Source organism: Saccostrea cucullata, unplaced genomic scaffold, assembly GCF_032062105.1.
Source record: "Saccostrea cucullata isolate Sc308-1 unplaced genomic scaffold, CSIRO_AGI_Scuc_v1 ctg6651, whole genome shotgun sequence".
Classification (NCBI taxonomy): domain Eukaryota; kingdom Metazoa; phylum Mollusca; class Bivalvia; order Ostreida; family Ostreidae; genus Saccostrea; species Saccostrea cuccullata.
Window position 1 is genome coordinate 35,334 of NW_026940560.1, and position 72,089 is coordinate 107,422.

General features: G+C 32.7%; 4 protein-coding genes and 1 long non-coding RNA gene across 5 annotated transcripts; 1 reads left to right on the top strand and 4 right to left on the bottom strand.

Moving 5' to 3' along the window:
• The first annotated feature begins 11,336 nt into the window (after positions 1-11,336).
• On the top strand, positions 11,337-11,935 carry LOC134255608 (P2X purinoceptor 7-like). The gene is made up of 2 exons (XM_062738133.1): positions 11,337-11,567; positions 11,672-11,935. The coding sequence occupies exons 1-2, from the start codon at positions 11,337-11,339 to the stop codon at positions 11,933-11,935; spliced, it is 495 nt and encodes a 164-aa protein (XP_062594117.1).
• On the bottom strand, positions 11,549-13,080 carry LOC134255607 (uncharacterized). Its single transcript, XM_062738132.1, has 3 exons — positions 12,885-13,080; positions 12,577-12,791; positions 11,549-12,487 (listed from the first exon to the last, which is right to left on the bottom strand). Exons 1-3 carry the CDS (start codon positions 13,008-13,010, stop codon positions 12,268-12,270), a joined length of 561 nt encoding a protein of 186 aa, XP_062594116.1. The 5' UTR covers positions 13,011-13,080; the 3' UTR covers positions 11,549-12,267.
• A 181-nt stretch (positions 13,081-13,261) lies between these two features.
• On the bottom strand, positions 13,262-15,459 carry LOC134255609 (uncharacterized). Its single transcript, XM_062738134.1, has 7 exons — positions 15,272-15,459; positions 14,768-14,926; positions 14,553-14,663; positions 14,386-14,472; positions 13,983-14,262; positions 13,578-13,860; positions 13,262-13,476 (listed from the first exon to the last, which is right to left on the bottom strand). Exons 1-7 carry the CDS (start codon positions 15,457-15,459, stop codon positions 13,313-13,315), a joined length of 1,272 nt encoding a protein of 423 aa, XP_062594118.1. The 3' UTR covers positions 13,262-13,312.
• Positions 15,460-19,214: 3,755 nt separating this feature from the next.
• Positions 19,215-20,087, bottom strand: LOC134255610 (tripartite motif-containing protein 2-like). Its single transcript, XM_062738135.1, has one exon. It carries the CDS (start codon positions 20,085-20,087, stop codon positions 19,215-19,217), a length of 873 nt encoding a protein of 290 aa, XP_062594119.1.
• Positions 20,088-69,189: 49,102 nt separating this feature from the next.
• LOC134255605 (uncharacterized) lies at positions 69,190-70,062 on the bottom strand. Its single transcript, XR_009989589.1, has 3 exons — positions 69,969-70,062; positions 69,645-69,718; positions 69,190-69,450 (listed from the first exon to the last, which is right to left on the bottom strand). It is a non-coding gene; the product is annotated as an uncharacterized LOC134255605 (long non-coding RNA).
• Positions 70,063-72,089: the final 2,027 nt, after the last annotated feature.

A 72,089-nucleotide genomic window follows, 5' to 3' on the forward strand; every position in this document is an offset into this window, starting at 1 on the left:
TATATGGCCTAGGGTTTAAATGTCAAACAATTAATTTCGGATTGAAATCATTATTTTCGTCGTAAAACAAGACAAATCTATAATATAAAATTAAAATACAAAGTACAAATATCAATTAAATGACATGCAAATGATGTAAATTTAAAAAAGGAAAATTAATGATAAAGTGTCAACAACTGACGGAATAAAAAAGGCTATTGTGGATGTCTTCACATGCCCCAACACTAATATTTATTTTATGAAAATGCTTTTCTATATTCATGACAATAATAATAAGTTTAGACCTGTATTTATACTTAAATTATCATGTATTATTTATTAGTATCATCACATATACGTAGATCTTAAACATGATAAAAAAGTATGAATCCACACGTCAACCATTAAACTGACACGTGTTTTCTTTATGATTTCCAGTCAAAAAATAAATCAGAAGAATTAACAGATACTGTAGAATCATCAATGTTTGTGGGGGACCAATGTTCGTGGATTTCGTGGGTCACCCTTACCCACGAATTTACATCTCCTCGAACGTTTTGTTTGTTAACATATTGATTCATTGAACTATCGTATTTACGAATAACCCACGAAATTATGTCTCCACGAACAGGTCAAATTTTGCTTGACTACGAACATTGACCCCCACGAATAAAAATGATTCTACAGTAGTGCCGTTTTACACTATGCTTATATTATTGTATCCAGTTCAGTTAATTTGGGATCCAACACGGCATCTGCATTTTGATAAGTACTTGTTAATTGTGAATAACTTTACAAAGCATAAGAGGATTAGTTGAATTGAAGTGGGGAATAATCATGATTCGACTTTTCCATCATTACACTTCCAAACGATGCAAATGCTAAAGTATATATATTTTCTGTCTCTCTTATGTTGGTAACATCAGCATTCTTTTTCAAAGAATTTGTTTTCTTTCTCTCCATGTTTCTTTCAAATCCTGTTGGATTTTCGTTCTCAATTATTTGCAGATCTTCATTCATAGGATTTACATCTTCCACTGCGTGATTCTGAGGGCCTACTCCTAATGGAAATCCGTCCACCACATTATACACGTCATTTTCTTCAAAGGAAGCAGAAGTATCTGCCTGTGCTGCAGTATGCCTAGTTTTTCGACGAATGAGAAGTTTTGAAAAAAATAAAAATAAAAGAAATATTAACGCTGAAGCTATGATAGTTACTATTGTTATAATATTTGTACGTTCGGTAACAGTAACAGATCCAAATGACAAGTTTTCCTCATTGTAATTGGTCGAATTCTCTGCAAAGACAAAGTATAGAATTGTAATATGTATTTAAAGTTGAGATTCAAAGGAATTAGTTAATATTTTTGCAATGCCATAAAAGTTTGAAATATGATTGATTGGTTGTATACTGTTTAACTTCCCTCTCCAGAATATTTCACTGATTTGGAGACATCACCATTGCCGGTAAAGGGCTGCAAATTTAAGTCAATGCTCGGCACTTACGGCCTTTGAGCAGGGAGTGATCTTTATCGCACCACACCTGCTGTGACACGGAGCCTCGATTTATACGGTTCCATCCGAAGGACCGCCCCATTTATTCGCCTTTCACGACAAGCAAGGGGGTACTAAGGACCTATTCTAACCCGGATCCCCGAAGGCGAATTCAAAATAGAGCACAAAATTAGATGAACTATATCGGGCGTATTCATTTCGAACTGAAGATTGATTTAACAAAAGGCCCATGGACCAGAAAAAATCACCTGTGTAACTTTTTGTTCCTCATCAAATCTTTCCAATTATATATTCTAATAAATATAATATATTGAGACACTACCAAACCACCAGGTGTATTGATTTGCATAAACTAGAATCAGAAGATGCAACCTTAGAAATATATGACTAATGATTAATTTCTTTTTCCGTCATGATTTTCCCTCTACATATTACTATTTAGAATTTGAATGCCCAGCAAGGTTCAACAATACCCAATGAGTAACGATTTTAATAAATGTGAATTTAGATTGGTTGATAAAATAAATTTTCCAAAACATATATTACTGCTAGTGAAAAAGAAATTTTTCAAAGATTATTGAGTTTATTCCAATATTACATTTCGATCGCCCATAGTAGCCTTGCCTTTACTTGTGGGAAATATTTTGATCAAAACCGCATCTACATGCACACTATCTGTAAAAGCCTGGCTTGGCATTACTCTGCTTTTTGGAAAAAAAAAGAATTTTTAATTTTTTCACATGTTCTTCTAAGTAACACTTTGATCTGGATAACCTTTAGTGGTAAAACTTTACAGAAGGTAATAATTTGGAAAAATAAATAAATAGATAAATCTACACTACCAAAGAAAATGTTCATACGATTTCCATTTTTTTTGGCCCAGTGATTTTCATAAAGAATTTTAAAATTGCATTTCCCAATGTTCACTATTTTAACTATCTCCCCTTAAAAGAGAGATTCACCCTTCATTTGAACAGTGTTGAATTTTGTTAAATTTGGAATACTTTTTTTTCTAGAATACTTTGCAGTGGCCCAGGCCATTGGTTTTTGAGATGAAGGATGAAAATGTGAAAAGTTAACTAAAATAAATAAAAAATTAAAACACACACACACACACACACACACACACACACACCCTCACACACACACACACACACACACACACACACACACACACACACACACAAGAAAATGCATGATGACATGAGTCATCGGTTCATTAACTTTGAGCTTGATCATGAACTAATGTAGTGTATGTGTGCATTAATTGAATTTCAAAGAGGTTTACCAATAGAGTTTATGCAGCCAATCCGAAAGTTGCAGTATTCTGCTTTGCAGAAGCATTTTTGTTGACATTGTTTCCCATACCCAGGGTAACGACACAAAAGCGTGCAATTCTGACCTATGTATCCAGAAGGACACTCTAAAACGCATGAAAATAAAATCGTATCATAAGTATTTCAAGAATCCCAAGAAAGAAATTGGTTTATTATTAAACGTGTTAAAATACGAGTTATTTATATGAAAAAAATAAAACAATTAAAAGGTACCTTTAATTTTTTTTCTTTTGGGTAAGTTTTGCAACTGTTCAACACTATATGTAAAATATCTCAAATTATTACCTTTGCATTCATTTGAAATCTTATCGTAAATATACCCAGAGCATGTGCAATTTCCATCTTCGTCTCTTCTTCTAAAGAATAAAATTAATTTATTTTTTAATATTAAAGGTAAGCAGAATAATTGAAATTTAATTTTTTTTTAATTTAGCTTTTACGATGCAAAATATGAATAATGTCAATAGTTATTATGGTTACATACTTACTTCAGACAATTTGCAGTGATGAGTAGAATAGTCGCATTGAAAACAATACAATATTTTAAACCGAAGGCTTCCATTGTTTGATTGCCAGTAAATATTTGTTAAAATTGATATGTTTTATTACTTTATAATTAGACTGATCACGGAAACGAGTCAGATAACTGAGTTTGTATAAGGGAAATGAAACAGAATAGTCATAAAAGGAAATAGAGAATGCCAAATAATTGAATGCAGCATATTTACCATTGTCGTGGTACACATGGTTAGTTATTTCTTTTTACTTTGTATATCTGTGTAACATGTTGCATTTAGTCACAAACAGTATTAATTAAAAATTACAAATATTCATGTTGGTTTACATTATTTTTTAAATTATTGTAGGGATTTTTCGTTTCCTTATTTGTAATACTATCCCTACCAGGAGACACACAAGTCCTAAATATATCTCTTCTGCTAGGACAAGTCTGATACACTTCCTTATAAATCACCTTATATAAATGCATATATTTAGTTGTCAGTTGATTTTTTATACCGGATAATAATGAAATTGTCTTTTGCTACATTTCGAGTCCAGTGTCAATTATTTCCTTTTTTCCTCTCAATAAAAATAAAAAAAAAATACACATTACAATGTATTGTAAATGCATATATTTGATAAACTTTTTTAAAAATTAAGTTACAATTTGATTTTACATGTACTTATAAATTACATGCATTATAAACTGTATAATGAGACAATGATAAGCTGATCAAAGAAAATTTTCGTCAAAGCACACAGTTGAAGATACTGTATAGGGGATTGATTTCACGGGTTGTAATTTTCACGTTTTCCTCTCATCTGACACGATCGCGGTTTCTTGAATTCGCGGAATTTGGTATGTAATAAAAGTTACTTTCCTTGTCTCCATTTAATCCATACCATAGCTACATTTTTAAAAACGACATTAATCAGCGTTATGTCTTTATTTCACGAACAACAGGGTAGTTTATTATAATATTGTTAGGTTTTATAAATAATTGATTAACACAAGTGTTGTTATTAATAGTCCCTAAACTTAAAATGACTTTCCTATAGCTATTACTTTGAGTGCACGTGCACCCAAGATCTTCAATACAACGCGGCGAAAAACCACTGGACGGAAATAAATGTGTTTATGTAGTTCTACGAAATGATATCCTTCTATATCGTCAGTAAGTTCGATATTTATTTGAATGATTTTTTAAACCAAAATGTCTATAAGAACTACAAGAACTAATATGCATGAGAATGCAGGTAACAAAATACACGTGGTAACATCAGTTACGCACGGGTAATCAAAACCCATGGGCCACGTTATTTGGTTGATGCGAAACATGTAGAGCTGGCAATTAAAACAGCTCTTGAACAAACACAAATTATCCGCCGATTTGAATTAAAGTAAAGCGTGATAATTAAAAATAATTGAATGACAGTTCTACTCGTAATTACTGAAATGACTATGTACTGCACGTACACCTATATAAATCTATCGTAATCTATTCTCAAATTTCCAAATAAAACATGGAGATTATTGAAAATTTATTCACTGTTTCTTGAATTCACGGATTTGTTAACACCGTGAATATAGCGAATATTAACACCGCGAGTTATTTTCCCCCTATACAGTATTCATTTAAGTCTGTTTACAGTGTTTCTCTGAATTTGAAGTTAAATCGCCTGTTTTTTCTGTGAATATACAATTTGGCTTTTAAATTAGTACCAAGACACCCATGGGCCTTACAGGTCACCTGATTATTATGTAACAACTTTTCAACAATTGAATTTGGTTCGTGTTTTAAACAAGAGGCCACGAAATTCTTAAGTTTAAAAGAGGCACCATTGCTTATCTTTAGCATGCTAACTTTGGTTACCTAATAACTAAATGTAGATCAGAGTAACAGAGAAAATGCATTCCCACATTATAACAAGTTTGCACCAAACCTTACATAAACCATTTTGGAAATTTTATCAAAAGTTTTATTTCATCATAAATAGTTTATTAATACCAAATAGAAGACTTCAATAATTTATTTCCACATGATGTAAACCCTTCCCCCGTACGCCTGACCCAGGGCACCTGAAATAAAGTATTTTGGAAGAGAGCCGTTCTTCATCATAAACACGAACTTAGATTATTAGCATAATACCAGGAACAAAGGGAAAAGATCATGCATGTTCACTATTTAATCATTAGAGTCCCACTTTATCATTAGAACCCCTGATCTTGAGACCCTGAAATTCACAAATTTGGAAGAGGTATCTTTTTGCATCATAACCATGTACATCATCTTTTGGTTTAATACCCAGGAGCAGAGGTGAAGATTTTCAAAGAATTTATACAGTTTCACTATATAAGTAATATAGCCACGCCCTAACACTAAAACCCTTACCCTGGAGCCATAGATTCAAAATTTTGGATGACGTATCCTTATTAGGAAATAATTATGCAGTTGGTTCATTTATTAGATACTCAGGAGCGGAAAAGAAGATTTTCAAAGAAATAGTGCATTTTCAATACCTGTATATAGTGTACATAGTTCCACCCTAGCCCATAGCACTAAAACGCATGGCTCTGGGGCCATGGAATTCACAATTTGGAAGAGACAGCCTTATTTAACATAACATTAACAAACAGAAACGAAATATTCATAAAAGTCACGCCAAGCTGAGCATACCATTGCAAAGAACATATCAAGCAATCAAGACAGCATTCAATATTGATTCCCATGCTTATTGTGTCACTTCCGTTTCGTAAAGGACATAATAAAAAAAATGCCAAATAAAAACAAACACAACACTGACTTTATATACCCCAAATAACTATTTAAGGAGAAAGTAATAAATTAATAAGTACTGTACGAACGATTCGGTATTTTAGGTTAAGCAGTCATAAAAAGAATTAAGCTTCCTCAATAAGTTTGAATCAATTCATGGTATTCGGTCATATTAAGTGGATACAAATTTTTAGAAACTCCTTATTTTCTTAATTCTATCTATCAGTCATACGCTTGAAAAAATGTATATCCTTTAGCTTTTTATGAAACCACCTTCTATTTCATTAACATTAAACAAGAGAACCATTCACTTGCCATTTATTAACTTTAATTATTGCAAATCATTGAAATTCATTTTACTTATACATATGCATTAACATTTAGAATCCATGAAAAAAAATATTATATGTGAAAAAGAAGAAATCGAAATTTGACATACACATGAATGTGGTTGTATCAGCATATCACCTTTTAAAAATAATATAAGTGTGATAATTCTTTATAAACTAATTATAATTCTGAAAAAAGTATTTTAAGTAAACGTCAACATTTCTCATTATTTAAGACTGTAAACGATGAAAATGAGTTACTCATAACACATAAGTATGGCACGCCAAATTCACAAAAAATGAGCTAAACATAGTTTCACGGTTGATAAATTAGATTTATCGGTTGTAAACTATAATTTACGGACTGTAAACTATAGTTAACAAAGTTAATCTATATTTTACATCCATAAACCATGGTTAATGCGATAATTTATGTTTCACAATTGTAAACGATACTTAACACTGAAAACAATCATTTGCAATTGCACAACGTATATTATCTGACAAATACAGTTTCACGATTTGTAAACGATAGTTTACAAACCGTTAGCTATAGTTAACGATCTGATAAATATAGTTTCGCGATTTGTGAAACTATGATTTACAACTCTAAACTATAGTTTACGATTGTAAACTATAGTTTACAAACGTGAATTTGTTTATCAACAAGATCTATTGTTAACGCTTATTATAGACAAATAAATTTAGATTATCATTCGTAAACTATAGTTAACAACCATTAAATATAGTTTTACAGATAAAAACTAGACTTAACGAATCGTTAACTATAATTTACGGTTTGTAAATTATAGTTTAGAGTCGATAAACCTAGTTTATCAAATGTGAAACTAGGTTTATATCATTTTTGTGAATTTTGCGTGCCATACATAAGGCATTGCTTTGTCTGAAAAGGTCTTCACAGTGAAGGGTATCTTAATTTAGGGTGGGGTGTCTTTACATGCCTTTCTTTTTTCAAAGAGCATGTTACAAAAATCCTATTATGAAGTTCTAAAAAAAATTGTTCTTAATTTTTACATCCTGACTCTGGAGAACACTTAACAATAAACATTATATTAGGATTCATAAAAGTAGATGGTGCGTACGTGTTTTTTTTTTTTTTGAAGTGACAAGTAGATGGAAAAAAAGATTTTTTTTCGTGAACTGAAAATATTTTTAGTTCATCATAGCTATTTTTCCTTATAACGCGATTCGATACGATATGCTCAAGAAAATATCATTTTAACGTTTAAAAGTATTCCTAATAAATACATAAAGCAGTTATCTCAAGTCGGGAAAATGATGTCGCACAAAGAAAGGGACAAATTTAATGTATATCTCGCGGAAAGAAGGTGTAACCAAAATATGTAACTATGGTTTTAACCTAGCTAATATCTATGTAAGTCAATTAAAAACAATACAATTGTAAAGGAAATAACATTTTTTCTCAAATCAGGTTCGAGCTTTGTGATGACATGCTTTATGTATAACACAACAGCTGTAAGTTATGCTGATTGATACTGAAATAAATTGAAAACAAGACTTGTAATGATAAACTTTAACTAAATGATATATTCTCTCATTTAAATGCACTTGTTTTATACAACTTTTCATTTATTTTAAATTAAATACCTTTATTTATTTCAATAAAGAAAAAAAAAACTGTCAATCTGAAATATATACTTCCAAAAACGATTTTATTGCACCTTCATTCTTCAGTTTTTTAATTATTTTTTTTTTTAGTTATCTGCTTAGAACTATGATGTTATACACTTTTTTTTCGACAAGTGACATTTTGAATAGCATTTTGTTATTTCTAAGCATCGTAGAAATGATTCATTTCTGGATTTTCAGACTTTTCTTTTTCAGAGAAATCCAACTTGTCAATATAATTATTTTCAGATGAAGAAATTTCTTTCCTGCCCTCTCCTGCTTTCAGCCCATCAATATCCTCGTAAATGTTTTCCTTTGCTTCTTCAATTTCCTTTGTTTTATTCAATTTTCTGTCAAGGCTTTGAATCTTCTGTTGTCTTTGTACGATATTAGGATTAGCCTGTTTAACCCTTTTCCAGATTAATCGTCCACAAATAGCGAATAGCAGGAATGCCAAGAAAGCTATGATACTGATCAAAATTGGTATTATTTTGGACTCTTTATTCAAATTTGGACAAATCTTTTAAGAACCTTCTTCTCAAGAACCACTGGGCTAGGAAAGCTGAAACTTATGTGGAAGCATTCTTGGGTAGTGTAGATTCTAAAGTATTAAAATCATAAAAGGAAAGGGGGTAGTGGGCACGAAAGGTATAGCAAGAGGGGAATCTGGTAAAGAACTGCATCACCCAAGTTACTCAGGTGAGCAATGTGGCCCATGGGCCTCTTGTTTGATTTATCATGTGATGTGTTCATTTTAATAAAGCTAAAACTTTTTGTATGAAAAGTATTGCTACTCAAAGAAACGGCCTGTCACAATGAATGTGCCTTCTGAAATATGAAAGCACTGACACAGTCATGGTTAAGATTAAATGTGGGTCAGATTCCAAGGTCAAGGTGGAAAGTTCAATAATAGGTACAAACGAGAAGGCCTTACAAGAAACAGACGGGTGAAATATTAAAGTCTTTGCACCAATTGTTAATATATGGCCATGGTTAATACTTCTCAAAAGTACATCAACATTCAAGATCAAAATGGCAATTATGTTTGTATGTTTTGGGAGGCCTTGTTGAATTGAATACACTTATGAAACACAATGGTCCTAATATTAACTGCTCAAAAGTTATTTCCAAGGTTAAAGTGGGTCAAATTCCAATGTTAGGGTCAAAAGGTAAAATATATATTTATAAATTCATATATCCATGCAAAGGACTTGTCACATTAACATATGAAAGCCCTAGCACAAAATTTCACGCGTTGTAGACAAGGTAAAAATTGGGTAAATTCCTCTGAAACTGGGTCATACTCCAACGTCAAGAAATATCAAATAATTTGGTACACAATGAAAGATCGTGAGAAAATACATCAATTTTGTTGAATATGAAAGCCATTGCTCCAACAAAAAAAAAGTTATGGACAATGTTAACGTTTTTGTCTACAATCAAACAGAATGGTTGACAAGTATATACCCATATTCTTTGATTACTGGGGCATAAAACATTTAAAACACATAATAAACATACCCGTAAAAACACCTTTACCAAATAAAAAATATTGAAAACATTTCAATCTAATTTTGTCTTTACGCTTTCAAATGAAAAAAATATGCTTTATTCCATTGTGTAAACAGCTGTTGAGAGACTTGTTGCTAAGGAAAATTCCTCATTGCTATTTCCATGGCAACTACTCAAACATTTTAGAATAAACTACGATACATCCCTTTTCTTAAAACTGTCTCATATGATGAATAGATGGGATCTTGTTTGAATTACAATGTAACGATGTATCACCCTCTGTCTGATCTTAAAAATACCTATATTATTACTATAACTCACATGCATAGAACAGTATAAAACATATTACATTAAATGAAAGTTTGAAAGGTTTGCATGACAACTGTGCATGTGACAATGATAAAAAATTTTAGAAAATTAAACTCTGAATTAATATGCAATACATATACAATGATGTAAATTGATCCAAATTTTAGTTTTTCCAACAATGTTTAATCCAATAAATATATACATGTATAAATGCAAGTTAATCTACCTTGAAATGTATCTGGTGTATCATGTATCATGGCAACGATTTTGAAAGTCAATTATTTTGGATTTAAAGCCATGTTAGCTATAACTGACGGTAAAATTTTGCATGCTAATCTGTTCTGAAACATTCACCTACTTGTTAAACTAAGATAATACCAAGATTCTGTAAAGAAAATGCAACATGATAAACAAAAGAAAGCTGTTAACTGCATTCCTGCTGTGCACGTTTTTGAACTGGCCATTGCCTTCATTATCTCTCGGACACATGAGCCGATTATTCCCGAGTGTAAGAGGGATGCTGATAACGAGGTCAGACGAAGATGGAATCTGAGGTAAGAAGGCTGCTTTGTCTTTGTTTGCAATATTTTTGAGTTAGCTGAAACAATGTAATATACTGTAAATATAAATGAAAATTTAGTATTAAACATTCTGAAAATAAGAACTGGTCAGAATCTTGCAAATTGCTTCATTTACATATAATGAGGCACCAGAGAGGGTTTTTTGTAATCCATATGAATAGCTAGAAAAAATTGTATTTTGGGAATGTTTACCATTTTAATGATTTTAACCCATAAAATATGGATATGTAAAGGATACCTTTATACAGATATGACACATTTTACCTGTTAGGGAATTTTAAAAATACATAAAGGATATTAAATAATGTTTTGATATTGTGATGAATTTGCAGAAAATATTATAGTTACTCTATTTCTTTTTTAAAGGACTCAAATAGATCTAGAAGTGATATTGAATTTAATAGTTCATCGTCAGAATACTTGCCAGAGCCAAATATAAGAGGAAGAGGAAATAGATCAAGACGGGGTCTTACAGCTGTATGTATATTTACCTTACAGAGAGTTGTAACCATTGAAATTTTAATTTTAACTTAGCATATTACATATTAGTGAAGAATTATTAGTTACTTTATTAAAAATTGTAACAGGCACTCAGAGGTCGAAATAGAGGGCGTGGACGTGTTGGTGCCAGGAGAGGGAGGCGTGGTGGGCATGCACACCAGGGGCCAAATAGGCACTAATTAGCCATCAGAGCCAGACAGGAGAGGCAAACACATATAGAAGTAAGTAATATTTAAACTTTTCTTCAATATTTATATCATTATCAATAAATATTAAAATACATATAATTCATATATACAAAATTACTAAATATATAATAAAATATTGTAGGAATGCATTTCATCAATGGACACTGAGGGATTAAGAACAGTCCTGAGACTTGTTTGTTCAAAGCAACCCTCATTTATGCTTGACATAATGGAAACACTTGAGGGTGGTGGACCAGAAGAACAACCAGGCTCTGAGAGCAGGACTGCACCAAGCTGGTGCATCTGCACTTACTGCAGGGAGATGCCCACTGACAGAGAAAAAGTGTGCTGTGGCAAAACAAAGCAGAATTGGCAGTCAAGGCTACCAGTAAGCATACATTTTTTTAAGAATTATACTGCATTTGAACCTGGCAGGGAAATTCAAAAATCAAAGCAAATTGTATGTTAACATAGATCTATGTATATTTTCAGGATTTCTACACAGTGGTTCTTGATGAACTTGTTCTTGAAGTTGCCATGCGGTACTACAACGATGTACTGGCTGAGCCGAGAGATGACAACATCAACAGATCTCGGAGGTATGCTGCCTACAGACAGTTCATCATGTGGGTCCATGGCAAACTTGGGGCAGGCAACAGAAAAGTCATCCCTAGCTGTTGTGTAAGGCGGATCAGAGACACTTTCCCAGAACCATCGGGACAATATGTTGGGTATCTGGAAGGTGTAATGGACTAGGAGGAAAAGATGCTAATCACCAGTTTTCTCACTGAACCTGGATTTTTTTTCTGCTACAAGCTGAGATGTTGGTGGTGGTGGGATTGGTGCCAGAACTGAAGAGATCCTCCTAGGGTCATCAGCCTCGAGAATAACTGGTCTGTTCATACCAATCCCATCCAACAGTCTATTCTCCAGGCATTTCCTCATGAGGTCCTCTGTATATGGGTAGCTTTTGGACTTTTTCACATCATAAGTTGCCCATCTCCCACTCTTCTTACTGTAGTACATCTGGTGTCTACAATATTTTATTAAAACAATTATATTTATAGAAAACCTTTCACTTTGTAATGTTATAAATAATTGCTATGATAACACACAGTTATAACAATAAATGGAGATAAATACCTCAAGGATCCATCTTTATTCTTTAAGGTATCTCTGTTACAGTTACAGTTGTGATCTAGAGCTGCTATTATGTTTCTTCCCTTGTACACTGGTGGTGTGTAAGAATGTCTTTTAGAGGAATATTTCAGAATAAGATTCTGAAAATTCTCTAAGACAGCTGTACTCCTATGTAAAAACAATAACGTTTTTAAAAGCTAATAGGTATGCAATTTGTAAGGCACACAACCAAATATAAAAGTTAAAAACAAACAAACCTGCAATTCAAATAATAAGGGATTTTTTTCAGGAGTCTTTTATCTTTAGCAATGTCCCTTACAGCAACATGGGCTGGTGATCCAGCCTCTAACCACCCCTTTTCACGTTCTTCTGTCAGTGGTCCATGCATGCAGGAACTTTTGGAACCAATTCGATATGGTAATATCCACTCATGTTGATTTACAACATGGTGAATAACACCCAACCACATACCCTACAAATAAAAAAAATCTCCACTGCAAAATTCAAATTTAAAATGCTTATTTGGATTAAAATTTATCTCTTGTAATTTTCAATCCATACTTACAATAAATTCATCCTCTGTCTCTGCTGTGTCTGCACAAAACCAAAAGTGGTTGACAATTTCTCTTGTGCACTGTAGTAAGGGGCGCTTTGATTTCTCTTGTCCAGCCTTTGAAGAAATTTTAAACATGATTTAAACAGTGAAACAAACAAGACTTTCTCTATTTTATCATAGGTATATGTATTAAATGGTTTGCTTACCTGAATGATTTTCTTTCCCAGATTTTTACAGCCATGCCAAATATCAAAAGAATGTTTGATATGTGGATATTCTCTCTCTGTAACAAACTTGTAAAATGGCTTTATCATTTTAATTTAATTTCTTAACTAAAGTTTGTAAGTCAATAATGGATAAAAGATATCAACTTACTCATCAGTGCTTCAACTTGAACATGGGCATCTGTAACAATCTCTGAAATTATTAGGCCTTTGTCAAGAAGAAATTGTAATCCTCTCTGAAAACAGTACTGCGCTCTTCCCCCCTGTCATGCGTTTATCCATGACAACAATATGGAGAATTTTGTGTGTGGTGTTTTCCATAAATGTGTAGGTGCAGAACTGGGCTGAGTGGCCTGGACTATCCATGCGCCCATCCCCTATAACAAGATTAAAGTTACATTAACGGTTTTATCAATATGTTACTATACCATTCATGTTTGATGAATACTTAAGTGTACTAAATATGCTTATTGTATACCTAAAATCACCAGATTCTTCCCTTGAAATTCATTCATGATTTCATTTTGATGAATTTCCCATTTCTGGTCGATGCTTGGCAATGCATAAGTCCGTTGCATCTTGCAAAATGAAGTCTGTGAAGGGAAAGGAAGCTTCAGAAACTTTGCAAACATTGCCATTTTTTGGAAGTTGTTCCCGGAAGCTATTAAGGCAGCCGATATCAAAACGTCAGTGCTATGCAGGCCTCTGTTCAAAAGGGGTTGTGAACTCCATTTGTTTGCAGTATGCCCTTTCCCACAAACCTGAAAACAGCCATGTAAAAAAATAATTTTGAAATTTTACAATGAAAGCTTTAATAAAAATTTAATACTTGAAATTTTATTTACAATTGAAAAAAAAATGAAATTCCATCCTTTATACTAACCCACTTAAGGTAGACTGCAGAGGATACTGTTTGCAGATTCATTTGCACAATGTCGCCACATCCTTTAACTTTGCAAATGGTGGGCACTGTTGTCCTCGCAAGCTCCATTAATTGCTGAGTATTGACCAAGACAGGATGATCCTCAAGTAGTGTCCCGATTTCATCATTGGTTCTCAGTCTCTTAATGTTGGGACCAAGTTCTACTTCTTGTTCAGTGTCTTGAATGTTATCTTCATCTTCCTCATCCTCTGATTCACTGGGCAAAATTCCATGATCCAGTCTACAGATATAGCAAGTCATACATTTAATGAAAACCATTGCATTAATTATTTTTGCAAAAAATAATATGAATTCTTTTTAATATTTTAATCAATTATCTGTATTGGGAAAGTGTCAGGCTCACCTCAGTGAAAGATGAAAACTTGGTTCATAGTCATCATCCACTGCATCATCTATGTCATCTTGCACCTCAGATGAATACACAGTGAGACTGAAAAAAAATGATATACAATGCAAGTTCATTTTAATTTATTGAAAAATAATTTCATATGCTTCATTCAATTCACTCACTCAAAAGGATCCAAGAAACTGCTTGAAAATGGGCGACATGAAATTTTCCTACTACTACTTGTGGCACCAACAGAATCAATATCCTCAATTCCAGATATTTCACTCTCCTCTCTAAAAATATTAATTGCTCTTATTTGAAGATTTTTAAAATCATATTTGCAAAATAAATATCTTTTGTGCATCAATGAAGAAAATTTAAATTTTATTGTACATACCTTTTCTTAAATTCATCTGTCGATAAAATAGAAATTTCAGATTCTGAATCTCTCCTAGCGATTTTACATGGAGCAGGTGTTGAAGTGCCATGTGGAACAAATTTCCCTCTATCATTAGTCTTAAATGTTGTCTGATTACCTGAGTTTTTCTCAGCATAACTTTATTAAAAATATTAAAATATCTAAATTAAATATTAGAATTACAAAATGATGGAATTTTATGCATTTAAAGTATTTTGTATTCACAATGAGTACATAAATTAATTTATCTGGTTTTTTTTTCGAAACTATTTTGATATTTCGTAAAATTTCCCTTCTTGGGGCCCCCCTGTGAACAGGACGAAACCTAAATGTTTACACCACAAGATACACAAAATAACAGTCATCTCTAATATTCTGATGAATTAAACATTCTTTTGTTTTCATATTTATTACTCTTAATCATCAAAGTAATATAAAATGATTAAATAATCTTTGTAAAAAAAAGCGTAGAAATACACGTACCAGTCCAGTAATACTTTCGCCATTTCAGCATTATTCTCGATGGCAAACTGGTTTTTTAATTCATCCCATCGCTCAATCTGATCCCCGATTGAAATTCTGCACTTGTTCACGGTTACATTTCTCTCCTTTTTGCGTCTTTTTCTCTCTGAATCGGTCAATTTTACTTTCGGACCACGCTTTCCCGACATTGTGATGATTGTTTACAAGATTGGCACATGCGCAATTAGGGCATTCCGAAGTAGTGACCCCAGGGGTCACTGAATATCGAGATAACGACTTCGGAATTAGTGGCTGGCAGCCAGTAATTCAGATCTTACATTTTATTACCGGTTTAATGGTTTTGGAGGCAAATTATCACGAAAATTAATTGTTACAATAGAAAGGAAAAGCTATGCACGTAATCAGCTGTGTTTACCCCAATTTTATTTTTGGTACCGTGAGTTATAGCTAACATGGCTTTAAGAAAAAACACAACTTTTTTTATTATTATTTTTTCGTTAAGTTCAAATACACATTATAATTGATTGAGATGAAAATCTTTCTCTTCATTTTTCTTTAACTTATGCTCAGGGGGGAGGGGGGGGGTCATATTTAGCGATGTGTGGTTACCATGGTAACAGCACCCCCAATTAAATATTTTTGGCTTAATTTCAAGAAAGGGTGTTGAATAAGTAATAAATATAAAATTTGATAAAAATCGGTGACATCACCTTTCCATCCATTATTGAGAAATTTTGATTCTTAATTTTAAAAAAAATAATTATGAAAATAAAACACATATAAGTGAATATTTTTAAACTTGTGGTTTAAATTTTCTTAAATCCAGTCACAACTGTGGAGAACATGTTAATTAATCATATTTATATAAGAAATTGAAACGAAAAAGCCAAATTTTAGAGAAATTATTTTTTTTTTAATTTTAGTCAATCCCGATCAAAAAAAAACCCGATCCCAACAATAATTGTACAATTGTTGAAAATAATTAATATTTCTCTAAGAACAATTGTCTGATTATGTGTAATAAGGGTTAAAACATTATTGAACTTGACAATAAAATAGATTTCTTCGCTGTAAATACATGAAGAGGCAATGAATTAGTACTTTATTCATTTTGTGTTAATTTTGAGGTCAACTAATTTTTACTGGCATCAGTTTGATTTTGATCGCGTGAGGTCCAACTATTAAAAAAATAATTTCTCTAAAATTTCTCAATTTCTTTTCAATTTCTTTTTAAAATATAATTGACAAACATGTTTTCCTGAGTCGTGACTAGTTACAACCATAGGTTTAAATAATATTCACAAATACGAGGGGCTATCAAAAAATCGCACCGTCAAATTAAAATCGCTTTAGGTACATCAATGAATTTTAAAATATTTAGTTATCATCATCTTTTCTATATATAAAATTAACAACAAATCATCAATTCTATTTTTAAATACACAGTAAATTAGTTAAATTTTTGTAAGCAATGGTATGTCAAGCCAGCACAACATCGAAAACGACGTTTTTTCCACCTAAGTGCAAGTAAGATAAGCTATTTTGATATGAACATTTGACATCCAAAATTTGCGTTAATTCAGGTATGTGTCGGGACTCTATTGTGTCATAAAATATGAAATTTTTACCTCATTCTGGAAGTTCTATTAAATTTCATTGTAAATTTTACATGGAGTATCCAAACAAATATTGCCTTGAAAATGACGTCAAAGGGGGGGGGGGGGGCATTTTTCAACATTCTATAAAGTTTTACCCTTGAAAAACTGGTATACACCTAGGAAATTTTTTAACTGGCTATGGAGAAAAAAATTGGATCCAGATTACTTGTTTTTTTATCTCCAAAATAGATTCAGAGAGAAAAAGGATGCAAAGTTAATGTCGAATTGTAGTCAAGATTTCAAAAATCTATCACGTCAAATAAAGACGTTTGATCATGTGTTTAATAGCTATACTGAACTCCCAGAAAATATGCTGGTACAGATAAGTGAGAAGGTCTCCCAATGTATATTCGCAATAACATATGCACTGAAAGATGCTGTCCATGACATTGTTAAGCCACAAAACGAAGACAGGTTGAAATCCTTATTCAGCTCTAGGGAATCTCCTCAAAATAAGTGAGCAAGGTTGAAGAAGCGGACATTGAAAAATATTGACGTTGTCGGACGTCATGAAATTTAGCGGCGACGTCGCTGGTTGATCATATAATGTCGTCTTTATTTAATAATAATTTGGGAAACAATGTACGTATCAAGCTAAATTTTCAACATTTCTTTATTTTTCGTTGTTTTATGTTCCTTATAAATTTTGTAAGCTCAGACAACATAGTAGTACCGCTATTGATTTTATAGTCTCAGTGCACGAATTTATTGATAACCCCTCGTAATGTGTTTTACATTAAATGTATTATATTTAGCATATACGATATTTGGCGGAAATTGCTTTTTGAAGGAGTTTGCGTGGATTTGATTTAAAGCATTTTTTTCTTTTTCTTATTTATGTATATACATGTATTTGCAAGACATTTGGCGTTGTACCTGAATATGCGGAAGTTTTTTTCCGCCAAAGCGCTAAAAAGAATACACAGCCAAACTTAAATAAAAATTAAGAAGTTTAGCCAGCCTTTCTTTACGTATTTTATTAAATATTCATATAATGATGATATCATTAACAGCAAACTTTTAACTCAAACACAGCTTCATTGGATATATTTTTTTTATCATTTCATTTGAAAAAATACAAAAAAAAACTCATATAAAATGATTGGGAGCTAATATCGGCTTTTCAATGCTGAAACCATTGTTTAAAAAGGATGACTCAAAGATCTATAAAATAAAACGTTGGTGTGGCATTCAATCTTAAATAAAATAATAAAAGCTATACGAGGGGTGATCAAAAAGTTCGAGAACTAATTGAGTACCTTCCAAAAAAAGAAATGATATAATGTTTCAGTGTTGTAAATGTTTTAAAGAAGTCCTCTCCAATCTTAATGCTCATCTGCAACAATTTTTCCATGCGCGGATCACATGATATAGGCGGTCAGGTGACATGCTTTTTTTCGTTCTGTCACAGAAGCTTACAATTTTTTCCAACTCTTATATTTCTTACCATGCAGGTCATTTTTTCCACAAAAAAAAAAAAAAAAGAAAAAAAGAAAAGAAAAAAAAATCGACTTTTCAAAATGGCCAAAACTCTTAAATAGTATTTGTGGATAATATCCTTTAGCAGAATGATCATGATTACCATCAAAACCCAAATTCTCTGTCTTTGAGCGTCGTTTATTTCATGTGGATAAAGTATGGGTACCTTCACTTAATCATAATCTGATATGTTTAAAATCTAAAGTAAACGATATGTTAGGGATTTGATAATCAAATTTATTGTAAAGATATTCAATTATTTTTCTAAGTGTAAGTTGGCAATCTTACATATCAAACTGCTTAACAACGGATACGTCTATCTACTAGTTTGCTTTCACTGAGCAACAGAACAGACATCATTTCTAAACATCTTCTTTCATTCAATTAAACAACCAATCCATTTAATGACAAAACACCTGGCAAGTCTTTTGTCTTCATAAACCGTATACAAATTATTATAAACTTCTACATTGCAAGATATGGGTCTAAAATCATAATGATAAAACATTTTACCTTTAACATTACGTCCATTTTTCAACGTAAAAAAAAATTGCATAAAAATTATCTAATCTGTGTCCCTGGACAAACCCTCATCACAATTACATGTAGAATATACATTTGAAGAAGTCAACAGTTGTTAACTAAAAATTACTACAAAATTAATCAAAATACACTTTTTTGAGTAAATAAATATCCTCTATTTCCTCTATAATCCATATATAGAGAGACTATACACATGTTTATATCACACCCTATTTACACTCTGTTTTATCGTCCTTAAAGGATAATTTCTTGATTGACTAAAGTCAATAATAATTTGTAATAAATTCCAAATATTTGATTTTTGTGACTTGCCGTTTTTTACTTTGTGCAACAAACAAATTTCCATTTTTGTCTGCACAAAGTCCCCAAGGAGAATCCAGTCCACATTTTATATAACGAAGAAACTGTCCATCTTGGTCTATTAAATGGATGCAATGATTGTTAAAATCAGCGATAAGGATGTTACTTTGGTTGTCTGAGGCGATTCCTCGTGGATCGAATGGATTCTGCTTCAAAAGAGGGTCATTTCCCATGTATCTATATCTTAATTTCCCTGCCTGATTGACGACCACGACTACTCTAACGCCACTATCTGTTACGCAGATATCAAGGTTCCTATTCTCATTGATGTACCTGTAACCCTCAGTTGAATAGAGAGAATTTCCATCATCGTCGAACTGAATCGACTGTTTCTCTTCAGAGCCATGGTAGCGAACAACCTTAGATTGCCTTCCATCAATTCTCATTAGCATAACCAATAGATGACCAGCGGCGGTACTACAGATATCTCGCGGTTCCCAAGTCTTTAATTTTATCACCTCCTTAATCTTTGAATTCTTTGCTAAGTTCAAAGATCTCTCATTTATATCAGAATAAACTAGTTCTCCATTTTGGGTTACCGCTATGTCCCATGGCATTTTCCCCGATTTTGTTCTAATTGAATTAATTAGAAATCTCTCCTTCATGTTGAAAAGTTTTATGGCGTTATCATTTCCACTTGTCCAGATTTCTTCATCACTGAGGCTTGCCAAATTGAAAAGGGATTTAAAGCCAGTATCAATACTGGTTACAATCTTAGGTTCTTCAAGTAGCTTGATGACTAAATGGGCAGATCTGCCTCTTTGCTGTGCTGTCATTTTCGTGTGCGTATTTTCTTTTAGAGTAAGAGATAAAGTTGAAAGGCTTCCAAACTGTTTACGTGAATTTTCAAATTGAAATTCTAATGGAATGAAATTGGGAAAAGTTGCATTCAGAGTATGTGGAATTTTTCTGAATTCTGCAATTTTTGAATTGAATTGAAGAACAAGTGATATATCATTTGATTGCAATAACTCGTCAGATTCTCTGATTTCAAGTGCAACACCCGAGCACTTTTGACTTATGTCATCTGTTTGTTTCTTTAATGCAGTTTGGTGTTTCAATTTCATATTTTCAACTTCACTTTTAAAGTTATTGACAACTTTATTAAAATTTATGTGAAAGTCTTCCTCGTGTTTTTTTATGGAGGTTAAGACATCTGCATATTTCTCATTAAGCTGATTCTTTGCTTTTTGAACTTGTGATACGAGTTCCTGATAAACAGGGTAAATGCTTTCTTTCATTTCTTCGTTGACCTTTTGTATTTCCTTTTTTCTATCATTATATAGTGATAAAATTTGAAGGATTTTATGACCTAAATGAAATTCAGATGCAACACAGGCACTGCAAATTGGTTTTTCACATGATTTACAATACATTTGGCACTGTTCTTGGCCGTGAGTTATGCAAGTAGGATATAGTGGAGTTGATTTTCTTTCTTTGAAGTCGACAATTTTATGAGGTTTGGAGAGATCTGCAGAACAGTGTTCTCCCAAACATGCCGAACACAGACTGATAAGACACGCATTGCAATACATTTGGACCGCGGCAACTTTACATAGGTCACATCGCACCACATCTTTTCCACTTTTGCGAGGGTCCATTACTGTTTAACTAAAAAAATCAATATTTATATAAATTATACAGCAACTCTGAAATAGTATATCAATTTTTCTCTCTCCATTTTCTCTCTGATTGCTAATTAATAATGGTAAATACAGTCCTGAAACGTTCTACTTTCCAACCTGAAGAAAGCTAAACGAACCATAAACGAATGCATAACGAACGCAGAGCGAACTGTGAGTGACCGATATGTTAACACTGAACGCAACTGAACGCAAGATAAACGATTTATTCGGAATGCCTCTGGTCCTTGCATTGAAATTATTCTATTATAATTTCAGGTGATAAAATATAAATAAGCAATAGATAAATAGATAAATAATAAAATCATTTTTTTTTCTGCACATACGTATGATAATTTTAATCGACATTTTAATAACACGATTTTTATTGCCGTAAGACATGTTTAATTGTTACTGAACGCGTGTAGTATAAATATAAAATAAATCCACTGAAAAGTAAAGATGCTTATTCCTTTAACTGATAAAATAATGTGGACTTGAGAAGATAAAACTAATACTCATAGAATGAATTTATTACATTGTATCACTGTTGAAACAACAATATTTCCGTGCCAAGGAGACTCCGTGTAAAATAACGGATTTTGTTTTAATTTACAAAATTAATTTATGTTGAGGTATTGAATAAATACACTTGTCTTTTAAAATTATAATTAAGGAATGACTCTAATTCTTGGCCAGATTATCGAGTATAATATGGTTTGGGTCAGTTTACGCTTTATAATCCGCGAAGCGGATTATAAAAAAGCGTAAACTGACCCAAACCATATTATACTCGATAATCTGGCCAAGAATTAGAGTCATTCCTTATAATTTAATTTTAAAATAATTAAACAACTGGGGATGTAAAATTGTGTTGTTTTTATTAGTTCAAATTTACCGCGCAATAATACAACCGTAGTAACGGAAGTGATGGGAAGCAAGGGGAGGTAAAAACTGATACATAGATCTAGCAGCCATGATGCTTGTTTACATGAGGTAAGATCGAGCAACTGTTTGAAGTTAAAGGTACATTCATTAAATCTGGAATTTTTCATGAATCCGAAGGACTGGAAATGAGGGGATTGATGGATACAGATGATTCAGCTGGTTGTCAAGGGGGTGTGTCCCCATACCAAACCAGATTATACAAAATGTTATGCGTTCCTTTTTGGAAATCAACCAATGAGAGACAAGAATACAAACAGAATTAAATTATTGCGAAATATTATATATTTATGTGTCATTATTATTTTTAATGATTATTTTACAAACTTCTTCATATATAATTATGTAGACATTTCCCGACCGTGATAATACTGGGACAAAATGATGAAAAGAGGCATTCAAATTATTTGTAATAAATTAGATTCTCAAAAACTAAATAAGTAATAATATGTTGACGGTACGACCGTTAGAGCGAGCGCAAACTCTTATATTGTTTTGATTTAGATCGGGCTCGTCAAACCGCACGTGACATTTGGTGCGTCTAGACTCTGACGTCACATGAGGTAAGTAAGTCGCAATATGCCGAGAAAAAGCCTGAACGGTGCTGAAAGTTAATAAAGAACGTTTCGTTTTTTATTTATTTTCAATATATATCCTTTAAATCAAAGCGAGTAAACTTTTTGTTGAACATTTGCCGTGATTCTCGCGAGAACGTAGCTAAAACAAGTGATGCATTGTGGGTCCAAATTACTGCATCAAAAAATTCTTTCGAATGAATGTGCAGTAGTCCGAATTTTCTCTTCGCACAGGCCTTGCTTTAAGAGCTCGCTATGCGAGCGGCGCTTCGCGCTGCCTCGCTGTGCTCGCTATTATGTCATAATTTTCATTGAACAGACAAATGTGTGTGTGTTAGGGAGGGTGAAGGATGGGAGAGGGTGTGTGTGTGTGAGGGTGTGTGTGTGAGGGTGTGTGTGTATCAGGGTGAGAGAGACAGAGAGAGAGAAAAAGAGAGAGCTATAGAGAGAGAACCCGGGATGCTTACATTATGTGGAAATGAAGTTGTGATACGACCAAAATTCCCCAGAGCTATATTGACATTTGACCTCTTCTTTCTTCATTCAACGACATACCAATTGTTAAGCAATATTTACAGTACTAAGTTTTATAGTAACTGTTGTGAAATAACTTCTCGCCTTCATTAAATTACATGCTTCAAATTATTTTACGTATAGCATAAGCAAATCAAATTTCCCCACAAACATTTTATTACGAGTCACACAACCGAAAAACGACGCCTTTCGGAACACTCCAAAATAAATATTTTTTAGCGGAAAAAAGATATGGGATGTTGCTCTGGCAGTTCATAACATTATAATGATAAAACAAAAATGTGTATTTTCTCTTTATGGTTAAATAAAACCCAGTTTTTCTATAGGAAATATATATTGAAAGTTTATCCCCCCCCCCCCCCACAAACACACTTAATTTCGGTTGCAGTATTGCTAAATAAGGTTAATTTAGTGTTTGAGTAAAAATATTTATGAAGTATTAAAAAGAAGTTGGACCCTCATTCCTCAACTCATGTAAGAGAGAGAGAGAGAGAGAGAGAGAGAGAGAGAGAGAGAGAGAGAGAGAGAGAGAGAGAGAGAGAGAGAGAGAGAGACTTTTCTCATTATTTTTTTTCTAAATATTCCAGGCAGTAAAAGTAATCATTTTTTAAATAATCAAATCAAGTTGACTCTAATCATCGGCTTTTATTTTCCTTCTTCAAGTTAGCACGGTTCACACTAAGTCCGCCTGCTTGTCCTCGCAATCAAAATCATTCGACACAGTGGAGGCGTGGAAAGCTCACATGTCAAATGCAGAGTCATGTAGCATTTTTCAAGAAGTTTTAACATTTTTTCCCAACATTTCTAGGTATGATTTACAAATTTCTGAAGAAAAAATAATAATGAAATATTTGGAATACAATGTATATACTTGGAAGGATTAAATTTGCAATTGGATTTAAACATACTCTCTGCCAATTTAAAATAAAAATGCACTTGTTTATTTTGAAATACTATAGGTTGATGACTGTTTTGATGTTTGTTTTATGACAATTTTTTTTATTGTTACAATACACATAAAATATTGATTAGAATTAAAAATATACTGAAAATACTCACTCAGAATTCAATTTCGGGAGAAAAGGTGTCGGCGTTGGGGGGGGGGGGTCATCATACCCAATTTGCAAACATATATTTAGTTACAGTGAAGGAAGGAATGGAATTTCTCCTCACTAATAAATATACTTTATATACGTAAGGTTGAAAAAATTGTAATGTGTTAGATTAAAAAAACACACACACACACACACTATCAATATAGTTCGCTCTTAAGTTATTTTATTTACTGAATAGCAGCCAATATACTGTTCATAACTCTCAGAACTAGTTCTAACATGTTTTCGAGAATTATTTTAAATACGCGTTAAATAATGTTTTTCAATAGTTGCTGCATTTGGTAAATCAAAAAACTTTGACTTTTACCTATCCATTACCGATTTTTCTGTTTTGTCTTTTACATAGCCACAATTATAATTATTGTGTAATTTTAACTCTTTGTAAATATTGTATGGCTTCTTATATTTTACGTATGGGAGAGAACTATCTTAGTTTTATTGTTAGGAACTAGTGACCAATCACTTTTACATGTTGTCAATAAGATATGTTTAAAACAACAAAATGTTGCAGTGCGTGAATTATTTGTACATTGCCCTAATTTAAATTTAATATTTAAGCATCTTTCTACATACAAGTAGGTATATGCTTATAAAAACATTTATTTTATAGAGAAATTTCATGAATAGAGTAACAGCTAAGATATAATACTACAAATAAAATTATCTTAGATAATTTTTGCCATGAAATAACAATTCTTCAAACACGATAGTCGCCCGCGTGGCGCAGTGGTTAGAGCGTCTGCGCTAGAGTCGCGAGGTAAAGAGTCATTCCTTACGTCGCGGGTTCGAATCCCACTGTGGGACGTGGAGACCGGTTCTTCGGATGAGATCGTATAAACCGAGGCCCCGTGTCGCAGTAGGTGCTGGCACGAAAAAGATCCCTCACTGCTCAAAGGCCCTGAGTGCCGAGCATAGGACAAAATTTGTAGCCCTCCATCGGCAAGTGGTAGCGTCTTCATATGAGTGAAAAATTCTCGAGAGGGACGTTAAACAATATACTATCAATCAATCAATCAAATACGATATCTAAGTTATTAAATTAACTTCGAAGTTCCGAATGAAGACTGAACGATAAGTGAACAGTAAAAGCAAGTTGAACAAAAAGTAAACGGAACAAAGACCGAACGTTGAAGGTTTTGTGAACGGTGAACGCGAGCGCACGGTGAACGGTGAACGCAATACTGTGAATGGAGAGCGAACGGTGAACGCACGCTGACCGCTGAACGAGCGGTGAACGAACGGAAAAATGGGAAAATGGAACGATTAGGAACTGTAACATGGCATTGTATATATTTTATAGTAAGAACAATTTGTTGACATACATTTTAATTTTGCTTAAATGTGCATCTACATGTTATAATTATAATTACTATTCCTTTTAAACATTTAAAATCTTGTTTGGCCATGTGAACACATTATTTTTATTTTGCTTCAAATATATGACAATTATACATGTATTCCATATCGATCATACAATTATTAAAATCAAACAAACAAATAAAATCTTTCCATGACTAAAATATGATTTTTTTTTCAAAGTGCGTTAAGTATCTCCATAGTCAAATATATTTGATGTAGACTCTTAACGCACTTTGAAAAAAAAAATTTCAAACAGCATTGATTCTGTCCCAATTTAAACGCACTTTTAAATATTTTTTCAAAGTGCGTATTTTTTTCAAAGTGCGTTGCCACATACCACTTAGACAAATACATTTATTTGGGTGTAGTGTAGGATGGGTAGGGGGTGGGGGGGTGCTTAGGCACACAGATGTTTAGCAAAGATATACGTGTACATAATATAGGCATTTAAAATTGGGGCTTACCTTGGGGGGGGGGAGGGGGTTCTACTTTCAATTTGCTACCGACAGCTATGTACAATATTAATGTATCAAACAAAAATGAAAGAGGTGGCTGAAAGACACTCTACTCGTCTTCTCTTTGTTCTCAGTGAAGTTAAATGTATAATGCAATAAATAAATAAAAACGTTTTTCGGAAGATATAATTATTACAAATTGATTCTCTCAATTCCCCAAATCTAGATTTTTTTTTTTAATTTTGAACATATTTTTTCAAAGTGCGTTAAATGTCCCCATGTTAAAAATGTTTCTGCAAACTCTTAACGCACTTTGGAAAAAAAAATCAAAGTGTGTCCCAAATTTAACGTACTTAATTTTGTCCCAATTTAAACGTACTTTGTTTTTTTTTCAAAGTGCGTAATTTTTTTCAAAGTGCGTTGCCACACACCTGCTCAAAGACCACAAACTTCGTGTAAATCCGTGTGAACGCAAAGCGAATCTAATTCGAATTAAATTTTGACGCATGCGTAAGGCCCGAATCAAGTAAATGGTTGCATGTCAGTAGTTAGATTTACTTATCTGTACTAGTTTTGGTTGGAAAATAAAGGAAAATTATGTTAATCTCTATTGTTATTATTTTAGGTCAAATGGATCTGCTCAGCAGACATGACATGAATAACAAATGGAGCCATAATAGCGTTGCTGATTGCCCTAATGTAGAAATTAAATTTGAATTTGTGCAAAATATCCTTGTGTATGTTTATTTTCTGTTACATGTACCCCATACTTTGCCATTAGAGATACGGTATAAAATTGCCAAAAGAAGTTAACATCTTTCTTTTATTCATGCAATTTACTAGGATATTGTGAGAAGATAGGGGAGGTTTTTTTACAAAGGGAAATAACTCTTGCAAATGGACATTTTTTCTTCATGTATTTAATGTAAAATTCTATTTCCATGACGTGAACATTCAGCTTATGTTGCATAACAGTACAGTAAGTTGTAAAGTGTTAAAAATCAGGATCGAACGTCGTTAAACCACGTGATTATCTTTGGCAGAAAAACGCTTACTTATTTCAAACGTCCAAATAATAATCTTTCCGGAAATTTAGCGAAAGTCGAGATTATAATTGTGCTATGCATCAAAATCACACAAATGTTTGATTTTGCCAAGCGTCTAAATAAAATATAGCAACTTTTTTTGGTCGAGATTATTATTGTTGGAGTACCACAGGTTAAAATAATTTATGATCGATGTGGAATATAATTGTCATGAATTTGAAGCGAAATAAAATTGTGTTTACATGACCAAACAAAGATTATAATTGTTCAGTAAGAATTATTATTATAAAATTTTGAGGCGAAAAAAAAATAATGTGTATAAACATCGACCGAGAAGATTGTGATCATGAGGCAAAAATTCATAATAATGTGTCCACATTGACTGGCAGGATTATTATTGTGATGTTAAAATCATTATAATTGTAGGACAAAATAATAATAATAATGTGCACACATTAAATAAACAAGATTATAATTGTTGCAGGAAAATAATAATAATGTTTCAATGAAATAAGATTTATAGTTTTGGATGAGATAATTACTTTTGGAATAATTATATAAGGAAAAAAATAATAAGGTAGGGATACCCTACGGCTTTCCATAACATGTACATGTATGAATTTTATGTATATCCATTGCTGTTTTGAATGAGAGTCCCGAATTCTACGTTCAGATATTATTTAGATAGCGACAAACACATAAGCTCCATTCTGCTCTAGAGTCGCAAAGTAAGGAGTAAATCCTAACCTCGCGGGTTCGAATCCCACTGTGGGACGTGGAGACCGGTCATTCAGATGAGACCGTATAAACCGAGGCCCCGTGTCGCAGTAGGTGCTGGCACCAAAAAGATCTCTCACTGCTCAAAGGCCCTGAGTGCCGAGCATAGGGCAAAATTTGTAGCCCTCCACCGGCAAGTATTGGCGTCTCCATATGAACAAATATTCTCGAGAGGGACATTAAACAACATACAATCAATTAATCAATCGTAATTTCCATACTTATTCTTTAATGTTTGCCTGGGTAGTTTCTGATGTCTTTGAAAGGTGTATTACGCAGCTAACAAATATATTGCAGTGAACGTACTTTAATGACTAAATACACTTTAATGACTACATACACTTTAATGTACGCCTGTTTGTTATGTATTGAAATAAAAACAAACAACAGCTTCTCCAACCAACTAAAGCGAGACAGGCTCACAGTATATATATGTGTTGTATTCTGTCAAATAATTAGTGGAAATTACACATACCTAGTATTATAGTTGTTAAAGACTCCCAATTTCTTTAAGGTCTACCTTGATATGCTATCTGATTACCACTTCATGGTTAACCCGAGTAATTGAGCGGTCATACGCTTTCGGAATATACGTATATGTTACTGCTTATATGTATAGCTAATCTGTGTAAAAGTTATTATCACAATTGGATCAAACTCATTCTGGACTCCTGTTCTAGTACCCTTCACCTACTTACCTTTAAACGGTGGTATCTATCACTCCGAGGATAAGAGGAGCATAATTGGATTTTAAAGGTTATCAAGTTATATAATGGTAAAAAAATGTGCAGAAAGTGAACAGGAGGATAAAGGTGTCTCAAATAGCATATATATTCAATAAAATGTCTAAATGTTCACTTCCCAAAACATAAATATGGGGGAGAAATCACATATTAGCTTGAGGCTAGGGCAGCAACAAAAATAACATAGATCTACACTCATTCAGCATGATTTCTTGTCACTTTTTATTAACTTTTCTATATTTATAATAAAAAGCATAGAAAACCTAATCAAAGTGTAAAGCCAAGGTGTTGAATTTCATACACAGGTGTTTAAGTTTATTGAAAACTAAACAGCATTTTGTACTAAATATATCAAAAACAAGCTTGAAGGAAAGGGGAGGCGGGTCACAGAAATATAATATTTTGGGATATAATTGAATTTGGAAAACAAAGACCTCGGTACAATTTGGCCGGTTTATACTATAATAAATGAAAAAGTTCGTTTTGTTTTGCTTTCTTATATTGCTTGTCAAGAACCCCCCCCCCCCACCCAAGAGAGAAATAAAAAATGAATCGCTTCCTATGTGCCTGAAATAATATACATGTATGTATTACAAATACCGCTAATGGAGGTAAGTAACCTGCATTATAAATATTTAATGTTACCTGGCAACAAGAAGCATTTGAGTATTCACAACTTTGTCCAAAGATTCTTCGATAATGCATGTTTTTGATATTCAGAGCGGTAGCCTAGTGGTAGAGCGTTAGCATCATGATTGAGAGGCCCGGGTTCGATTCTCATTCACGGCGCCGCGTCAAACCTAAGAAGTAAAAATAGGTAGTGACTGTTCCTCCGCCAAGAGCTCAACATCGGAAGTGAAAGTCACGGGTCTTTCGGACTTTAAAAACGTTGGTCCCGTGTCACGGTAGGCGCTGGTATGATAAAGAAGCATCACTGCTCAATAGCTCGGAGTGCCGAGTATAGGTCTAAATTTGAAGCCCTTCACCGGCATACGGTGACGTCTCCGTATCAGTAAAGAATTCTCGAGAGGGACGTTAAACAATATACAATCAATCAATCAATTAGAGCGGAAAGTAGGAACTGATAATTATGAGTGAAAATAAAAATTCTTATTATTTTTCCAAAATATCCAAGCAACAAAGGTAATCTTTTTTTTAGATTAACAAATCAATTTGACAGTAATCATTGGCTTTTAGTTTCCATCATCAAGTTCACACAGTTCACAGGAAGTCCGTGCTACATTTGTAGTAGTGAATTTTTGTGGATTAAAGTATTCATATTTTTCATTTATACACAACAAGTTTGCCAGTTTCCTAAGTATTTAAGATAACATTAAAATTTGTGAAAGTGCAAGGATGTGATAATCAACCCCCCCCTTAAAAAAATTAATTTTAAATACTATAAAATGGAATAAGTTTTTTATAATATAACATGATATATAATAATTTTCATGAAAGCTCGTACATGCGCGTGTGCTGGCAAGAGCGCGCACGTGCACATGTGAAATTACCAATGTAATGGACGAATCGTAACTTTACTATTTCTTGATGGAATTTTTTGAAAGTCATAATGCATGAATATATTAGTATTATAGACAAGATTACATTGTCAAAATTGCTAGATCTTACGCGCATGCACGTGCGCCTTGCTCTGATTGGCTGAAACTAAAGTCTCAATATCTTTCTTGTTTCACGTCAGATTCCTTTGAAATTTTGAACTTTGTCACACATCATGAAGATCTAGAGCAAGATATATAAGAATTATTATGAAAGCACGTAAATCCAAGTGGGCTGCAATCTGATTGGCTGAAACTTTACATGCCTATATCTTTCTTGTTTCTCAACAAAACAGGATGAAGTTTAGAATATGAATAGGTATTAGATTTCTACATGATACTGCTATCAAAATTGAATGCAAGGACGTGCTTGTATGCACTTGCGCACATGCAATGCGTAAAATAAACAATATGTTTGAAAAACGGTAGAATAGATATTTTTATGATTTTTTATTGACTTCTGGAATATAAAGATATGATAATGGTTTAGACAACAAGCCATGACCACCTTGCATGTGCATGCACGTGCGTTTGCATGCATTGCATTGAATTACAAAAAGTTGATATCATAGTAGATGTACTTTTAAAACTCTTTTATGAAATCCTGCAGTACAAAGCATATTTCAAAAAGTTTTAAAGGAAATTTGCACAAAAAGGGAGTTGGGGAGCGTTTGGGGAACATCTGTGACGGTCCCCGTTACAATTAGAACTAGTTCTTAATTCTTTTTATACACTGTAATTTAGATATGTAGAAAATTAAGGAGACTTTCCTTTAACAAAAAGCATGGTCCAGAAAAAAATATTGAAAATAAATAAATAAAGATAAGAGAGTGGACTGGGATTTTATTGTGCAAAAACCACAATAGGGAAAACACTTTAATATAAAAAAAACATAACTGATTTCCCAACCCTGAAAATTACCTATTTAGGAGAATGGATGCTGGTTGATTCATTTATAGTTCCTCATATGTTTACCTTTTTCTACAGTCCGTGATTGGCGTTTTCAATCACAATTGGGCGTGGGGTGGGGGGGGGGGCAGAGAATTTTTGCTTCAGTAAAACATCCAATAGCAATGCAATATCCATATGAATCCCCTCCCCATCTTTCTGAGCATGAGCTCTATTTACACATTTCATCTGGCCAGTAATGTCTGCTGGATGTTATCGTTAATCAGGGGGTTCTTATTCCTTCTTTGTATGTTAAACAACCTCCGATGTCTTTAAAGATCCGTGTTTACGATTTCGTAATTTTTATGTCAATCTCTTTTTCCATCAAAAGTTTTAATTCTATGTCAAATAATTTGGTCTAACGCCCTATTTGGAAATACATTTAACCACCCTTAATTATATTGAGTTTGAATTCTCTAATTGCTTTACACTAAACTTATAAATGTATTCGTTTTGGAAAGGTTGTGATTTTGAATCTCGGTGTCGCCTGTGCTAAGTCGATAAAATGACTGGCAATATTCTTTCGCTATGTGCTCATCACCTTGATTGATTGTATGTTGTTTAACGTGATCTTGAGAATTTTCAAGTCATATGGAAACGCTACCACTTGCCAGTCGAGAGCTACAAAACCTGTCCTATACTCGGCACTTAGGGCCCTTGAGCAGTGAGGGATCTTTTTTGTGCTATTTGTCCTATTGCGGCGTCCCACTTTGGAATACGAACCAGCAACGTAAGGATCGACTCCTTACTCGGCGACTCTTTAGCAGACACTCTAATCAAGGGCGACGTCGGTAACTTGAAATGAAATTTAAAACTAACACCATATTTAACAACAGGCCAAGAAATGCCAAAAAACTGCATTTTTTAAAGTTACATATTCTTAAAAGAGGTAAATAATAATCAAGCTCATCAGCCTTTACGGCAAGTAGATCACATAGATTCTATTTCAGATCGATTCAATCGATGAACATCATATATTATTAGTTCTTATTTAATACTGGATGCCTGGTAAGATTAATTATTTAATTAATCTTGTAATTCATTTAGTTATTTAATTTATGTAACTATCTACTGGCAGTCGTTTAAATATCGATTAATATTTACATTTCGTTAATATTGATATATTTTGTTTCGTACATGTCTATGTGTATAGTTTTGTATGTGTGTTGTGAGAGTGTTTTCTATGTTTTAAGGTTTCTTTTTGTAGACCATAATAAACATCATGAAAATCGAATCAAGCATTTTCTCTCAAACGATTGACCCTGTGACATGTGTGTTAGATATGTAACTTCAACAAGCAAAATATGCTGGAAAAATCAAGCGAGGGTCTATCCTTTAATATAGATAAATTTACATTTGTTTGATTGAAATATGCATGATATTGTCAAGTTATACAAACAAGACAGGTTTTAGATTTTTACTTAACTCCAGGGAATCTCATAAAGATAAGGATAATATTGAGACAAAAGGAACAAGTATTGAGAAACAATGACATTGTCAGTCGTTCTTAAACTCAACGACATTCGTGACGTGATCATATGATGTCTTTTATTTTATAATATTTTGTCAAATTATAAACGTATGTACATGTAGCATATATTTCAACACTTCTTTTGTTCTATAATGTTCCCTACATGTATAAATATTTTTGGCACAAACTATATAGTATTACTTTTATCGAATTGGAGATAAAAGATTTAAATAACTTCTCGTATAATCATTCATTTTAGCTATTGTGAATAAATTAACGTCAAATGAGCATCAAAAATAGCCAAAAGAAAAAAAAATACTGCTGATATCGATCAGATTTAAGATTATCACTTAACAACTGGTAGGTTAAGGTTACAACTAAATATTCTACTTGCCTATATGATATGACGTCATAGTAAGCTATATGACGTGAAGTTTAGAGAAAACAATTTCTTATAATCGATATCTAAGATTGATTTGAGGTCGTAAAAATTAATCAAAATATGCAAAGGCATAATATAAACGGAATTTTGTCGTTTCTGGGTCTCTGTAGTTATCACAGGGGTTAAATACCAAACCCGTGACGTCATAACTGTTGATCATGCAGTAGCAGAGTGAAAGTGAAACGTAACGAGAATTCATGTAAACAAACACAAGAAATTGGAGTTAAAAAGCATAAAGAATGAATATCTTGTGTGATTCATGTGGGAATAAAGCTTATGAATAAGGTATGGTAATATTCTTCTACAATTTCTTCGTAAAATTAAAGCAGGGAGGGTGTTTACTTGCCGATCAGCCTTTCCTCTGTCGTTTGAATAAATAAGATGCAAAAGTTCAACACTACGCCGCATACTTTGAAACTTAATTTTTGTTTCTATCTAAAGTTCTTATTCTAATGTTTTTGGAAAGTGCTGCTAGAATCGTATGGTTTACGGGAATTAATGCATTTTTTTCGATGTTATGAAAAAAATGTAAAAAATTTGGGAAGGTTTCGTCCAAAAGTGTTGACTAATTATTTCTGTGATAGGACAGTAGGATTCTAGCAGCACTTTTCATGGTACAGAGATGTTTTTACATAACTAATATTACAAATTGAAATTAATTACCCCCGGGATAGTGTTGAACTTTTCACTTTTTCATTAAGGCATTTTTTCTAATTATAGACGTCACGTGGTGACGTCGTGGTGAAGTGCTTCATGTAGTATAAGTCCCATTGAAGTCTATAGAATGCATAATTATAACAAAAGTTTTATCCTTGACTTTTCCGATTTATTAGTGTTACATAATTATAAAAAAGTGTCAATTCGCCGAATTCTGGTCAATGTGCTGCCTTAACATATCCGCGTGCATATTAACAAAGGTAAACTAGAAATATAGAATTCAAAATAAACACATACGCCCAAGCACACATTTTTAACACATTTACACAACCACACAATTTCAAACATAAATGTACTATAAAATGCCATATCAAATATTAACAGATAACAGATACGTTCATGCGTGTAGTAAAATTTCAGTTAGCTTTGATAAATCATGGAAGAAGGAAATAATAAGAAGAAGAAAATGGTAAGTCTCTTTGTTATGTTTATGTTTTTTTAAAGATGGTTTTATCCATAACAATTTGCTTTCTTGCTTCATTGCAGTGTAATATTTCTTTTTCGCATGTTTTCAATTTGATTGTATAAATGATTGTTTTTACTGTAATTATTTTAAAATTCACGTGAATTGAATGACTCAAATACACACATTGTTCTCCAAGCAATACCTGCATGGGAATAAAAACCTTTACGTAAAAGGAGAAGGTAAAGTTTGGGCTTAATTGCGCCCTAAAAAATAATGTTCTAAAAATTTTATGATATTTGCTTTAAAAAGAGATGAGTAGATGAATTTGAAAAATTATTTTAAAAATATGGAAAGAAGGACGATCGTCCTGGAAATACGACGTCATTTATTTGGTACATTTCTAAGTTTAATGCAGAAAACTTCAGAAAGACTTATTTTTGTGCTTATTTTCCTTTAGAAAATAGTTATGTAAACTGCTTTAAAAAAAATCACATATCTTAAAATCTTCGTGGTCGACGGTGACAGAGTATGTTTTCTAAAAAAAAATTCACTGTTTTCTGCAACTTTGTAAGAAAATATGGGAACATGCATGAGTTAATGACGTAATAATTTGCATTTTGGAGGTCATATGAGGAAAACGATTTATGTATATTTACTGCTTGGAATTCCTATGATTCTGAAAGAATGAATCTTAAATCCTTTCTCCACATTGAAATTTTAGTAAATGGTGAAAGCCAAATGTTTCTGAATGCAGATATACATAAAATTTAAGATATCTCATCTTTTCAATATTTTATAAACATTTCATTTATTTCACCAAAACAATTTTGACGTTGCTCACTGAAACGTAATGACGTCACTTGCGTCTACATTAACTTAAAAAAGTCTTCAGTATGTATTTATTCAAAAACCTCAACATTTTTGTTTTAATTATACATGTAAGATTAACTGAATTTAATTAAATTAGACTTTTCTGTGCAAAATTACATTTCCAAATTTTGACGAAATCATTTAGAGGAAATCTTTTTAAAACTGAAGCTGAATGAATATATTTTTACGCAAGAAAAGCAGGTCCGTAATAAGCAATTTCGGTTTAGCCCAGAGGGAGGACCAGCCTCATTGTTTAAGTTAAGAGGCACTTTCAACTACCAAATATCCTTGACGAGCAAAAACAGTTTCTATTGCCATGAGAGGTTATGGACTCACCAGCCTGAGTGACATCGGCAGACCTGAGACCAAAGCTTTTCACATTTTGATGCGATTGTCTTAACCAATAATTATGGTCTTTGTATGAGGCGATTCTGTTACATGTAATAATTATCTACTGCTCTAATTTGACACTCTTTAGCTTAAAATATTTAGGCAAAGCATTTTTTTCCTATTATTTATTTCAAATTATAATTCTTTCCGGATATTTCGAAATTTAAAAATTCATATGAGTCGTTTTCCCGCCTGTCCTCACGGAACAAAGAGGGGGTTAACATGACATTCAATGTAGTTCACCCACCTGCAATGCTTCTTGCATGTCGTGTGACTGTTATAGAAATTTTTTTTAAGCAAGATAATTGTGTTTCTTTATTAATTCGTTTCCTTAAAGCCATGATGTTAACATCAACGGAATTAAAAAAAATATAAAGTCGAGATATGCGGATATATATATACTCGTATTAGATTGAGAACCAGCGTCCAAGATTTCAACGCAAAACGTGACATTTATTTCATATCCTGAATTCAATATTCAGTGTAACGTGTATCAAATACACAAATCAATTAATAGCTCGCTGTAACACATTTACAACAACACACCATCAAAAATGCATTACAACTTTGAAAAGTTTTAATGATAGTGAAAACAAACAATATTAAAAATAAATACACAGATACAGTTAGAGAGGGATTGAGACAATAAACAAATCTTGACAACATTTACTCAGCTCTTCATTTCATTCTTGTCCTTTCCCTAACAAGAAAAAACTAAGACTAATAAAAGTACTTTATAACAAAAAAATTGGAACCTTGTTTTACTAAAGTGAAAACTTTGGATTTTAAATTAACTTTTGTAAAATCGTTGAAACATGGTGAAAACTTTGGAACTTTAATTAACTATGGTAAAAAAAAAGAAGAAAAAAATTGGAACTTTGATTAACTATACTTAAAACTTTGGAAGTGTGATTTACTATAGTGAGGAATTTATAACTGTGATTTACTATAGTGAAAATTTATCTTAGGAACACTGATTTACTATATTGAAAACTTTGGAACTCTGATTCACTATAGTGAAAGCGCTTTGATTAAGTACTGTAAAACCCTGATAATTACGTTTTTGATTCCCATTCTGTACATTTTATGAATATTCAAGTTTATGATTCATTTAACATAAAGAGAACTTTTCAAAAATCCCAAAGCGTCCCCCCAAAAAAATTACGTACAAGAAACGAATTTTAATGTAAAATCTGTCATTTGTGCGGAGAAGTAAGCAATATATATATTTTTTTATCATTATTAGACATATTTGATCTTAATCTCATGTAACGTTTCTCTTATTAACTGAGAAAAAAAACTGCTTCAATTGAATGAAAATATTTGCTTAATTAACTTCAGTCAACCTGTTTTGCTTTATCTTTTTTATTTAAATATCCAATTTGTATAAATTACATTGTATGTTTAATTAACAAAACGCCCAACCAAACCTTTATCAACCCCCTGAAAACAATTTATAATAATCAAAATACTAAGAAATCATTCGTTAGTTGTTAAACTAATAAAAAATATCATCTTTAAAACTTTTAATTCCTATGGTAAAAACTTTGAAAGGTTGACTATGAAAAGTTCGCGGACACGTTCTATTGTGAGTGCGCTATTTCCACGAATCCAATAAATATACAAACAATTTGTACTCTCCCGTGATCATTAAAATATATACAGCTTTTTTATTTTGATAAAACTTACTTTACGGAGGATGCTACAGATGTACATTATGGCACGTTTACATCACATGGACTCTGTATTAAAATTAAAAATTGCATAATTGTAGCGCAGAGATTTATGATATTTTTACCTGTCGCTAAAGTATTCGTGAAACGTCATTGGGAGAAAGTTTGAATTAAATTGGAGGATGAATGACTGTTTTATAGCCATTTATAAATGATCAACGCGTAAAAAACACAGCAAAAAATCGGAACGTCATTGAGCGTCATGGAGCATTGCACTCCGTAAAAATTATGTGTGCAGACAAGAAAATATCTAAAGAAAGAGATTAAAATGTTCACTATGCTGCTGGGAATATCTTACACATACAAAAGGACAAAAGTTTTCAAATGGTTGTAGCTTGATAAGAATGAAGGGTTAACATTTTGAATGATTTACTCCATCGATACTTCAATACCCTCTTATCGCATTGACATTGTGCCTATATGGTTTGGCATAGTTTTCATACTTCATAGATTACCTACATAGACTCCTTTAAAGATCTCATTAATAACCGAATCACTAGAAGAGATGTTATAGTAGAAAATAACATGTCCTGATAAAGATACTTAATTTAAAGTAGAAAAAAGATCATGAAAATCTGAAGAAATAAAAGATTTATAGAATTACGACAAAGCTCAATGGTTTGAAATCTGGTTGTCTCGTCGCCGTACGTCAGGTAACAACCCTCCTACTTAAAGAAAATTTAGGAACTTTAATTTACTACGTGAAGACTTTGGAACTTTGATTTACTGTAGTGAAAACGTTTGAACATCGATTAACTATAGAGAAAAACTTATATAAGATATAAAATTTCCTATAGTTAGTAGAGAAGATTTTCACAGATTAAATGCATTTTCACAATATAATCAATAGAGTCCCGCCCTAAAACCAGAACCCCTGACCCAGGGACCATGAATTAAATTCAAAATTTGGGAAGAGGCAGTCTTATTCAACATAACCATGTAGAGTACCGACCGAACAAAACCCAACAGAAGGCGAATCCGGGGCTCTAATGGCCCGCTTCAGGTTCGCTGGGGGTCGGCTAAGACAGGCCCCGAACAAACCCGGAGCGCACCCAAAGTCCATCCGTAGCAGACCTCAAACAAACTTAAAGCGGACCCAGAGAGCGAACCCAAAAGTCCGTAATTTACCCAGGAAGCGAACGCGCGTTATTTTCAAATTTGGCCACACTCAAGTACCCTTTCCAAACTTTGCATACATTAAAATATTGCATATATACACCTTCATGCAAAATATTTTAGAGGTACTCGCATGTGGCCAATATGAATTTTACGTTTTAGGAATGTTGAGCTTTAAGAAATTGAAACAAGATCCTCCATTTCAATAGTAATTATAAGTTCATCATATGCGTAAATATCCTAAATTAGTTATTAGTATATCAGATTTATTCTTTATATTTATATAATCCTCAATTTGTCAATAATTTTGTGATAAAATATCTTAAATTGTCATTTAATATGTGTTCTTTCATTTAAAATTTAAAATTCCGCTCTTTTATTTCATGCAGATGTACATGATACAATGATGACGTCATAATTTGGCCGTGAGGCCTACTGCATCTGAGCAAATATAATTTGAAGAAGTTTATCAAAATAATTTTATGATAAGAAAGAAAGTGTTGAGAATTGATTTGTGTCAAGTTTCCAATTTGTTGCCAGCACTAGATGTTGAACGTAATAGTTTAATTTCTTTACACACTGATATTTCAATTGAAGAAATATGGCATTAATGAATATTACATGTATGCATTTAAGATTACTTAACAGTAAATGTTAGTTAGCTAAGCTCTCTCTCTCTCCGTAGCTGTTCCCTTCTTTATTAACCTTTAACTATGTCTTAGAACTGTTTCTTTGCAATTCCTAATTTACAGGATCAACTTACATATTTGATTATGTCCATTATGAAGTGTTAGAACCATTTCATGAACTAAAAGTATTATACAATTTTGAAAAGAGCAATATATAGAATACTACAGAAAAGTTAGGTACTATATATGCTTGTGCCCCCTCATTAAAACCGTCTGAAGACCTTTTTTATTGTTTGTCAAAGAATAAGTGTGTGACTATGCTTCTGGTTACTGTAGAATGTTCTATACCAAAGGAGTTTTTACGATGTTATGACCTTCCTCATGTAAATTTCTTTCAAAACAATACCATACTGTCAAATCTCTTCTTGAAAAAATATTATAGATATCTAAAAAAAAGAAAACAGTTATGAAAAGCTACAAATCTACACTATCTTTATTGAAATTCTCATTTATTTTTTAGTTAAGGCGTATTTCGATGGTTCGTGGCTTCAGCTCTTTCTCGTATACATATGAGCTGAAAAAAGAGCTGCGTCACACTTAAATAAAAGATAATTCGAGTACAGATTGGGAGGAAGACTCATAGATATTTAACAAAAAATCATCATATTTTTTTATTAAAATCTAGTCTTATGATGCAAGCGAAAAGTTCTCAAAAGCTTTCTTACACTCAGTTTTAACTATCTACAAAACATTCAAAACAAATAAGTCAAATCAATAAAATTATATCAAATAAATCATAACACGTAAGTCAATGTCCCTCCAGGGCTTCCGTAGTTTATAGTTTTGATCTTTTTTTGGTCTTTATTTTTCCTGTATTCATTGATATTTAAATATTTCGAAATATTTCTTTAATTAAATTTCGTTAATGCGTGTATGTGAAGTAGGGGGGATATATATATATATATATATATATATATATATATATATATATATATATATATATATATATATATATATATATATATATATATATATATATATATATATATATATATATATATATATATATATATATATATATATATATATATATATATATATATATATATATATATATATATATATATATATATATATATATATATATATATATATATATATATATATATATATATATATTATTATTATTATTATAACAGTAACTTCATCCGAAGGGTCGTATCACGCCGAGTTGACAGGCGCAGATCATCAGATCAAACGAGACGCGAAGCGTTGAGTTTGATCTGATGATCCGCGCCTTTCAACGAGACGTGATACGGCTCTTCGGATCAAGTTACTGATATAATGATAAATTTATTATGTTACCCCTTATAACTGGCTAAATATATCTAAATAAACCTTTAGAGATAATTTGGATGATATAAATCCATTCAACAAAGCATATTAACGAGAGACTTTTTAACGCGCAAGAAAAATAACGTCATATTTTTGCGTACTACGTCATCAGTTTCAGAGAGTGGTGATATGGATTCAGAAAACAACATGTTGTTGATCCGGAAAATCGGATCACGACGTCACGTGATAGCGTAAATTCAACAGTAAAACTGGATAATACACATTGGGTATATAATAAATTAATATGTTCTTATCGGAAGAACAATAATTATTTATCATTTTGTTTTTTTTTTTATTCTGATAAAAATCATAATCGCTTCATAGTTCTGAGTGTAGAAAAAATCTTCTATAAATCTATTTTTTACGAACTTATAACTAAATACATTTATTTATAGATAAGGTATCATAACTCACATGATTGTCAAGTGTAATCTATATGTAGAATATAGATTATTGAATAATCTTCTTTAGTGCTTATCAGGCATGCATGCCTCTGACTTCATAATTATTATTTGTTCTGCTAATCGGTGTCATAATCTAGTTTCTCAACCATATTTCAGAGTCCATCTCTAATAAAATAGGTTATCTGTAATCAAAATCAAAGTTCTTTCTCGATCAGAAACATTGGTTAAATATTTAACATCAAACTTGAAATGGTCATCCTGTGATAAGTGAAGGACATATGACATGTACTTATATAATTAAAAAAAATATATTAAAACAAATAGTACACTTGTTCAAAATCACTTACTCTACTTACATCATTAATCTTTGGCCAGTGTTACTTTATAATAATCTATAAAATAAGTTTTCCTTTTGAACAATATTTTGAAGAAAAGATTTATATTTCAAGAATTTAAAAAATTTATAGGAACATCTACCACAAAAGAAAGTCATCAAAAGAAATTTGTTTTGTATTGCGTAATGCAGTCTATAATGTGTGGGAAATGAATGCATTTGACCTAACAGCATTTATTGTAGATTGATTGCTTGTACATTGTTTAAAGCTGTTTGCATTTTTTTTCAGCCATAATTCCTCATAAATTGTAAAAAAAAAAAAACAAAATATTAAAGAATAATCACATTTTTAAATATGCAGAAAGTTCTATATTTATGTTTAAATGTCAATTTGATTTTTTCCACACATTTGTTAAAAGAGTACTACGTGTATTACCTTTTTGCATGAATATTAGCCATAAGTTCATGCAATGGCAACAATGTAGGAATATGGGTAACAATATAGACAACTTTCAACATGTTTAAACTGCAGAAAATGTTTTCCTGTGTTTTATAAAATTGTTACATTTTAAAAACATTCAACATGAAAAGATGCTTTAGGAAAACATTTTAGTTTTGTTGCCCCTATGTGTCATTGTTGAATTTTTAAGATTTTCAGCTTTTCTGGTCAAGTGGTTCTCGAAAAGTCTCCTGATTGTTTGATATGAATACACTATATTTTCCAACTCTATTCTAGATTATCTCCCCCTGGAAGGGGAAAGGCCCTTTAAAAAAAAGCAAACAATTTAAACTCACCTTTACCCAAGAATGCTTTTTACCATGATTACAGACATACCGAGTGACCGACTGACGGAATGTCGTTGCGTTTCTGACTAAGTGTGCATTTGTAATGATTAGCTACATCAATTAGTTTACCACAGATTTTAACTTGCATTCATGCAGGTGTCCAGGAATCAAAATTAGAGTTTTACCCATATTTTCGAGGCGACAAATAACAAGTTTTAAAGGAACTGAGTAAAGTTTGGTGTAAATGTGATGAAGACCAAAATGTTGAATTGTACATCATGCTAAAATGAATCAAACGAAACATTTATTTTAAAACTGATGCCAAATTGCCAATGACTATGCTTACGTCTTATCGTTTTATCACATTTACATACTATACTGTACTGGAAAGATCTCACCACTATTAACATTACCATTGCATCCATAAAGAAAACCCCGTGCACAGTATTCTATTCCAATTTTCTCTCTGTTATCTTTGAAAAGGTAGACTCGATAATGTACTGTTTGCATATGTATTATGGAAAGTCTTTTCTAGAAATCTATCTTTCATTGATTTAATGAAAATGTCTGCTGAAAAAAAAATGCTTTGAAGAAGCTATCGAGCCCAGTTGATAATAAAAAACGTTACACCTGGGTGAGGCCATAAAGGGAATCCAAGTTTTATATATAGACAAAATCTTCTTCCCAAGAACTACTTGACCAATAAAAGAATACACACGTGGATATAATGTGAAGCCATGCTAGAGATTCAAATTCTACATTGAAAAAAATATAGAAAAATATTTAGAAATGTTTTAATCGAGAGGCATTAGGCCTGAAAAAAGATTTAAATTGTGTAAATTCTAGCAAGTTTTTTGTAAATTATATTCTTAGCTGTTCAAACCATGATTGCGAGTTACGATTGTGTCTCAGTCGGTGATCCAAATATGGGCATTGAATAATTGCATATTGTCTATCGAACATTTTTCTCCCATACAGAGACGCCACCACTTGCCGATTGAGATCTGTAAATTTTGTCATATACTTGGCACTCAGGTTAATTGAGCACTCAGCTATGTTAAGGAAGGTCAGAGATCACATTCCTTGTATATCGTATTGAAAGTTTAATTGTGACGTCATGAAAATTTAACAAGCCACAAAAATGAATTGACGACATGATCATGCGTAAATAACAACTTGAATTTATCTATTGTATCGATAATTTATAAAGTCATGTAAAATCGCAATACTTGATAGCAATACAGCCGAGTAATAAAAGAAAGCCTTTCTTCAAATATGACGTCACCAGCCTTGACATGACGGAGCACAGGTGATCCAGAGGACTACATTTACTGGTTTAATAATTATAAGAGTGCATGAATAAATATGATACCATTGCTAATTTTCAAACGTAATCAATAAAACTAAAAGAAAATATTTTATTAATTACAATGTGTATAGAATATGAATTTATCTAGAAGCATTAAGCTGCACAGGGATAGGGAATGTAGAGAACATCGTTGAGCGTATTCGTGATTAACATCAAAAGTTCAAGGGCATTGACTATTTTGTTTAATATGAAATTTAGAATATTTATTGCTTATATAGTGTGCATTTTGAAAAGTGCTGGGAGCTATATAACCCCGGTCTGCATAACATTATTTCTATCTACAAAAAAAGCGAGGTGAAAATTTTTAGCTATTATAAGCATTTTCGGCAAAATTTGAAGTACTTTCCAAACGGTTGACTAGCTCCCAGCACTTTTTGGGTAGAGGAAATTAACTTCTTTTAATGTGTAACAATTGTTTGCTTGAAAAACAAGCGTATGCTCTTGCACTATCCCCTTTTCCTAGATTCCGCTTAACAATTATATTTTTATACAAGTCACGTGACTAACAGCCGATACGTGTGATATAACTTGTAATAACTACGGCACAGTCTTATTCATCTTTGATAGCTACATTACATTTTCTACCAGTATACAGTTGCTTTGTTTCAATTTTTTAAAAGAAGTAATACATAATTAAATGGTGCAAAAGGTAACATTTTCCCATCGTTCCTTAACATAGTCGAGCAGGAATGATCTTTTCCGTGCCAACACTTACTAGGACAGGGGATTTTGGTTAATATGGTCTCATCCCAAGGACCAGTCTCTACGTCCCACTGTGTAATTCGAACTCGCGAGTAAGGCTGAACATGATGAACGCGTACATGAAATAATGTTTGCAAGAAGGATATGGAGATAACGAACAGTATTCAATCTCCTATCAAAGTCTATTAAACAATATACGAAATAAGAGCAGAGCAAACACGGACCTCCGAAACATCAGAGGTTGGATCATGTGCCATGGAGGTGTGACCATCCCCTGCCGACCGGTCACACACCTCATGTGCTCGTTGTCATGGTCAAGAAATAACGGAAAAATTCCGTCGTCAATTCAGTGTAAAAATAATGGACTAACAATTGGTATGAAAAACGTCATTCAGCATTTGACTCAATGATAAATTGTATTTGCTGGTCATTGTATCGACCATAAAACTTGCGAAACCATACTTTTGATATTCTTGTTTCATCAACTTGCTTGTCAATAATTTACCTTGTTTCTCGTTTAAGAAATTGTTCATAAGTAGAGCATGCTCTTGAATATCGAATCAAATGAGAAATAACATACTCCGTATTTATCATATAGCTTGGTTGTTAGATTACCATTTGTTTCTTTTTCAAATAAAATATCCAAGCATGAAGCAGAAGTGTCGGAATCGGTGGTATCTTTTATCTCAAACTCACCAGGATATATCTTATCGACGTATAATTAATTATAGCCTCAATTTTACGAAGCAGCATCTGGCTTTTATGTTTAATTGTGAATTAACGTGTAAACAATCCAGTAAACTAAATTAACCCGGGGGATCATCTCGTTTATCTTAAGAAGATGTGTCCATTTATGTAAATTTAAATTAGAAATTAGAAAAATATCTCAAAATTCGATAAAAATAATATTATACATGTAATTATAAATAATTTTGTTTCGCAAAGTAAGTCAAATTTCAAGGTCAAATGGAATATCTTACATTATGTATCCTATCCTATCGTGAACCCTTCATCCACAATCCTATCCTCTGATCTCAGTCTAATCCTAACCTCTCCTGCAACTCTCCGTTTTTTTTTTCATTTTTATGAATTAATTTGACAAAAGGAAAGAAAAAAAAATGACCAGAAAAATGTCAGTTATAGCACACACAGACAAGTCAAAATTTAGATCTAGAATATCTTGACTTTCACATATTTAACATTTTAAATATGAAATTGTTTTATTATATCAAATTTGAAATGTATGATCTTTTATTTAAATTCATAATTCTTATTCAAAATTTTCAGTTCATTATCTGTTGTATGTGACTTTTTTTCAAACATGCAAAATTTCTAGTTGCTGAATAAAATTCAAGATATTCGAACTGTTAAAATTTCTTATTTTACTTCAGTTTTTTTTCTCAGTTTATGGTCAGTTCAATGCCGTACAAATGTATTTGAAAATCTAATTATGTTCTATGTGTGAAAAATAAATAATTTATGTCTAACAAAAAGTATCTCCTAAGTAGGCATTGTCAGAAAGATTGACAGTAATAAATATTGTATTGATGTCATGCATGTTCCTTAAATCTTAATTAATATAAAACATGCATAAGAAACTGAGAATTCACAGTATATACAGTATTTAAAACACATTCTTGATAAGCCAAGTTTGTGTTTGCTTGGGATTTGATCTTGAATTATAATCAGTGTCTGAAAGAGCAATTAAATACTCAAGACATATATTACTTAGATCTTATAAAGCATGCATTAGAAATCACATTATTTACAGCATTTATAATACATATTGAGTAAACCTTGTATATGCCATTGATATTTGATCTTTAATTTTTCAGTGTTTAAATGAGAAAAAAATACCTTAACAAGTTCACAATATTTTTTTTATTCAGGGTGAATCCTCAACAATGTTTTACAAGTGAATATTCCATAACCATTACACCTATTCATTAAAAGTATACATGTACAGCATTCACGAATTTCAATGCCAAGATCACAGATACATGTACATGCACTTTGTTTGAATTTTAGTTTATCAATGTTTTTATTGCAGTTGTATAATATTTAATATGCATATGACATAAACCAAACAGTTCTACAAATGTCAACCATGTACAGAAAACAAACACTGATCTCCTACTATCATTTCAGACTTAGGACTATTTGACACTGGTTTGGGCATCTTTCATTATTCCGTCTAACATCATATAAGATGAACTGCAATCTGTACAGCTGCAAATATGAAGAGTTGTCCTGAAAAAAAAATTATAGATATGTATATTTTTAATGTTGCCGTAAACATTTGAACTGTTTTTGATTGTGATTATCCGTCACATTTCATTTAAAACTGGCTTTAATTTCACATTTTCTTTCCCAAAGATCGGGAAGCCAGGGTTCGATTCTCGTTTGTGGCGCCGTGTCATACCTAAGACGGAAACAAAGGTAGTGATTGTTCCTTCGCCAAGCGCTCGACACCAGAAGTGAAAGTCACGGGTCTTTCGGATATGACTTTAAAAACGTAGGTCCCGTGTCACGGTAGGCGCTGGCACTATAAAGAACCCTCACTACTCAATGGCCCTGAGTGCCGAGTATAGGTCAAAATTTGAAGCCCTTCACCGGCATACTGTGACGTCTCCATAATGAGTGAAAAATTCTCGAGAGGGACGTAAAACAATATAGAATCAATCAATCAATCTTTGGCATTTGCATATTGGCATAAGACGGTGCCATTTTCGTACCCATAACAGTGCCATTAACCTGCAGGTAATGTTCTCCATTAAACATGAAGTTGTTGAACTTGAGAACATGTTCAAGGAGCTTAGCAAGGGACTCTGTAGAAGGACTTTGCATGGACCTACTATCCCAGACTTCTCTACAGGCTTCGATACCCTCATCGTGTGGAATATTGGTGTACAAAGATGTGACGTCCATAGTCACGAAGAGGGTATGATCTGGGAGGCCAGTAAAGGGCGTCTTGTTAATGTAGTCCGTGGTGTCCTTGAGATAGGATGGCAAATTCTCTACTTGTGGACGGAGATGTAAATCAATGAATTCAGAAATTTTCTCCATGGGGTGTCCAATTGCGCTGATTATGGGGCGACCTGGCATGCCTTCTTTGTGTATTTTAGGAAGCAGATAGAATTGTCCTGGTCTACAGTCAATAGGATTTAAGGTCTCATAGACGTTGTTACCTATCTCATTTTTCTCAAACATATCGTCAAGAGTTTTGGTAATGGCGGTGGAGAATTCTTTAGTAGGGTCAGAGTCCAGTTTCTTATAGAAACGTTCGTCTGAGAGTTGTCTTTTGGCCTCCGTCATGTAAGTCTCTTGATCCATTACTACAACTGTAGAGCCTTTCTTGATTACAATGTCATCCCGATTTTTTAATGATTGTAAGGCAGATCTCTCTTCCTTACTAAAATTGTCGGGAGTCTTGTCTGGCATTGAAAGGAGCTTCTCTATGTCTGACTCAACGGCGTCAATATACGACTCAAGCGCGCCGCACTTGCCCGGTGCAGGTTCCCAGTCACTCTTGGGCTTATAGAGTTTGTGTTCCTCTAGATCGTGTAAATCTGGCTTGGAAGAGTCGTATGAATTTACTTCGGGGTCTTTTCTAGAGAAGTGCTCCTTCAAAGAAGTCTCCGGAAGAATGCTCGGGTGTCCTCTCTGACTTGATTTTCGTCGACCTCATGTGGCGTGGGGCAGGAATTTAGCCCCTCTAGCTGTCATCCCCCACACACTTTTAAGGGAGTGCCCAAGGGTCTAGCCACCAGAATTCGACGCATCTGTTTGTCCCCTGCCTTATATCAGGAGCAAAGTGGTCTTCTTAAGTCGCACTTATATAAAACAGGCTACAATGCCCGCACAGTACAAACAGCTATTGATGAGATGGCGGGACATGACAGGCAAAAATCTATTACGCTACAAGGAGAAAGACAATAGCGGCAGGGTCCCTCTGGTAACCACATACCATCCCGTCCTTTAGAACCTTAGCGGTATCCTTAAAAAGAACCTACCAATTCTCCATTCAAACAAACGAATGGCAGAGGTCTTTAAGGAACCCCCATTGGCTGCATACAGACGCCCAAGGAACCTAAAGGACATGGTAGTAAGAACCAGATTGGACAACCCATTACCTAACGGGGGCTTTCAAACTTGCTCTGACAGAAGATGTCTTCTTTGTAAGCACAGCACTGACACAGACAGTTTTAACAGCCCTGTTACAGGCCGCAGCTACAAAATACTAGAGAATTTGTCCTGTCATACTGACAACTGCATTTATCTCATCAGTTGCAAAGTTTGCTCCAAACAGTATATTGGTGAAACAGGAGATCTCCGCAGGAGAGTCAATAACCACTGTTCTACCATTAGGACCAAAAAACTCAATGAACCCGTTGGGGAACATTTCAACCTTGAGGGTCACAAATGGGAGGACATGGCAGTAGTGGTGATTGACCATAACCCAAGATGGACAGATGCTCAGAGAAAAAGCAAAGAAAAGTTCTGGATGCACAGATTAAAGTCATTCCGCCCTAATGGTATTAACAAACTGAATGACTTCACCAGAATGAACGTAAACTAGAACCAATTCCTGATGATACTAAACAAGATTATTCTCTCAATTTAGTGTAAACTCTACAGTTAATTTGCGTCACCAACTCTCGAAGAACCCACATAACTATGTTTTGCTTATGCCTTTGTTAATTATTTTTTCCCCCGGTAATAAATCCTTAAATATTTCAAAATTTGTAATGGATCATAATTCATATGTTTAAATATCCCTGTTACATTGTATATTATTTTTCTTTGATTATTCTTTATTAAGTAAAGTTACGCCATTTTGAGAGAATGAAACAATGTACGATTTACTGATTGTCGTATTTAATTAGAATAATTAATACCCATTCTCTGTAACCACTTAAACTTTTGTAGCACGCATAGTCACAGATTTTTTTCAAATTTGGCTTGAAAGTACCAACTCATAACCTACTTCAAAAGATATAGTTAGATCATATGCATGTTGAGTATTTACCATGGAAACGATGTCTAAAGTTGATTTTTTCTGAAAAAATGCAATATTTGGGAAAGCTTTTTAATGAAATGCGGCTTCTTCAATTCATGTTACTCACAGAAATAAAAAATATAACATCTAATCTTAAAAGCCATGTTAAAACCTCGTTGGTATTCCCTCTATAAATATGAGAAATCTTTGATAAAAATAGCAGACATTAACTTTGAAATTGAATTATCTCCCTTTGATAATTGTGAGCTCTTCAGTGAGAAAGATACAAAAAATCATTGTACAAAAATGACTGGAAGTTGTTGTCATATTTCAGCATACAGCTCTGTATATTCTCATTATCCTGGAATTCAAGTAAAATCAACTGTTTTTTCCTGTTTATTTAATGTTCATACAAATTTTAGCCTGCGTATATTTCCTACATGCAAAAGAATAATTCTGATATGTGAAAAATGGTGAAATGTACAAGACTACATAGTACAGAAATCAGCTCTGTACATAAGCATTAGCCTCAAGGTCTAAGGAGTTTCAAAACAGGATTCAAGATAAACTTGAAATATCAGAATTACTAGTATTATGAATTTTTTTTTGTTTTTAAAGAATTACTGTGTTTCACGATCAGTCAGAGTGATATACTGGAGAATTGTAATGAATACGGCGTTAGAAAACAAACGATGTTTTTGAACTGAATGTGATTATAGAGACTAATAATCTTTTAAAACTGAATAATATATCCTTGGCTGAAAGGAAAAAAGTAATCTATACTGAATAATAGCAACAATTCCCATCCACAGGTCGTTATTTCAGAAATAATCATCCTATGGTATAATATGTATTATATATGGGTTGAAAATTGTTATCGATACAAGTCCCCCCCCCCCAATCCCCTTCCCAAACGAAAAAGAGTTTGGGTATTTTATTCATTATTATTGATTTTGTCTTTGCTCTTCAGACTTTTTTCTGTGAAGAAGAAATTTATAATTTTCCCTAAAGATCATCTTGGAATAAAGATCATCTTGGAAATAAATTATATGTCCTGCCATAAAAAAACCTAACTTGAAAAAAATTGTGCCCCCCCCCCTTCTGGATCAAAGGTCGTCCCCTAGCCCATCAGTAAACACAGTCATATTATATAGTTTTTAAACAGGATAAACAAGTATAAAATGTTCTGTTGACCAGTCTAAAATATACTTTTGATGATTGGTTGGGTTGCATAGAAATACAAATTGTCTGTGAATCAAATTTAAAGTTAACGGTTTATCATTTCTCTGGACTAAGATATACAATAACCTTATAGCAGTACAATTAATATTAAATATGTCTAGCAGTATTTTATTAATAACGAAAATATTTTTTCTGACCCCCCCCCACCCCAAAAAAAAAAAAAAATTAAAGCACAAATTTAAGCTGATTATTCGAACAGGTCCAGTAGATTTTTAAAACAGATTATAATTGATTTTACTTTGGAAATAGCAGATCTTTTGCGTAGATCCAGGCATATTTGAGTTGAAATCACAGGAGTCTGAAGTTTTTATCGTACAAAAAAAAAAAAAAAAAAAAAAAAAAAAAATCCGGAAAAAAATTTCCCTACCCTTAACTAAAAAACCCCCAGGATGGCAACGTGTTTTGGGGGGACCCACCTAAACAAATAGATCTGGGCTTGGTCGGAAAAATCTCGCAACTTATTCAGTATCCGGAGTGTTTGTGCTATTTATTCAAGTTAAGAAATGAAATCTGCTTGACGACTACGGGCTGTTCATGGCCTTTTTTCCACTTTGACAGCTCATCCTGAACTCCATGCCACTAAACCGGAAGTGAACTCCGAGGTGAATATATGACGTAATTGAAGAAAAGAAGCAAAAAAAAATGCATGTAAAACTTCATGTCCAATTTTATGTTACCATACGTGATTAATAAAAAGATATATTTTTCAAACAAAATAATGCTTTATAAGGGCGCTTAGTCTAACTGTTTGGCTCTTTGTCGACATGGCTTTTCAGTGATTTAAATTTGGCGCTTGTAAAAACTGAATTATCTGTCCTTGGTACACATCGTCGTACAAGTAAGAAAAAGAATAAATAACTTTTTAAAGTTCTCTTAAATATATTTAATATAACTGAATAAAATTACGTTGAACAATTATTTATTTTATTTCATTTGAACAAGTTTTTATAAACGTCAAATATACACTGCGAGATTCTCTTCCGGTTTAGTGGCATGGAGTCCAGGATGAGCTGTCAAAGTGGAAAAGGGGCTAGGAACGGCCCGTAGTCGTCAAGCAGATTGAATTTTTCACATTAAATAAATAACAAAAACGCTCCGGAAACTGAATTAGTCGCGAGATTTTTCTGGCCAAGCCCAGATCTATTTGTTTAGGTGGGTCCCCCCAAAACACGTTGCCATCCTGGGGTTTTTTTTAGTTAAGGGTAGGAAAATTTTTTTCCGGATTTTTTTTTTTTTGACGATAAAAACTTCAGACTCCTGTGGTTGAAATATTTACCATCAACATTTCTAAAATCTCAATTTTTAAAGACTGATATTGCAAAGTAAATTAGATTTTTGCGTCAACTTCTCTGAAAAAAGTCACTGGAATACACATTTTGACTGTCACTTGAAAAGTTTGGATTGTTAAATGTGGTTGTAAAAATGTACATTTAGGAGCAAGGAATTAGTTAAGAGTGTCTTTAAATGCTATAGCCCAATTCTCTACGTACAAAAAGTCTTGCACTCAATATGGAAAGTGTATTATAGTCGTTCAATATTCTTAATTGCTTACCTTTATATCAATAAAACCTGAAAACCGTACTTATAAGCATTTTTACATTATGCTAAAAGGAGAATTTAATACCAGTTTCAATAAAATACATTTGATATACGAGATAGAGGTCAGGATACAACACTTACAAGACCAGTATTCCGAATACCCCAGTATAAATGCATTATTAACAAGCTAATTCAAAGAATTAGTGTCCCCTGCTTATGGAGAAAAGAACTTGTGTAAGAGGAGTGGGGGGGGGGGGGTACGGAGGGTGGTGGGGGTAGGGGATGGGACACTTAAAGAGGGGCAGGCAGGACCATAGAGAGTTATGATATTTTAAAGCTTACCTAAATGCTTTTTGAGATATTGCTCGGAAATGAGAGGTTAACATACAATCATTTTTTTTTTACCTTGACCTTTTGACATAGAAATAAATAGGGGTCTTTTTACGCCAAAGCGAGTTGTGGTATAAACTCAAATTGAAAAAAATGAAAGCCTCTTAAGATATCCCACAATAATAAAATGTTAAACAGACAGATGGGGGGGGGCATATTTTTGTAGACAAAAAACGAATATAAATGCCTATTTCTCTCAATTTCAAAGTGATTTCCAGTTAAAACAGTGTATTTTATTAAAATATATAATTATGTTTTACTTATTTGCTTAAAACATGAGAAAAAAATATATGGAACATCAGATTGTATCCAAGATTTTTTCAAAATATGGTGATGCTTTAAAGTCCGATTTCAATGGAAAATATCATTGACCCCCTCCCCCCTCTTTATTTCAAGAGTTTGAATAAGGGATAATGTACTATTTAGCACTGGTATTAAAATAATGAATCAAATACTGTTGAACTGTACATGTTTCTTGTATTAAACAAAGATTTTATGGCTAAATTGCCATTAATATTTAATAAAATGGTAGCAAAATGTAGGCGAATATTGGGAGTTAGCGTGCCTAGTTCTTTAAATACCATTGTGACCTTGACCTTTGACCTTCTGTCCATATGGGTACACATTCATATGATGCTAGTTATTGTTGACCTGAACTAATTTTGTTTCTTCATTTGTTGTTTAAAACACAAGTATTAGTTATGGCACAGAAAAAATGTTGTTTAATTTCTTTAAATAGCTATCTTAATTTGCCATTTTGACCTTGACCTTTGACCCTTAGTCATGAAACTTGATTTTTCTTCTCTTTGTTTTTGCTATTGTTAACCATTTATCTAATTTTTTAAAATCCATTTTAAAATACTCTGGCAATTATATGGATCATGATTGTATCTATGTATTGTACTTTTCTAGAATTTAAAAAAAAGCATAAGTTTGTAACCATGGTAACATGAAAACTAAATATGAATACCAAGTGGTTCTTTGTAGCTTATGTTAGAACCATATATGGACTTTCAAACCAATGTATTTATTTTTTCCCAACAATCCGCAAAAATTTATACCAGACTTTTCAAAAGAGCCTTAAATCTACAATTTTCGCCAAGAAAAATCCTTCCTATAAACAAGGAATTTTTTTTGTTATGAGGGAAAGTTACTGAAATTCTAAAAATTTTCTAAAGCACTGTAAAATGATGTACTTTTGCAAAAAAGGTATAGTCATATTAATAGCTTGTTCCATTAAAGACCTTTAATAAGTCAAAAAAGGGTAATTTTCATCAAAATTTAGCGATTTTTAGGCCATGAAAAATGTATGTTGGTTGCCATGGTAACCATGGACCATAGCAACCATTTTATTATGAATTTTAGTTACATGCATCAATATAGGAATGTATGCCAAGTTTCATAAAAATCCAAGACCATGCGCACCACCCCTATGTAAGAGTTTAAATGCTTACAGAGAATGGCTATTAATTCGTTAAATTATGTAAATCACACTTCACCCGAGTATACCCGATAGACCGAACGCATTTCATAGCGGTCCGGATTTCTTTCTTTATTAGTGTTCTTAAAAAATTCCAATTCAACATGTAATAAAGTATGTAAATATCTAGTGTTTAGTAGCTAAGTAGTAGTGTTACAATGTAGTTGTTTTTGTCCCCCTGTTGAAAAGTGGGGGGTATTAATTTGGGTTTGTCCGTCCGTCCGTCCGTCCGTCTTTCTGTCTGTCTGTAACGCTTTCGTTTCCACACGATATCTCGAGAACCCTTTGAGCTTTTGCAATGAAATTTAGCATAGCAACTCCCTGTGGCCTAAGGAAGACCCCTATTGATTTTGAGGTCAAAAGGTCAAAGGTCAAGATCATAAATAAGCAAATTCTGTCTGTTATAACATTTTCGTTTCCACACGATATCTCTAGAACCATTTGAGCTATTGCTATGAAATTTTACATAACAACTCCCTGTGGCATAAGGAAGACCCCTTGATTTTGAGATCAAAAGGTCAAAGTTCAACGTCATAAATCTATACATTCTGTCTGTGTGTAAAACAATCATTTCCGGGCGATATTTAAAGAGGATTTTGAGCTTATGCAATGTAATTTTATACTAAAACTCCCTTGGACTTCTCTCACCCCTCTCAAAGTGCCCCGCCCTGTTTGTTTTATTAGTATTTAATTACATGTCGCTATTTTTAGCACAGGGGCATGCGGAGAGTTATTGCGTATAAAACAGGTTCTCGGCGGACTTTATGTTCTTATTAAATCTATAAGAACTGTTTAATAAAGGCTAAATAAATCAAACACCATGGATTGTGTAAAGTGTTGACAATACCGAACATTACATGTATGTGACTTGACTTCTGCATTTACTTGCCTTCATTTATAGCGATTCCGTGGCCTAGTGGTATGTCTCTCGCTTCACATGTGAGAAGTCCCGGGATCGAGTCTCGGGCGATCCTATTTTTTTTTAAACTTTTCTCTTATATAAATTTCCATCCCTGACCTTGTATCTTCTTGGTAGATCCGACATTTAGGATATACAGTGTTGTTGGACTTTTAGTGCTTAATATATATATATATATATATATATATATATATATATATATATATATATATATATATATATATATATATATATATATATATATATATATATATATATAAAGCACTAAAAATGACCAACGACACAACAATAAAAATTGTCAAATTTTCGGGACGCCCTGTCCCTTCCTCAGGACAAAGAAAAAAGTTAAAAAGTCATAAGAACAAAGGAAAAAGAGAAACAAAAACAACTAGCACTACTACTAAACTACTAAACACTAGATATTTACATACTAAATTACATGTTGACATAGACCGGACACATTTCATAGCGGTCCGGATTTCTTTCTTTATTAGTGTTCTTAAAAATTTCCAATTCAACATGTAATTAAGTATGTAAATATGTAGTGTTTAGTAGTTTAGTACTAGTGCTAGTTGTTTTTGTTTCTCTTTTTCCTTTGTTCTTATGACTTTTTAACTTTTTTCTTTGTCCTGAGGAAGGGACAGGGCGTCCCGAAAATTTGATAATTTTTATTGTTCGTGTCGTTGGTCATTTTTAGTGCTTTATATAAATTTCCATCCGTGACCTTATATATATGTATATATATATATATATATATATATATATATATATATATATATATTAACGCGCTGTTCCTGCACTGCTAGGAGACGGATTCCGTAGGTCGAGAGTTCAACCCCGGGCTGGGGCGGAAGTGAGTATCCTCGTAAAAGTGAATTTCTCTGTGTGCTTTCTATATTAATATTCATTCACTTAGGGCAGTTATATTAGTTTAAGAGTTGTTGTAATTTGTGCTTTATAGATAAAATTAATTTCATCACAACATGTATTCGTAACGATCCTCTAAAAACTAATGTCCAAATAACTGTATCTCACTTCCATTCTCAATGACCGTGTAGTGTAGGGCAGCGTTGTGAGAATTCCATCGGCATCGAAAGCAAGTTTTTAACTTGCCTAGATAGCCGAGCGGTCTAACGCGCTGTTCCTGCACTGCTAGAAAACAGATTCCGTAGGTCGAGAGTTCAACCCCGGGCTGGGGCGGAAGTGAGTATCCTCGTAAAAGTGAGTTTCTCTGTGCTTTCTATATATATATATATATATATATATATATATATATATATATATATATATATGAAAATTATTTTAAATTAATAAAAACACAGAGAACTCGTTCTCTGTGTTTTTATTTTTTTAAGATAATTTTCATATTTATCACCGACCATTGTGATTTTTCTTGATTGTGACCGTTACTTATTTTTGTGAAAAATTAGTTATAGGGTTGGATTCTAAATTGCATGAGTCCCGTTCAACATAATAAATAAATTGAAAAATTGGCACTAAAAAAATAGAATACAATAAGTAAATGACATCAAACAATATATTCAGTTCAATGCAGTCTTCACACATCAACACGGATATTATTAAAAATAGATTTAACAGATTGTAAATGGTCTATATCCATGAATGCCAAAAAAGGAATTAACTTTTACAAACTAATGGAATTAACGAAATCCTGTTTAGATGGATATTTCCGTAAGTTAAAATAATTTATCAAAGTATATTAACAATGTAAAAACAAGTAATAATTTATATAGCGTACCAGTTTATGGAATCAGTGCTAACATAATGCTGGCTCAAATATTACATCTAAACAGAACCTATATAAAAACAATAATCGCAGGTTTAGCCAAAATCTCAGGACGATATCATAGCTGATCATAAGAATAATTAAATTGTTCAAAATTACAACATCTATATCTAGTGTTGCTTATAATCAATATGATAACTGAAAATAATACTTTACAAAAAACAGTGAACTTTATTTCAAAACTTCACTCATTCTCTCTTTTAATCAAAGAAATTACATTACGTAACGATAGAAAGATAAATGTAGAAGATAGATAAAGATTACTTCAAGTGGTCTGTATTCTGATTCTTGAATTGAAATCTTGTAAAACACAAATGTTGTAGCCAATATGCAATATTCAATAGTCGAGACAGACTTGTCTCACAACCGGTAACTTCGGCTGTCCGTGCGAGAAGGGAGTGCCCCCGCACAACACATCGAACAATAGAAAACGTACCACCAAAACTTGGCCAATAAAACTATGTAATCCGTAATGTCAAATGTCGTTCAGCCAGTAAGAATTATTAGCATGCAAAATGAAAAGTGCAATGATGATAATGAAAACTATAAAACAATTTGGGATAAATATTTAATCATAAATGCATACATTTTAGATTAAAATTCTTTATACTGTGGTGTCGCATGAGTGCAGGCAAAACCATTCTCTGTAATAATAAATATCAAAAGATTAACTTATGTTTCATAACTCACAATACATCATACATACAATGTTAGTGTAGTGTTGAATAAGCTCATAAAACATTTAAACAGTAGCATTAGATTGATTGATTGTACACTGCTTAACGTCCCTCTCCAGAATATTTCACTGATATGGAACCGTCACCATTGCCGGTGAAGGGCTGCAAATTTAGGTCTATGCTCGGAACTTACGGCCTCTGAGCAGGGAGGGATCTTTATCGTGCCACACCTGCTGTGACACGGGGCCTCGGTTTATACGGTCTCATCCGAAGGACCGCCCCATTTAGTCAACTTATACGACAAGCAGGGGTACTGAAGACCTATTCTAACCCGGATTCCCACGGGGTCAGTAGCATTAGAAGAAATGGTCATATTGATTCTAAATTCATTTATTGTAAATAACACTGAAATGAAACAATTTTTTTTTCTAACCTTACTAGGGATATGATATTAACAAACCGATAAAGGCATCCTCGAATGATTAGTTTAATCTAAAATAAAGCAATTTTGATAGCTGATTGAATCATGTGACAGCATATTTGTAAATATCTAACCCCTACCTTTTATCTACACTACTTCTTTTTTTTCCGCACCCTCTTTTTGATTTTATTAAATAGAATAAAATGTTAAAAGCGAGCGTCTCGAAGCGAGCTCAATAGACTAACGTGTAAGAACAAAGGAAATTCGGAATGAAATCTGTACATACGTCAAGGCAAATTTTTCTGTGAAACATTCCTAGAATTCCTTTACTACCCAATGTCCTTTGCGGAAATAAATAAATAAATAAATACTAACATAAAGCATAAATGGCTTTCAGTATGTAGAAATCTTTCAAAGAAAACAAAAAAAAATAACTCTGCATTTTTTTCGAACCTAATTGCACTAGATCTATCATTTAAAACAGAAGCTTGGCTGTCTCCGTAAGCTCAGACGAGCTCCGTGACGTCGTGTGACGTCACAGATAGTCGAGATGTCTCGCGCGGCTTGATGTTTGAAGTGGTGGATATTTTTTTTTCGAGTGTTTTTGATGTTACAACTGCGTTCGCCCCAACGGTCACACCGTAAAACAGTAGTTTAAGTCATTAGAACATTTTTTTACAGGGATAAATTTGTGCAAAAATGCACACAAGTATATCGTACAGTGTGAAATATATGTATACTTACATGTTCTCGCACATCATCTATTCAAGTCCGCTGTTGAGGGTTCCTGTGGAATTATCCAAACAAACAGAGCATATTTAACAGAAAAACATGTTATTACAGTTTAACACGGGTAAGAATCGGTTAAATCACCCAAACAAGCTGAAGAAATACGGTCTTTCGATGCCTAGTCTTAGCTATTCCACCTAAAAATTATAAGAAACAATTCAATATTCAATTTTTGATTTCTGAGCAAGTAAGTCCAGGAGAAAAAAGGAATAAGCATCCTTTTTTTAAAAAAAAGATTACAGAATAATTTTAAGTAAAAATTGATGCCCCAAATACCCAAACAATACAAGTTCTGAAACCCTGAGAGCTAATCAAGAAAGACAATTTCAAGATGTATCTCGAGCGTGACTGAATTAAAACAAAGATCCAAGTGACTTATTTCATCTTTAAAAAATATTCAATTTAAAAATAAAGAAAGAAATATATGATAATTTGTCAAAAATGCACTAAATATACTCCCTTCTATAGCTAGTAACTTGCAATTCTTAATTATACACAAATCACAATATGACAAAGTACCTCTCCGATCCCGATGAAGTTAGATTTTATTAAAAATCATAAGTTGTGTATACAATCGTTAGAAAGTTTTACTTCTTCCATCGATTTTAAATGATTGAATATATGAAAAATATCACATGTGCTATAAGTTTTCTTTAGGTAACTTCCTCTTCCTTCAATATCTTAAATAAAGTGATTTTTATGAACCTTAAATGAAATAATATATTAGAAAAACAGTTTGTTACTTACGTAAATAAAGTTTTCCCGCGTTTCGTAGAATAGCGGGAAAACATTGTATGATAGGAACGTATTTTATTGGAAATGCCTGTTTATGGTAGGCGTGGCCAAAAGGAAGGCCAATGAGAAGGTGGTATTTTGTGAGGTGTTGGATCATTCTAAGCCAGTGCTCTGCAGAACACACACGTGTTTTTGCTGAGTTTTTATCTATATTCATATGTTGATATATGTAATATATTATATATATATGTAATATTGCCATATATTTTGATTTTGCTTTATTGTACATGTACATAAACGGTGTTTATGCATACCAAGTACTGCTCCGAATGCACGTCCGGCATTCTCCCTTGAGGCATTATTTACATAGCGACGGACACAGGTTTTCCATAGTTACTCGTCTATGGTTTTTTCCTGGGCGGTTTTTAATGTCTTTGATAGGGGTATAAGGCATAGCATGTAACGCATAGTTAACCAAAACATTGCAGTACTTCATTGTTCACATACACAATAATGTATGCCTGTTTGTTATGAATTGTTATCATTAAATAAATGCCAGCTGCTCCCACTAAGCTAGCCTGGCTTACAGCTTAAGTGTTGTATTATTTGGGGTGTAGTCTGTCAAATAATGAGTGAAGATTATACCAGTTATTTCCAATTGTCATTGCAAAAAACAACTTGATTCACTTTCAATATTCACTATCAATGTTTACTTTACGTAGCGAATTCGAACGAAAATGACCAAAATGACCACTGGGTATCATCCGGTAGGTTACTATCTTTATGGCGTCAACTGGAACACTACTTGAGTTTTCGTTGTTTACATTCCCAAATACTTCTGGTGGTCGTTCACGGTTTGATCGTACACCGTATTACTCGAAGTTTATAATGTAAATCTGTGTTTAGAAAAAAGAATGCTTTATTTTCTTTTGTAATTTTATATATTTTTATCTATATTTTTTGTAAACATTTAATATCGTATTTCGTTTTGTAATTTATTCTGAAATATGAATTAACCTTTGTTCGAATCTGATTGGTTGTAGGATACAGGATAGGATAGAATAGGATAGGATTTGATTAACTTCTATAGGTTTCTATCGTGAATCCTCAATCCAGAATCCTTTCCAATCCAACGTTGACCTACTTAAGGAATAGCAGCACTGTAGAGTGTAGAGTTGTCCCCATTATTGAGTTTAAAGTTAACAATAAGATGGTTCAGGGTGTGGATCAAAAAGTTATTATGGTGTAGGATAGGATTAGATTAGGATCGACCCTACAATACATGTAACAGTAACATATAAGCACAAACACAAAACTATACAAAGACAATACAAATAGATAATCACATCTTTAACACAATAATTTATAGTCCCAGAACAAGAGAAATCATGATAGTAATTCCCGCCAATTCTGCCTTAGATTGGCTTAGAACCATTCAACCACACTGATTAATAGAAATCAATGTAACACCCAATAATGGAATAACAAATCACTACAGCACTCGGTAGTCTACATGGAATGCAACAGTTAACTAAAAAGGGGTGTTAAGGTTTATAACAGACACTGAACGAGATGATATAAAGTGTTAGTAAATCGCTTTGCGTAGTGCTGAATGAATGAGTGAATGATTGAATGAATAAAATAAAGAATGCGAATAATGAGTACAATTTAAAAAAACATATCCTAAAAAATATAAAAAGTACAACTAACACATAAGCATGTTATCTGTAGCCACCAAACATGTAATGTACAAAACACCCTGCCTATCAATATCTGTGCGTAATATATCAACTTCCTACCTCCTACAGTTTTTGAGATAAAGGATTGTCAGACAAGCAAAAAGACTGACAGACGCCGGACTAGATGATCCAAAAATGTTTTGGTCTTCTCTACTCATGACGCTAAAATTTTCTCTTTCTCTCTCTATCTCTCTTTCTCGCTGTCTGTCTCTCTCTCTCTCCTCCACACAGGGGGAAGTGGTTTAAACGCAAACGGGTGTAATTGCAATATTCTTTTTCAGGCTGATGATACCAATGTATTTTCTTCCATGATAAAGAAATTTAAATTATTTCAAGAAAAACCGCCGCCAAGAAGATCTGCAAAATTCTGCTACGCATTTGCAATACTAGGGGTAAGTCTTTAAATTGCATGTTTCTTTTAATTTCTTTCATTCTTGAAAAAAAATATTAAGATATTTATGTTTACCCTTGACATATTAATATTAACATTTAAAACATCATTTAATTTTTAAATGTGTTTTATTTTTCTTTAAGGTTCTTCGGTATGCCAATGAATTTCGAGAGATGATAGATGATTCCGAATCAACATCTGTTAAGTAGTCGATAAACAAATTTAAAAACTTATACACAAAAAGTAAATGTTTTAATCTTACAAAGTTTTGGCCTTAGACTGATTATACCATTGTTACAACGCACTTTGAAAAATTACGCACTTTGAAAAAAAAATTTCAAAGTGTGTTAAGATTTGGGACCAAGCTAACGCACTTTGAAAATATATATTTTTTCAAAGTGCGTTAATTTAGACCATATTAACGCACTTTGAAAAAAAAATATAAAGATTGATCAATATTCCTTCAAATAATCGGTATGATAAATAACAGATCCTGGTTTGATAACTTTTTTTTAATGATAAAGTCAGTGAGGTATTGACGTTTTAAATATGTTTAAGGTTTTGATAAAATAAAAGTTAAAATTAAAGGGTCTTGAAAAAAATAGTGACGATTGTTAAAGTTCATTAATTCGTTTCTTTTTTAGCTCACCTGAGCCCAAGGCTCAAGTGAGCTTTTCTGATCACATTTTGTCTGTCGTCCGTCAGTCTCTCTGTCTGTCTGTCCGTCTGTAAACTTTCCACATTTTTGACTTCTTCTCAAGAACCACTGGGCCAATTTTGACCAAGCTTGGTACAAAACATCCTTGGATAAAGAAACATTTAAATTGTAAAAATGAAGGGCCAACTCCCACCACAAGGGGGGATAATCAAGATGACAAAAATAGGATGGGGTCATTAAAAAATCTTCTTATCTAGAAACACTGAGTCAGCAAAGCTGAAACTTATGTGGAAGCATCCTTGGGTGGTGTAGATTCTAAATTGTTCAAATCATGACCCCTGGGAATAGGAAGGGGCCACAATGGGGAATCAAAGTTTTACATAGAAATATAAAGGGAAAATCTTTAAAAATCTTCTTCTCAAGAACCACTGAGCCAGAAAAGCTAAAATTCATATGGAAGCATCTTGGGGTAGTGTAGATTCTAATTTGTTTAAATCATGACCCCCGGGAGTAGGACAGGGCCACCATGGAAATCAAAGTTTTACATAGAAATATACAGGAAAAATCTTTGAATTTTTTTTCTTAAGAAACAGTAGGCTAGAAAAGCTTAAACTTATGTGGAAATATTCCGGGATAGTGTAGATTCTAAATTGTCCAAATCATGACCCCTGGGGGTAGGGCGGGGCCACAATGGGGATTAAACGTTTTATATAGAGATATATAAAGGGAAAATCTTTGAAAATCTTCTTCTCAAGAAACAGTGGACCAGAAAAGCTGAAACTTATTTTGAAGCATCTTGGGGTAGTGTAGATTCTAATTTGTTTAAAGCATGATCCCCGGGGGTAGGGCAGGGCCAGGATGGGAAATCAAATTTTTACATAGAAATATTTAGGGAAAGTCTTTGAAAATCTTCTCCTCAAGAAACAGTGGGCCAGGAAAGCTGAAACTTATGTGCAAGCATTCTGGGATAGTGTAGATTCTAAATTGTTCAAATCATGACCCCCGGGTGTAAGGCGGGGCCACCATGGGGATTCAAAGTTTTACATAGAAATATATAGGAAAAATCTTTTAACATCTTCTTCTCAAGAACCACTGGACCAGAAAGGCTGAAACCCATGTGGAAGCATCCTGGGGTAGTGTAGATTCTTAATTGTTCATATCATGACCCCTGGGGGTAGGGCGGGGCCACAATGGGAAATCAAAGTTTAACAATGGGGAATCAAAATATCCTTTGGTAGTGTACATTTCAAATTGTCAAAATTATATCAGTATCAATTATATCAGGATGGGGTCACAATATGTATTACAAAGGGGAAATCTGCTAAAGAACAGAATCGTCTGAGCTTCTCGGGTGAGCGATGTGGCCCATGGACCTCTTGTTTTAATTCTAGTCTTTGATAAGTAGATGTTAATGTATATAGTGGGACACTAATAGAGGACAGCTTCAAGCAACTTAGCATTTATCATAATGAAAATGGACCAATTTGATTGTTCAAAACTATGAAAATTTTTTCTCTCTCATACGTTTAACTGTACTTAAAAATTTCTATTTTTCATCTGTTTTAATTAACTCATTTATTATTGAAAGTTTTCAACGACATACCAGTTATGTAAATACATTAATTATATGAATGCTTTGAGTATAGCATAGACATCGAGACTGGGCGAAGGGCCAGGGGAGGGGATGGGGGGCTAAGCCCCCCAATTAGTTTGGAAAGATATATACATTGTATAACCATTGAAAATGCAGCGTACCCTTTTTAGGTTTATTGCTCCCCTCCCCCGTTTGTTACCGACACCCATCTATTGGAAAGATAAAGATTTGGACTCTTATACCCGACTTCTCCTCTTTTCGACGGGAGTAAATCAATTCATTTTTGAGGTTCGGGTTAGGCTTAGTTTTTTGAAAGATAAATAACAAATAAAATCTTTCCATGACTTAAATAAGATTTTTATTTTTCAAAGAGCGTTGGGTGTCTTTATGGTAAAATATATTGATGTAGACTCTTAACGCACTTTGAAAAAAAAAATTTTCAAAGTGCGTTGAGTTGGTCCCAAATTTAACGCACTTTGAAAAAAATTTTCAAGTGCATTGATTTTATCCCAATTTTAACGCACTTTGAAATTTTTTTATCTTTATCTTTATCGTGCCACACCTGCTGTGACACGTGGCCTCGGTTTATAAGGTATTATCCGAAGGACCGCCCCATTTTGTCGCCTTTTACGACAAACAAGCGGGTACTGAGGACCTATTCTAACCCGGATCCCCACGGGGCAATTTTAAGAAGAAAATCGAAATGTCAAAAAATTAGCAATTTCACACAAACTGATTTCTACCATTAAGCTTTTCCTAATAAAATTCACCTTCCTTGGTATATTTTTCTTAAGTTTATATTAAAATTTTACCACCAATGTAATATATTCTAGAATTTGTTTTGATATTTCTTATATTTGATATATTAAGGATTTTGCCTGCGATATCAAAAGACTGATAGACCCACAAACTGAAAAAGACGAAACTAAACGTAAAGCTTTGGAAAACATAATTGGTTGCATTCAGTCAATGTAAGATCAATTTAGTAATGTTTAGTTTCATATAATAAATATGATAATTTTAGTATTTGGTGTTTTCTTTGATTGATTAATTGTTTGTTGTTAAGCGTCCATTTTTTCACTCATATGGAGACGCCACCACTTGCCGGTGGAGGGCAACACATAATTGTCTATTCTTGGCACTGAGGGTCATTGAGCAGTGAGGGACCTTTTTTGTGCTTGCACCTACGCAGGGGGAATAAGGAAACATACAAAATATTTTACCTTGACTAACTCAGTGCTACATTATAACTTCATAGTTTATAGGGTGCGACATGATTTAGATGAAAATTTTAGAACACAAGTTTTCGTAATATTGGTATTTAGTGATGTAAAAAATGAAAATGAAAAGAAACGTGTAAACATTAACAGAAATGAAATGTTCTTTTTTTGTAATACTGTATGCTGTCATTTTGATTAAAATCGACAACCTATGACGTCAGATATGTAGTACTAATATAATGTCGGTCAAAATCTCTACAGAGCTTATGTTTCTGTTATAAAAATCCGACTTAAAATAAAATTTTCTGATTCTGATTCTGATTCTGTCATATGGATACATCAAATATCTTCGAAATTGATCCTATCGTGTAAAGAGAATTTGGCTAAGACGGCATGTACAAATATACAAAAAATGGAGTTTTAAAACAAATAACGTAAATATTTTGTGATATTCAAATAGAGTTCAGTCAATGAAACAGGCATGCTAATTTATTTTCATAGATAACATTCTCTTTCAAAGACAGTCAACTGTAACCGTATCCCGTTCGACACTTCCTTTGTCATTTGTGAAAAAAATAATGCACCAGAACAACAATAAGCATACGATTTGCCGAGATGGAAAGTTTGCCTCCTAAAATATTTGGAAATTGCTGCTAGAATCCCGAGTAAAGTAGTACAAAAAGTTTTACAAAAAAATCTCATTTCATATGTAAAAAAATCAAATTATCGGCTAAGCTATAGGTTTCGTGCGAATGTGTTGAATAATTATTTTACTGAAGGGACAATGGGACTCTACCAGCACTTTGTGGGCAAAATAGGTGTTTTCCAAGTACATTATTCACTCTTAGCAATAATTTCACCCCGGGGTAATGTTGTTCTGTTAGCTTTTTTATTGAGGAAGATTTTGCTATTTTTAGAATCAAGTGATACCGTGATTGTATTGCTCTGCTCGTTGCAGCGTTAGGCACTCTTTTATCTTTACACAATAGATAATAAAAGTTTTTAATTGCTAGGCTGGTTGGGTTAATTATCAAACTTAATTTTCTTTAAAAAGTCTAAATTTTCCGAAAATGACATATGCTTTCTTAACATACCCGCGTACTGCGACAAAGGACCTCGGTTTACACGGTCTCATCCGAAGGACCGGTCTCCACGTCCCGCAGTGGGATTCGAACCCTCGACGTAAGAATTGACTCCTTACTTCGCGACTCTAGAGCAGCCTCTCTAACCACTGCTCCACAGGGGCGACTGTTTTTGTTGAGAAAAGGTTATGAAACTGTTGCCGTTCAGGGGTTTTCTCCCTTGAGACAACTTGTGGGTCTCCCAATTCTGTATATTGGACAAAAGAACTATGAGTCAGGATTAAAGTTTTCAAAAATTTATTATTGCTTGTTGTATTTAATTTGCACAATCTCTTTGAATAATTATTTCTCACTCCCGTTGAAATATTGTTTCTCTCCCAGAATGGGAATAAAATATTTTTACATGGGAGAATTCTGTTTTAAGGGATTGTTTATATAAATTTACAAAAGCATAAAAGTATTTATCTTTTCCCAAAATATTGTTCTTTGCCAAACAATTATATTCTAGTCAGGTATAGTTATGGGAGAGTTATTTTACCTCCCACTAATTTTCTCCCACAGAACTAATTCAATATAAATAGTAAAAAGTAATAATAAAATATGATACAAAATTCATCAGCTCCCAAAAATTAGTAATTAATTATGTTACAGTAATTACCCATCGATATCGCTCCCAGCCATGCTGGCGATGCGATGATCTAACCTACTCTAACCTATTCTAAACCTATTCTGACTGTCAGTCGATTTGCGCTGGCTTATATTGGCATCGGGCTCGATTGTCGTGACGTCACGACAAAGTGAAAATACCCGCCATGCTTGTTAGTTGATATGCTGCCATGCCGATCGAACCGACGAAAGGAAACACGCACCCTAGGGCGCGGATAATCACCGAGGGAAACATTCATAATACTTATCGCTGATGGATTTCGTAAGCACAAATAAAACAATCATAAACAGTTAAAGCGTGACTTGGGAATGTAAGATGTCGAGGAAATTCGGGCGTCACTAATATTACCGACCTCGTCCCAATTTTACACTTGGTAAATACAATGTTGTTGATGAAATTAAACATACAATAAATTAAACATGAATTTGTCATTTTATGGACCAGTTTATGTTACAGGGAGTTTTTGTTTAACTTGTACTATATATTTCCACAGAAAATGTTACTCATAGTAACGGGAATAATTACGGAACCGTAACAAAACTTTAGATCTGAAATTTTCTGTTTCCTATATTTAGTTTTATATTGCTAGCGTGTTCCCAAAGATCCCTGTTTAGAAATAATTTTATGTAGTGACTGTAAAAAATACAACGATTAAAAATGCACCTTTTCTTACTCTTATGTTTAGGAGATATAAAGAAAATACTTTTTGAATGATTATTTTTAAGGGATTCAACATTCTCGCCTGAAAAGGAAAATGATTGTCACGTTTTTTACTTGGCTTTACTTGAGTTCTTGGGAGAGAATAGCGGCATTCCGCATTTGAAAGGTATTTTTCTAACACACACACACCCTCACCCTTCTTTACACCCTCACACACTCTCTCTCTCTCTCTCTCTCTCTCTCTCTCTCTCTCCTCTCCAACCCTCCTTCACCCTCAATCTCTTACAAGCACAAACCCTCATATATATAATTACACCTGCTCTACGAGTCCAAACATTATATAACATGTATATCAGGATTATTAATCATAATATATTTTCATTTTTGAAAAATGAATAATACGTGCACAATTTTATGACTTTTAACTGCAGAGGTTTTTCTCTCTTTAAAAGATTTAAGGATTCAATCTTCAGTCCTTTATTTGCAAATATTAATCGAAGTGTCTGATTTGCCCACTAGAATTTCTACTGTCTTTGTTATATTTCACAAGAGTTAAAGCCCGGTTCTGAGGTATAAATAGCAGCCAATCAGGAAAATGGTGGAAATTTCAATTTTCTTGCCACTCTTTGCTTCAGGGGATATTGTTTTGAATTCATACTTATAGCACCAATTATCATTTTGAGATAGTTGTTATGTAAATAAAGTTTACTATTCTGCGAAAGAAAATGCATAGAATATATTTCAAATGTTTCTAAAACAGGTGAATTTATCAATTGAAATTCTGAAGTGACACTGATTTTCAAAATCTGCCTGTTTTGATTGACGGCTAGCAAAGCTCTGTTTGTATTTACACCGGAAGCTCTAATCTCTATGGACGCATTCAAAATGGCTTCTTTTTATATGATTATGCCTAATTCTCTTACCTCAGCAAAGAGAAAGAAAAGTCCATTAATTCCTATTATTTGATGAAGAGATAAAGAACACACTGTATGTAAACAAGAACAGATAAAAGTACATCCTGCTGTTTCAGGCTGTTATCAACTGACCGCTGTTCACAGCGCAGAGTACAAGTAATTAGCACATAAGCACTCCATTCAACAGATAAGACTTGTAGAGTATATGAAGCTGCAAACAAATGTAATTCTCACAAAAACAAAAATTACCAAAATTTGACAAGATCAACAACACATTCTGGTAGAATGTCCCTACGATGGCTTGCAACATTTTTCAATCGAGGGTCTGACTGCAGCGCGATAAGTTTCCTTTCTTTGTATCGGGCATCATGAAAAACACCTCTGTGAAAGAGCATTGTCCAAAAATACTTATACTTTTGCTTCCGGAAGGAGCTGTTTCTTCTGTCCGGTAACACTGCTTCAGAAGGCCAACACATCTGTGTGTTTTTCTCATCTGTTATGCAGGTTTTGCAAAAACACTGTTGACATTCATCACAGTTTTCATTCTGTGGGATACGGAATGTCCTCTCAAAGTCTTCATTACTGGTGTTTTGATTTTCAATAGGCCTAGTATCCCCTTCGCATAACATTTCATCTAATCCCCATTCATTAAAATTAATAAACTGAATAATTGTTTCCCTTTGCTCAGGATTCACTCTCAAAGAAATAACATTTGTGTCCTCATTTTCCTCCATTTTGCTATAAGAACGATAGCTGGAATTGGAGGGAAAATTTTAGGGCATGGGGCACCAAAAGAGGTTTATAAACATGTTGTTGTCTATTTGGTCACTTTTGTAAAATTTAAAACTTTATTTTTTTTTTTTTTGGCATCAAAATTGTTATAAAATATATACAATGACAATCTATTAAATACAATAATAACCAAGCTAACACAAAAACATTTTTAAAATGTTTTAAAAACATTTTCAAAATGTTGCGAAAACATTTTTAAAAATGTTTTAATCACGTGATTTTGTATGGTTTTTTAAACGTTTTTAAAACATTTTAGTGAAATATTTCAGCAAAATGTTGTCAGAACATTTTCTTAAAATGTTGCAAAAACATTTTCAAAAATGTTTTAATCACGTGAATTTATATGGTTTTTTAAACGTTTTTAAAACATTTTAGTGAAATATTTCAGCAAATGTTTCCGGAACATTTTCTTAAAATGTTACAAAAACATTTTTCAACAATGTTTTAATCACGTGATTTTGTATGGTTTTTTAAATGTTTTTAAAACATTTTACAAAATATTTCAACAATTGTTATAATAACATTGTTTTTAAATGTAACAAAAACATTTTCAAAAATGTCTTATTCACGATTAAATTGTTCGGTTTTTAAAACGTTTTCAAAACATTAAAGTCGAGGTTACAAAAGTATTTTTCCTGAATTTTTACTTTTTCTCATTAAATAATGATATATTTATATTTAAAAGAAATAAACACAAATTATATTTAATTTTTGAACCTTTAATACAAACCCATATTCAATATGTTAATCACATTTAAATTCCATTCTCGGTACAAGTTTTAATTTATTTTCTTTCAAGTCACCGGGTTGTTAAAGGTTGAAAACGGCGTCTAATCCATTCACTGAATTTTAAAAGAACAGTATCACAGAAATCCTATGTTCACTCTATCGGTCGAACAGAGTGGCGGATCTATAAAACTTAGTTAGAATCACATACACTGAAAAGGCTGATAAGGAATCTGCACCTCGGAAAGAATAGCACAACCTGTAAAGATAAGGAAAATTGTGTTTGTATCATCAGCGTTCTACATCTAATGTATCTTAAGATGATCAACGAAAATATACAAAAAATATTTTAAATAATTATATCAAATTTAAGTTCTTTCCTCATTTGCATTGAAAAAAGCAGAAAAATAATTACTATGACAATATTATTGAGGAGTAATAGTATTTACGTACACCTTTGCCTTCACCAAAGGCGGGTCTTTTGAATGTGGGAATTTGAAAATACGGATGATGCAACCAACACCATGCTGTAAAGACATTTCATTTTTAAATCAACATATTGTTTGATGATTAACATTTCACAAAGACAACAAATACTTGAATTAAGGATATAATTGTATTGCCTTAAGAATGAAATATTCAAATCAAATATTTATATAATCTTAACGCTTTGTCATTGCTACATACATTTGTACAAAGTTATTGATCATGCACTGGTAGTATAAAAGTCGTTTTTAAATGATCTTTTAAAGTCTTTAATAAAGGAATAATTCTTACCATTCAAAGTTAATAAATCCCGAGGTTATTATTGTGGTTTATATGGTGCGAAGTCTTCTCATTCAAATCAGTACGGAGTAAGCGCGCACATCTTCATTCTTGTTGAACAGAATTCAAAATTTGGCCTAGATAAGCAGCAAACCACTATACTCTGTAACGCGCTGCCCAGCAGGAGAATTGCATAATAGGTTTTCATGACACTGAAACTGACCAGTGTGCCAATCCCTATGTAATGCCTCAGAGTAAAATTCTGGGAGTGGATCACAGATTTGATGAAGAACATTTTTTTTAAAAAGACATTTAAGAGTTTTATTTAATGCTTATGATTTTATACATTTATTTATATATTTTTTTTTTGCTTGCATATCCTTTCATTTATTGATTTTTTGATTTGTTTAATCAAAGGACTTTATATAAATTATGTCTGTTTAGTCAATAAGCCAAAACTAGAAATCATTATAAAATACCGGAAAAAATCTTTCAATTAAAAAAATTCTACAATTCCTCATTTTAACACTGTTCTTTCTATATATTCTTTTTTTTCTTCATAAACTAAATTTTAGGAAAATCGCAATCATACATTAATATTTGAATGTTTTAAGAACATTTTGAAAATAACAGCGGCAATGAAAAATTAAGTCTTTAAAAAAAGAAAACACATTAAATTAATGTTCTTAGATAATTCTCACAACATACTCTTAAAGTTACTAAATGAATTAAATTGTGCCGCAATTACATGAATGATTCAAAAACATTTTGAAAATGTTTCCAAAAAATGTTACAAAAACTATAATTAAAATTTTTCAATTGTAGTGAAAATAATTATTTTAGTTGATGTTTTAAATAAACATTTTCACTGCTTATCCCTAAAAATATCCTTAATTGAATGTTTTTAACTAACAGCGATATTAAGAATGTTTTAAAAATATTTTTAAAATGTTCCTTACAAATGTTTCAGAAACGTGTATGCAATGTTTCCGACTTACACAAAAAGAATGTTTCATTTCATGTTCTAAGAACGTTTTTAAAACGTTTTATAAGATCTTTAATATTTGGAAGCTATAAATACCCTTAAATGAATTAAGAATGTTTCGAAAACATTTTGACAACGTTCCTTCCAAATGTTCTAGAAACGTATTCATGCAATGTTTCAGATTTATGGAAAAGGAATGTTTCATTTTATGTTTTTAGAACGTTTTTAAAAGGAAATATAAAAATCTTTGATATTTGAAAGCTTAACAAACCTTTTGAAACATTTTTAAAACGTTTTAATAATATTTTAGAAAAATGTTCCAAAAGGATTTAATCATAAGCTTCTTGAAAACATTTTAAAAATGTTTTTAAAATGTTATAATGAGAAGAGGAAATGTTTTAAAAACATTTTTAAAATGTTTAGTCTGAAATGTTTCGAAAAAACCTTTTTACAACACCAATAAAATGTTTTGAAAATGTTTTGTGCTATCTGGGAATATCTGGGGGTTTTCTTGCATCAAATCCTTTGACCCCTGAGGGTCCATCATGGGAGGTGTGCTGACTTGTATATTTACTGACATTTGGCGGGATGCAGGGAGTGCCTCCCCACTGTGAAAATATTTCAGCTTTACATGTTACATTGTAACTGGTCTATTCAATTTGATAATAGACAAAGGGTAAATTCAGATTATAAATATTTAATTGCATAAATACACATAATTTCAAACGCAAGATTTTGCAATTCTAATATCAGTTTCATCATGAGGAGCAAACTTTGAACCATATTTGCCAGTCATCAATTAATTCTTTTGAAAATGAGAAATATGACTGTATCCTGTTACATCACAAAAAATAGTGGCCTAGTCCGTAATAGAAAACACACAAAACTGCAAGTAACATTTGATATAGTATTACAAGAAGATAAGCAAGTAAACATTGAAAGAATATAGAAAGTCAAATAATAGTCATAAAAAGTGAAGAAAATGACAGAAACCAAGCGAAAACGGCCTGCCAATTTCAAGTTTGAGATGCCAATTACTGAAGGAAAAAAGCAAGAAATAATGCAAAGTCTTCAGAAAGTAAGGGAGGTTTTGGTCAGTAAGTAAGGGAGACCTGTCAACAACATGGACATAATGGAATCATTGCTGG

Coding starts and splice junctions, on each gene's coding strand:
- LOC134255608 (XM_062738133.1), top strand. CDS start 11,337: ATGGACACTGAGGGATTAAGAACAGTCCTGAGACTTGTTTGTTCAAAG. Junction 11,568..11,671: donor ATTGGCAGTCAAGGCTACCA/GTAAGCATACAT, acceptor GTATATTTTCAG/GATTTCTACACAGTGGTTCT.
- LOC134255609 (XM_062738134.1), bottom strand. CDS start 15,459: ATGTCGGGAAAGCGTGGTCCGAAAGTAAAATTGACCGATTCAGAGAGA. Junction 14,473..14,552: donor AGTTTCTTGGATCCTTTTGA/GTGAGTGAATTG, acceptor ATTTTTTTTCAG/TCTCACTGTGTATTCATCTG. Junction 14,263..14,385: donor AGTTTTCATCTTTCACTGAG/GTGAGCCTGACA, acceptor CTATATCTGTAG/ACTGGATCATGGAATTTTGC.
- LOC134255610 (XM_062738135.1), bottom strand. CDS start 20,087: ATGACAGCACAGCAAAGAGGCAGATCTGCCCATTTAGTCATCAAGCTA.
- LOC134255607 (XM_062738132.1), bottom strand. CDS start 13,010: ATGTTTAAAATTTCTTCAAAGGCTGGACAAGAGAAATCAAAGCGCCCC. Junction 12,792..12,884: donor AGACAGAGGATGAATTTATT/GTAAGTATGGAT, acceptor TTTTATTTGTAG/GGTATGTGGTTGGGTGTTAT. Junction 12,488..12,576: donor CCTTATTATTTGAATTGCAG/GTTTGTTTGTTT, acceptor GTTTTTACATAG/GAGTACAGCTGTCTTAGAGA.